Genomic DNA, 72,089 nt, shown 5'->3' with positions numbered 1-72,089 from the left:
GGAACGGAAAGTGTTATTGTTTTTCAGTTTAAGCTTTTGGTTTGAGTGAGAAATTGGTTGTTAATAGAAGGGTATTTAGAATGTCAAAAATATGTCTGAATTTGTGAAGTCCTCATTAAAATTAGCTGTTTTTTTTTAACAATGAACACAAATCTATTTGTGATCCAGTAAAATGTCTGGAATTGCTCGGATTAATATTGGATTCGATTAGCTTTAGTTTAGCAGTGCCTAAACGTAGATTAAATGATACAAGATAGTCACTTGACAATATTTAAAAAAATGTTCGCTATATAAGTGATCGTAGCACAGTTCACAGTTCACAGGTAGAATTATTTCTATGTCTCTATTGACAGGCAATGTCATTTGCCTAATGATTTGATTTTGATTTGATTTTTGGTGTTTTAACGCCACTTTTAAGCATTACTTTTTGGGCTCTTTTTTATTGGTGGAGGACGCCGGAGTGCCCGGAGAAAACCACCGACCTTCGATAGGAAAACTGACAATCCTAGTCAATTAAGATTGAAGTCGAATGCACCCGCACGAGCGAGGTTCGAACTCACAACCTCAGTGTTGACTGGCTAGTGATTACAGTAGTAACTACTTAGACTACTTGGCCACCGAGGCCCCATTTTTTAATGACAAGGCATTTATATTTTGCAATTGAAAACAGAAAATTATGGTATGGTCCATTACATATTGCTTACACTGAGTGTTTATTAGTAGAGTTAAGATTTTGATTAGACAGTTTTACCAATCTTAATCTGACGAATTTTGTGAATGAAAACCTTACCGAAGATAGTGGTGTACTCAGATACTATTAATAGGGCCGCAGGTGCTTTTTTGTAGAGTTGAATGAAAAAAGTGTTTCATTCAACATGGAGAGAGTATGAGAAAAACATGAGTTCGCCTTAACGAGAATTATTAGCTATTAAATAAGCCTTGTATTCATTTAAATCACTATTCTTAAAAACAACAGTACTGTCAAATGGACACTGATAATCACAAATATGTTAAAATAATCAATAAAGGTAGGACTAAGATGCCTTTATATGAACAACACGACATGTGCACCTCAAATCACGCAGCGATGTTAAGGCGATTTACATAAGATATTGTCAGGGACAGATAACCCCGTAAGGACCTCATTATGTATTCATATATTCATTAATGGCGGAGGCTGCGTCTATCGATGAAAATGTATGAAATCAAATTACATACATGCCTTTTAACTAAAAACGGGTATTCATATGATGTAATTTATTTATCGAAATGTATTGTATGTTTTTGCTTTGATTATTATGGCAAACAGTTGCAATAGCTGTTTTTTCTTGACGAGATTGTCGGCTTTTGGACCCCGCCTTCTATTGAGGATCAACCAATAACAAGACGATCGACGTCAAATAGATGTTTGCAGTTTGCAGAATGGAAAGAAATTTGCAGCGAAAATTATTATCACTTCTACATGAAAATCTAATCAGAAAAGTAAGTGTTAGCCACACGACATGTATTTATTATGAAACATACGTTGCTTGTTGTGTTTCTCATTCGCTCCAGAGAGCGAACAACGGTATAATATTAGATAAAAACGAGTTCAATGATGGCAAGCATGATATACACGTGGTCAAAACAAAACAAGACTGCAACAAATATCTGCAATTTTAGTAATTTGTCAAGTCTCGTCAATGAATGAACAATATATCGAATGAAACAAGTTCCCTGCATTATACCAAGAGCCCATTCTCTTCTTTTACCCCGAAATTTGTTTCTAATTTTCGTTTCGCATGTGTCCAGCCTGCCTGCCATTCCTGGTTGGGAACATTTACTGCATTCCAAATAATAATGATGCATGGAGCTATTAATTTGGAGCACAGGGGCTGCGCATGCATACTTGCTTAATAGGAACTTGAAACACGTAATCTGGAGCTCAACAAACACATAATCTGGAGCTTGACATAATATGGTGTACCCCCCCCCCCCCCCAACTTCTTCTCCCACCATTAAATCAGTGTGAAGTCCATATTATATTATGTTCTGCTTAGTGCTGGTGGTGTTTGTCTACTTTGAATTTTACAGGGAGGTAATGGGTTAATTTTATGCAACGTTTTCTTTTTTATTTCACTTGATTTCGTGTTTTGACGTTTTTTCTCTCAATGTATCGTGTTTGGTTTGATGTGGGTCTCTTGTGTTTCCCCTTATTTATTGTCCATGTTTCCTGTCGTACTGTTTATTTCTCGTGCTTCTTATAAAAGTTGTGCAATTCTATTGAATATTGATGGTTCATGAGCATGTACATGTTCATCTATAATACTAAAATTACGAAGTCCAATTTGTCAGCCGTCATTGGGTAAAAACGACAAATCAAAGAATTCAACTCTAGCTACTATTTTATGTTTATAAAAAAAATTATAATCGCTTGCCTTTGCTTTTCAAGCTTCGCCTCAAAAAATTGCAAATTAAATTTTTTTTTATTAAAATTTTCAAATCGCTCGCTCGCCCCAATTTTTGGAGTCCAAAGATCCGTAGAACAAGAAATTAAATTGGTGTGGCCTTATACACATGTTGCTGTTCAAGGTTACTGCCATAATAAGAAGAGAATGCCATTCTGCCCTAATTTTCTTTAAATCCAGTGCAAACAAAAATACCCATCTATAGAGGGATAATTTTATCCCTCTAAAGAAGGATTATCCCTCTATAGAGGTATAATCACCATACAGGGGGTTTGTTCCCAACCTGTTATATTGTGTAAACCTTTAGGAAAGTAGGAAATGGGTTAACATCAATGGGACAGATACCTAACAGCAAACCAACCAATGAGATAACATGCAGAGGACGGTTTTACAGCAGTTTTTGTATAAAAATTGTAGCCAGTAGGTACATATACTAAATTAAGAGGACAGTTAGTGAACATGGTGAAGTTTTTGGTGTTTCTCTCAACTGACACATGTTTTGTTTCTTTCGTAATTGTCTTTAGTGGCAATTCAATCATCTCTTCTATTTACCACTTTGACAACAAATGATGCTGACCTGTCTTCTATAGATAAGACAACAAATTATTTATTTTACGAATTTCCATCCAAGATAGCCAGGGCAATCTAATATACACTATGTCTGAAATTCTCGCTTCCGAATCATTTTTAAAATACGTGTTCTTCTCCATCTGCGTTTTAGGTTTTCTACTCGACTCATAACTCATTTTGTCTTGCTTGACCGGTGTCTTTTATAATATTTATTAATCTGACTGTCGATACAAAAACTAAAGAAATGATACTTCCGGTGAATAATGGATAAAACCTAATCGACTTTCCCGGGTCAATGGACAAAATCAATGCAATGTTACGCGACTCGGGTTCGCATACCTATTTTTTTTATCAATTTCGTTATCGATCTATTTCGGTATTATGATATTTATCGTCATGGACATTGATGTTTTTACTCGCTGACTATTGGTTTCTTTACATAAATTAATCATCTTTATATGTTTTGGAATTCATTCTATATTTTTGTTGGATTTGAACTTTGTCTTGTATATTTTTTTACTTGTCCACGGGCAACCGAGACAAAAATAATTACTTGTCCGGTTGTTCAAATGTACGAGTCGGGCGAGTCGGGCATAGCATTTCCACACCCCTGTTATCATGCAGTTGTTGTTCATCTAAAAGTCATATTGATGTTGGGCTTCAATAATGAGCAAAACCTCTGTATAACAGCCACATAATGTTTGAACAAAATAATTATGGGTATTTTCTTTGCCATTTTGTACATACATGTATATATGTTGTACATGTAGATGTGTATCTCATGTACAAATTTTGCAATGTTTTCATTTCTTCATGTTCTTGTCTAAATTAAAATTGGTTATATATATAATCATGATAATTGTAAATGTTTTGCATAAAAAAAATATAAATTTATTTAAATGATGGTATTACAATGCATTATTTGTATCCATGATTTTCTGTAACTGCAATTATAAATCTTACATTTATCATGCTTATTGTCGTCCTGGCATTGTTTATTAATTAAGGTCTTTCCTTTCTTAATGGAAAGACCTTACTGTATTTCGTTTGTTTATTATTATTATTAAGGTCTTTCCTTTCTTAAATGGAAAGACCTTACTGTATTTCGTTTGTTTATTATTATTAGGTCTTTCCACTTTTCTGTGGACAGACCTATTGTTTTTCTTCTGATTATTTTTTTTTCTTCCGCCTAATTTTGTTCTTGCGATAAACATTTGTTTCGCAATATGTCGCTTTGATATTTGGTATATGATATCGAACAGTTTATGCGCTTTTGAAATTTACCCTGCGTAACCGAATACTTTTCTTTGTAGGAGTTATCTCCCCAAACACTGTTTTCCTTGTGCTCACAACTCCTTTGCAACCGTAAAAGATAACGACAAATTTATTTTACAAAATTGCTCGTTATATCCTTTCCAGATGGCGCAACTTCAAATAATTTTAACCGAAGCGATCCAGTGACTTATTATAGGAGTTATTTCCCCTTGAATATTTTACTTTTCAATATGCAAATAAATCTCATGAACCATCAGTTGTAAAGACCTCGGGTCTTTTGATTTGAGATCCTTGGTCCAAAAAAATGAAAATTAGGTCAAGGTCAAAGGTCAAGGTCGTATTTTAGATTTTTATTTGTTTTTGATTTCCCTATAACTTTGGAATGGTTATAGATACAGAAAATTTAAGTAATGAAAAATGCTTGGTACTTCAAGAGGCAACTTTGTTCCGTTATGACTGTATTGGTTTTACCATCATGTAAGGGACATAACCCCCATTGATGGTTTATAAAAAAGCCATTATTAGGCAGAACTCTTAAACAAAAGGTCCTTGACCCAAAGGGTCTTTTGCAATGACATTGTAGAGCAATGACCTTGACGAAGGTCACAAGGTCAAAGGTCAAGGTCATGTACTAAGAGGCAAATTATGTGATTTTGGCACTATTTTAAGAGTTTTATGTGTTTGAATTTCAATCAATCAATCAATCAATCAATCAATAATTTAATCAATCAATTAATCACTCAATTAATCAGTGCATGCATGTTTCCGTCTCATGTGTTTAATATGGGGTCCAAGATCTTATTTGTTTCTTTTTCGTTTATTTCAAGAGACACTATTCAACGTGTTTAATTAATCAATCAATCAATCAATCAATCAATCAATATATATATGACAGTTTATTCATGACAGTATAATAAAAAATAAATGGAAGGAAAGACCTATCAAATATTCAAGAAGAATTGAACTTTAATTATTATTATTATTCTTTTTCCTCGTCCGTTTTCAAAGTCAAAAATCAAAAAAAGTACGCAACATATCCAAATGATCTTTGGTACCATGTATCAGGGGTATAAAATCTATCTTGTATTAGAAGAACCATGATTTGCTATTTACCTTATAGGAGTTATCTCCCCAATTACAAAAAACACTGTCATCACTACTCCTCATAAACTATAAGACTTAGCGGCAAATTTTTTCGTTTTAAATGTTCCTTGCCAGATGGCGCAACTTCAAATAATTTTAACCGAAGCAATCCAGTGACTTTTTATAGGAGTTATTTCCCCTTGAATATTTTACTTTTCAATATGCAAATAAATCTCATGAACTGTAAGTTGTAAAGACCTCGGGTCTTTTGATTTGAGATCCTTGGTCCAAAAAAATGAAAATTAGGTCAAGGTCAAAGGTCAAGGTCGTATTTTAGATTTTTATTTGTTTTTGATTTCCCTATAACTTTGGAATGGTTATAGATACAGAAAATTTAAGTAGTGAAAAATGCTTGGTACTTCAAGGGGCAACTTTGTTTCGTTATGACTGTATTGGTTTTACCATCATGTAAGGGACATAACCCCCATTGATGGTTTATAAAAATCCATTATTAGGCAAAACTCTTAAACAAAAGGTCCTTGACCCAAAGGGTCTTTTGCAATGATATCGTATAGCAATTACCTTGACGAAGGTCACAAGGTCAAAGGTCAAGGTCATGTACAAGAGTCAAATTATGTGATTTTGGCAATATTTAAAGAGTTTTATGTGTTTGAATTCCAACCAACCAACCAATTAATTAATCAATCAATCAATCAATCAATCCATTAATCAATCAATTAATCAATCAATTAATCAATCAATTAATCAGTGATTGCATGTTTCCGTCTTATGTGTTTAATATGGGGTCCAAGATCTTATTTGTTTCTTTTTCGCTTATTTCAAGAGACACTATTCAACGTGTTTAATTAATCAATCAATCAATCAATCAATATATATGACATTTTATTTATGACAGTATAATTAAAAAAAACTAGAAGGAAAGACCTATCAATTATTCAAGAAGAATTGAAATTTAATTATAATTACATTGGAAATAAATTTTCTCACACATTTTTGAGTCTATTTGAAGGATATACATTATAATTATATAAACTTGAAAACTTGTGATGGAATATTCACTTAGTAATTAGACTAAAGATTCTTATATGTAGCATGTTAAGCACACGATGTGATGTATGGCAATGAGACAGTATGACCCCAACACAGACAGAAATTGCTTTCTTCTTAGTTTGAAATTCCATACATATTTTTGTAATACAGCTAGAATTAGATTTAAAGATAACAGTATGTGGTATAATTGTCAATGAAGTTTGATTAACAATTAAGTAATTTTACTTTTTGTCATGTTTGTGATTGGGTCAGGTAAAGATTAATCACTGATTGTACCCTTGTCAATGATATTTGGTGAATGTAGGCATTGTAGGCAGTAGTTTTATAAGCATTCATACAATGTACATGTATGTCATTTTAATTTCCATGCTGACTATTTTGTCCTGTCTCCTATGGCATGATTCATTCACCTGAAACTTTTGTAAGAACTGTGATTAATTTAGTCATTTCTGTTTATGTGTATACATGTACATAAAAAAGAAGATGTGGTATGATTGCCAATGAGACAACTCTCAACAAGAGACCAAAATGACACAGAAATTAACAACTTTAGGTAATCGTACGGCCTTCAACAATGATACATTATATATGTATACAATGTACATGTACATGATATATTCCTGGAGAGGGAAGAACAATATACATGTATTGGTACATAGAATTTCTTTTATTCTGACAGAAAAGAAGTACCATTCAGTTGCCTCCAATATATCTCAGCAGGTGAAGGGGACATACGTTTTCTGATTTTATCATGTTTAATATGAACCTTAAAATATAATGGCACTTGAAAAAAAATTGATTGATTGTGCTGAATGACACGTAAGCACTTTTAGTTATTTCTTGGCTGTCTGTTTGTATTGGTTGACACTGGTGGGCAGGAATTTAATATGAAATCAGCGGCAGAAAAAAATGGGTCACTGTTTCCAACTTCATGGTACTAATATATACTACAATGTATACGGTTGAAAAATTAAGGATAATATATACATGTAAATGTATGTGTCAAGGTTGCTGATTGAATCATAGGTACATATACATTTATCTGAAACTAATCAGATGTGGATTTTCTCACAGATGCGATTAAAATTTAGTAATATATGCATACATGTAAACCATGAGAGCTCATGAAGGAACATTTTTTTTTAAGTATCAGATACTCAACGCCACAGCTTCTAATCCTTTAATACCCCAAAAAAGGTAGTTTGTGCAAATATTAAAACTTACTCATTCGAAAACAGAATTGTTAATTCTTTTGTGTGCTTTTGAATATTCCAAACAGAATTAAATTATTAATGGGAGGTCTGAATTTTTTTTACCAAGTAACTGTAAGACTGTTAGAATAAGTAAAATATTGCTTTTTAAGATGGAATGAAAAGGAAGATTCTGTCCAAGAAAATGCAAAAATTCACTAGGGACATTCAAGGATATCTCACTATACAAATCCTTGGGACATCATTAAAAAAAAGCAAGCCATAGGAAATACTGCCCTGGCGACTGGTAAAAATTCATATTCAGACTCAGTCATGCAAAAAAAATCTCCCTGTCCCTACAGAATAAATTCAAAAAGACCTCCCTATCATGTTTTACAAATTGATACCAGGCGCACTTGAGTAACAGGAGATATTCAACTAGTAAATCTGAATATTAATATGCAGGTAGGAGGTTATGTTTATAAATTAAATATTATCAATGACAAAGAGCAAAATATATTCATAAATTTTGTTATAAAGTTTGTGAAAAAAACACTTTTTTCATTAAAATGATAATGGTTCCCAATAAACTTGCACTTGCAAAAGGAGATCATCACCCGAGATGTGGATTCCGGACTTGGACAAAAAAAGGGGGGTGCGTGTCCCAACAATAATGGAAGTTATGGAGTGCGACATATAAAGAGTACACACTACCCATAAATTTGTTCACACACAAGGGGTCAGAGCCCACCTAAATCCGCCTCTGCCATTTGCACAAGAGATGGAATGCAAAAAGATGTAAATATTCTTTTTTATGAAAGTCCTGCCTATCACAATTAAAATTCTCTGAAATAGAAACAATCATGAATTGGAAGCTTCAATAAATTAAGCAAGCAATAATTTAATATGTGTTTATTTGCCCCAACAAGACGTACTTATTATGAAACGCTTGACGGCGAGTACGAAAAATACACTTAGTTTTTCCGTCAGCCGAGCCGACTTCCGCAGCGTCATTCAAACGTTTTTCTCTCGCATTTCAAGACGTTAATGCTCCTACATGTTAAAATAATTCAAAAGGGCAGGTGCAAGAGCTATACTAACCCACTTGATTCCGGTATTGGTAGAAAGGCAAAATTTCAAATTTTCCAAAAAGTGCTGTGCCTAGTTATATAGCGTTCGTTTAAAAGAAATTTCAAAACCCAAAGTGCCAAAAAGTCAATAAATCGAAAAAATTCTCCACGTTTTATTGTTTTTTTTTATTTACAAAACCTCTGCTTTTAAACTAGGCACAGCACTTTTCCACTAAAATAAGTTATCATGATTACAGGGAGCCCAAAAACCAGGGCGATCTGATTTCATCTTGCACCTGCCCTTTTGACTTATTTGGGAAATGTCCTTACTTACAGTTTGAAGTCACGTGACACTAATGTATTTATATTTTTCTATAAATAAAAGTTTGGAATGCAATTCAGAATAGAACCTTTTCCCTCTGTGTACGCTTTTAACATGTATTTTTGGCCTTTAGGCAAAGAAAACTAACTTTCAGTTCAATATGGTTTTTCCTGTGCATAAAAATGGGAATTTTTCGAAACGCCCTTAACGTCGCTGCGCACCACCAGTTTTTGGTTGGGTTCTAGTTGTACCCGTATTGGTGACATTATGTTCACGCATCGTTGTCAATATAATGAAATGTGATGCGACCGTCTTACAAGTGAGAGGTTGAGCGCTATAAAAACAGGTTTTATCCATCATTTTCTACATACGAAAATCCCTGTACCAAGTCAGGAATATGACAGTTGTTGTCCTTTCGTTTGATGTGTTTGTGCTTTTAATTTTGCAATTTGATTTTGTCATTTGATTAGGAACTTTCTGTTTTGAGTTCAGTATTTTTATGATTACACTTTTTACAATGTTTTGCATGACATTTTTAAATTTTGTTCGCAGTGAGGAGTCATTGTACATCCAATATGGGTTCCTAGATCAGAAAATTGTGGAGCTAATTTTTTGTCTAAATTGATAGATATAGATGAGTGGCAAACATCTCAGGACTTTTTTGAAATTATACCAAATAATGTATTTACTAAAGGTATTAATCATTTAGTACTATATAAAGCCGAAGGTACGCTGATAGTACCAACATGGCAGTCATTTTCCAGTGAACAATGCGTATTTCTCCAAGGGAACAACTATAATTCAATTTTTCGCTCAAAGAATTTTAATTTTGATATTTTAGCTGTTAGGCTAACACCAATGTAGAAACTGTTTTCTTTGACATAGACATGAAACATGTTGACAAGGCTATGAAATGATAGCGAAGATTTTTATAAATCTGACAAGGTTAAAGTACGGAGCAAATACAGTATTCAGTAAATTTGAAAATATCAGATACACAGATTTTTCCTACAAGTATGTCTTTATTTATTGAAATAAGAAAGACTGACCTACACAGAGAAGGTAGTTAAGTATTGATTTCGAAGACTAGTTCTATTACTTGTCCGGTATTTATGTTACACACATACTTATTGCAAGCTAATATAGAAATCCAGTCTAAAGAATCTATGTTTAGAGCAGTAACTTTTCGAAAGAAAACAAACACTTATGTATTAAGAGTAATTTCTCCTTCATATTATATAACGTCTAAACTTGTTGTTAGACGCATTTGAGTTTTTGGTCGTGAAAAATCTAATTCAGTTTTACACAGTTTGAGGGAAGGTGGTGCGACGGTTGCAACCGCTGCTGGTATAATCTACAGATTATTCAAGAAACACTAAAGATCTGAAACTGCAAAAGATTGGTATGTTCAGGAAAAAGTATCTAACAAAATAACAGTTTCTAAAAACCTTGGCATATAATCCTCTTTTTCATTCTTTGTTACTTTCGAAAGTATGCTACTCTAACAAGGAGAGTTCATTTCTGATACATGTGTTGAGTTTTATTGTATCAATAATTTATGTTAGTTTCAGTCTGGAGAACTTGAGCATAAATATATTTCTTTATAGTACGGAAGCACATGTATTTGTTTACGTAAAACACGTTTTTGTTAACATCAAAATGTGATTTAGACTACCTGTAATGTTAACAATGGTTTTCCATTGGATGACATTTGTCGCATTACAGTTATAATTATCCAAAATAAACAGGTTTTCTCTGTGTCGAATGACTTTTGCTCGTGTTTACATGCTTGCTGTTTCATATAAATTTAATGTCATTTATAATGTTGTTATTCGAAGTTCTGCCTTACGCTTATCAGCCTATTCCGTACTACTGTCTGTATTAAGCCCCCATCACCCACCATCAACGTGAAAATCTATTGTTGAAAGTAAAGTTTATTTACAATGCTTTATATTAACTTGTATTTATTTTTTTTGTAGATTGATGTATATTTGTATGTTTTTAATAGATGGCGATGATTGCGTCTCAACTGTATTACTGTTTAATACCTTTTGTATTGAAGGATAAAGTAAAATAACAAAAATACCGAACTCCGATGAAAGTTCAAAACGAAAAGTCCCTAATCAAACGCCAAAATCAAAAGCTCCAAAAACATCAAACGAATGAATAACAACTGTCATATTCCTGACTTGGTAAAGGAATGTAGAAAATTGTGGATTGAACCTGATTTTAATGCTAGCTAAACTTATCACTTGCATTACTTTCCATTATGTTGATAACAATGTGTGAACAAAACAGACATAATAAGTAAAGAAGTCAAAATTAGGGTACAACAGTCCACATTGTGTTCTAATCTTAATCACTATTGAGCAGTAGTGTACTTAAAAATCATACCACATATTATTTTTTTATATTGAAAAGAAAACAAACTGTTTTCAGTTATATTATACATTGGATATAAATACAGTATGGAACATTCACAAGGAGAGCTCAATACTATTACTTGCTTTGAGTTTATTGTATAAATACTTTTCGTTAATTTAAGTCTGGAAAACTAGAACACAAAGGTATATAAAAGTGTGTAGAATTCAACTGATAATCCAATTACAAACGTTATGCCAAACTTAGGATGACAAAAATTAAGTAGGTTAAACAAATGTAATTCGTTAGTAGTAAAAAAAACAAACAATAAAGAATCCGAGAAAAAGTTAAATCTAGCACTACAAAAAGTAAAATAACAAAAATACAGAACTCCCGGAAAAATTCAAAACGTAAAGTCCTTAATCAAATGGCAAAACCAAAAGCTCAAACACATCAGACGAATGATAACAACTGTCACATCCTGACTTTTAACAGGCATTTAATTATGCAGACAATTTTTTCTCGGTAATTAATCATTTTTATTTAAATAAAAAATTTCCAAGTTACTTTCAAAAACATGAAACCAATTATAAAAAAAAATAAAATTGAGCTATAAAAATGGATTCACACAAAACAATAGTTCAATAATTATCAATCAACAAATATAAAATAGAAATTCAAAAATTGGTAATACATACAATCAACCTGCCAAACCGAAGGTCAGACAAATAAAAAAGGTGTCAAAATATGAACCTAGAGTGCACTCTTATAATAAAAATAAACAGAATATGCTAACAAATAAGTCTCTCTAGCGTCCAAAAAAAGATAATTTTAGTGATAAGCTTAAGTCAGCCTTCTGGAAAATTATAAAAGCTCCCCTCCCCCTCCCTAACTAAAAAGAGGTCAGACTTATTAATTTTCATTTCATTCATTTTTATTCTTACCACCTGAGAAATATACATACGGATATTACTTTCCTTACCAGTCCAGACTTCGCAATTAAAATAAAACATCTAGATGACGGAGATACTTCCAACCGGAACTACGTCACCTACATTCTTTACTTTACCTGTACCCCAGTTTTATATTTTGCGCCGAAGAGTTCAGACGTTAAAAAATGTTTTCAAAGTTATTTAATTTATATAAGTTTAAGATAATGAGAATTGAAGGCTCGGATGCCTATGTCGAGGAAGACACTGCTTCTGTGTTAGAGGATAATGCAATGGCCTCCGACAAAATCACTTCCGCTCCCGGGAAGAAAGGTAAGAAACGTACTTCTTCTCGTAGCAAGAAAGACAATTTGTCAGACTTAGAAAGTCGTATGATGGCAAGAATTGAAGAACAGGACAAACAATTTGCTTCAATGAATACTAAAATGGGTAAATTCTTTGATTTACTTCAAGATAAGTTAACTGACACCGGAAATGAAGTTCCAAGGTCAGAACATGATAATCAAAATACGGTCACAGTCGAGGCATCTAGTGCTGCTTGCAGACCTCTTATCCCGTTGAATAGTGTTATTAATGAGCACCAAAATAGCGGTGATGATATTGAAACACTATCTGTTCGAATTTCGGATTCGGAACGTCAAAATAGTGGCTTTTTATTCAGTGCAGAGGGCTCTGAGAATTCTAGAAATTCTGATCATGAAGATGTCAATACTTGTGACAGTAGATCAGCTTTAGTTAAATCTGGTGAACATGACAGGTTCCAGAAATATTTAGGAAACAGAAATGAGAAATCTTGTGAAACAGAGAAGCAAGATAATTCTGTGAGTCATACACTAGGTGACAAATTTGGTCTAGATGCTTACACTTCGTTAACGACTGAGGAAACAGGTTTAGTGTTAGAACAAAACCAGATTGATGTTTTACGTGGTTCTTGGAGATCAGAGACTCCTTACAAAATCACTAGTTATAAGGAAAATTATAGACAAAGTTTCCCAATAGATGCAAGTTGTCAAGAATACTTCAATGTACCGACAATGGACAATACAGTAAAAAGTTTACTGATGAAAAGATATGGTCCAAAAGCTGCTTTTGGCAGAGTCCCAAGTTTATTTACTAAGAACTTAAAGTCACTTGAAAGGTTAGCTTATCAGGGTCAAGTTGCGGACTGCATGGGATTGATCACGACTTGTTATTTGCAACAAGCAAGTGGAAATTTATTGGATAATTTAACATCTGATTCGCCAAATTTAGATAGTGCAATTCAGAATGTAAGAGACATATTTGCTTTGTCAACCAAAAGTTTAGATCAGACGACGAGAACTGGAGCTTTTCACCACATGATACGTCGTCGTGCTACCATGTATGATACAGGTCTAAATGAACTAAAAGACTTTGCTAATACAATTGTGACTTTACCATTAACATCAGATGGTATATTTGGTTCACAGTTTGATACCAAGATGAAAGAGAAAACTGACAGAAATAAACAATAAGCTGAAGTTTTACCTGATAATAGAAGAGTTACACTTGGTTCACAGTTGGGTAAAAGAAAACCAACAGCTACAGTTACTTCAGAGGCAACATTTGTGAAAAAGCCTTTTGACAGTAACTTTAAGATACCAAAGAAGAACTTTGGGGAGTTCAAGTCATCTGGTAAAAAGACACAAGCTACCAATCCATGGGTAAGTTCTTTCTCTAATGTGAAGAAAAAGTATAGTTCCTGACGCCAAAAATCTAATGTTGTTACCTTAGATACCAGTGGGAGGGAGGTTAAAACATTTTATTCAGGAATGGGAATCAATAACAGACGATCAATGGGTACTGAAAACTTTACAAGAGGGTTTGAAATTAGAATTTCAAGAAACTCCTCACTTGACAGGTATAAAACATACTTCTGTCAATGCGAGGAATCTACCTATCATTTTAGCAGAGGTAGAAGATTTAATAAAAAAAAATGCAATAGAGATTGTACCTCAAGCAGAGATACATCAAGGTTTTTACAGTACACTTTTTCTGGTTCCCAAGAAAACAGGCGATTTAAGACCTGTGATAAACTTGAAACCTCTCAACCAGTATCTGAGGAAGCAACATTTCAAAATGGACACTTTAACAAAAGTTTTGAATCTAGTAAAACCCCAAGACTGGGCGTTGTCTCTCGATCTGAGAGATGCATATCTCCATATTCCAGTTCACAAAACACACAGAAAATTTCTACGTTTTTGCATACAAGGCAAATGTTACCAATTTGTAGCTCTGTGTTTCGGTCCTTCTGAAGCACCTCGAGTGTTCACAAAAATAGTTACTGTAGTAGCAGCTCATCTGAGAATCCAAAACATACGCCTAGCAACTTATTTTGACGATTGGTTGCTAGTGCATGCTCAAGAGAAAATGCTAATTTCGGACAGAGAGAAAACACTCAATCCCCTAATAAAACTGGGATTTATAGTAAATCTTCAAAAATCTTCTCTTATCCCATCACAAGAGATCACTTACATAGGGGCATTGTTCAATTTCAAGAAGGAGATAGTTTCTCCAACTATAGAAAGAATTTTAAAGTTAGAAATGTTAGTGATAAGCTTAATGAAGGGACACAATACGGCAAGAGATTATTTAATGTTGTTGGGTTTGATAGCGTCTTGCATAGAATTGATCCCCAATGCACGCCTTTATATGAGGCTTATCCAATTACATCTACTTCATTTCTGGAAACCATCCACCAGAGATCTCACTTATCAAATTCCATTTACTCAACACCTAAAAGATCATTTGAATTGGTGGTTGGACAGAGCAAACACTACCAAGGGCAAATCATTACACCAGTGGTCAGCAACCCTCACAATAACAACAGATGCTTCAAAGACAGGGTTTGGGGGTCACATGAACAATCAGATTTTTCAAGGTTTTTGGTCTGTTCAAGAACAGAAACAACACATAAATCTCTTGGAATTGGAAGCTGTAATTCGAACAGTACAACATTTCCTACCACAATTACAAAATCAAAATGTGCTACTCAAATGCGACAACACAACAGTCGTTCAATATGTAAACAAACAGGGGGGCACCAAGTCCATACACCTTTGTTACAAGACATGGTGTCTAATGAAAATGGCTATTCAGAACAATCTGATATTCAGAGCAGCTCACATAGCGGGGAAATTAAACGTTCTTGTAGATCATCTGTCTCGAAACAAAATACAACCCACAGAGTGGACACAGAACAATCAGATAGTTCAATCAGTGTTTGCAATGTGGGGAGAACCAACAATAGATTTGTTTGCCTCGGTACACAATCACAAGAGACCCGTGTTTTGTGCTTGGATATCTCATCCCAGTGCTCTAGCAGTAGATGCTCTGTCGATATCATGGGAAAAAATGTGGGCATATGCATTTCCACCAATATGTCTAATTCCAAAAGTACTAAAACACATGAGTCAATTCAATTGTCGACTAATTCTGATAGCTCCAATGTGACCAAGAAGACATTGGTACACAGAGCTTCTTCAAAAATCAGTAGCAAGTCCAATAACACTCCCAATAAGGCAAAATCTACTGTATCAACCAAAAACAAACATTTACCATCCAAATCCCGAAGTGTTCACGCTAACAGCCTGGCTGCTCTCCACAAAAATTTCAGAAATAAGGGATTTTCAAGAGAAACTAGAAAGCTTCTCAGAGTATCATGGAGATCGGGCACACAGCAAGACTACATGTATGCTTGTAAATTCAAAAGATTTCATAGTTGGTGTAGTGAACGGGAAAAAGATCCCTATGCAGCTACTTTAGCAGAATGTGCAGATTTTCTATCTCATTTGTACACTTCAGGTTTACAATACCGTACTATAGCAGGTTATAGGTCAATGTTATCTTCATTGCTATCTCCAATAGATAATGTTCCAATTGGGCAACATCCCTATATTATTAGACTACTAAGAGGGGTTTTCAATTCTAGACCTCCTAAAGTAAATTTAGTCCCAGAATGGGATATACAAAAAGTGTTGGACATGTTGCAAAAGTCTCCTTTTGAACCTTTATTGAAAGCTGATATTAAATGCTTAACTTATAAAGTGCTTTTCTTACAGCAATCACAACGTACAGGAGGTGCTCAGACTTACAATCATTGAGGATAGGAGAGGGGTTTGTGAATGTTCAGAAGAAAGGACTTGTTTTCTTGAGACCAGGTTTATCAAAACAAGATAGACCAAATCATTATGGAACTAAAATTTTTGTGCCTTAATTTGAACACAATAAAAAAACTGGATCCTAAAAGAGCCATTGCGATTTATTTGAAACGTACAGAAGAAACAAGGAAAGATGAAGGAAAACTTTTCTTGTCAACGGTTAAACCATTCAAACCGGTTACATCGCAAACAATTTCTAGGTGGTTAGTGAATACCATCAAAATGGCATATGAAAATACAGATTTTAAAGTAAAAGCTCACAGTACGAGAGCAATTGGACCTTCATGGGCCTTATTCAATGGGGCTAGTATGAAGAGTATTTTAGAGTCAGCTGACTGGTCTACAGATACAACTTTCATCAAGTTTTCCTTGAGAAATGTAGATGTTAAGGTTTTATCCTGATGTGTATATAACAGATTGTTTTTAAAATCATCAAAAAAATGATATATTTTTACTGTAATGTGCAGTTCGAAAAAAAAAAAAAAGATAAAAAGACTAAAGAAAATAAGAAAAAATAAAGACATTGTAAATATTGTATAGTGTACAGAAGAATGTTTTTAAAATGAACAAGTGGTATGAAGTAGAGATTATACCCAGGATGAAGAGACGCAGAGCCATAGAAAATTACCCTACCACCAGAGAGGTAAGGCTTTGTAAGCTATCCGTATGTATATTTCTCAGGTGGTAAGTAGAAAATTAATGAAATGAAATTCTAAATTTGTTTTCAAATTCAGATTTTATGAATGAAGTTTTCTATTTACCACCTGATAATTACCCACCCAACCTCCCCACGTAATTTTCTATAGTAGTAATAATGTTACTGAAAGCCAGAACAGAAGACAATGTAAACTAAAGTTGCGTCATTCAAAGCGATACTTTAAACTAGATGGTATATGAGGTCATAGTGTTTTATAAGGGTTAGTACTGAAAGAATGTGTACGTTACTTCACTTAACGTCATTGTTTCCTAGTATAAAGTTGTCATTTTGACTTTGTTTCATATTTTTTTTATCAATATTGTATTTATATTGTTTTTGTTTATATGACTTTATGATCGAATTAAACCATTTCAATTGATATTTTAATGTGTGTCTTTTTATGTTGTAATGTTACACTACTGTTTTAAGTAAGGGCACCTAATAAAAACGTTTAAACCCGCAGCATTTGCATGCACCTGTCCTAAGTCAGAAGCCTGTTGTTCAGTGGTTGTCGTTCGTTGGTGTTGTTCAGAAGTGTTTTTCGTTTTTCGGGTTTGATATAGATTAGACCGTTGTTTTTTTTTTCTGTTATAATTGATTTACCCTAGACATTTTGGGCCCTTTATAGCTTGTTATTCGCTGTAAGCCAAGGCGCCGTGTTGAAGGCCGTACTTTGATCTATACTAATTTACTTTTTACACATTGTGACTTGGATGGGAAGTTGTCTCGTTTGCAATCATACCCAATCTTGTTATTTATATTTAACAATAAACTAGTAACGCATTCTATTTGAAAAAGAGAATTTCTATTTTATTCTCTTTTTTTGGTGGTTTCAAATTCGGTTGACGATGTGAATTGAAATAAACACTTTTTGTCAACAAATCTATAAGTTAATGGAAATGCGCTTACATGATTTTATCAAATTTGAGGAAATCTCCCCACTCAATGAAGAAAACTAGTATTCTTGAATTGAAAAACGTACCAGTGGGGAAAATCCCCACATACACTACACATATAAAACCAATAACATTAGAATGGGGAAATATCCCCACATTCACATCTACAACCAAAAACATCAGAATGCCGAAATTTCCACGATAAGATTATTAATTGGAAAATACAAGCTTTAATATTGCTGACCATCAAATGGGGAAATTTCCCCATAATTTTATTATGTTCAAATCATAGAAAATATTGTTGACTATCAATTGGGGAAATTTCCCCATAATCTGATCATGTTCATATTAGATATTGTTGACTACAAATTGGGGTAATTTCCCCATAATCTCATCATGTTCATATTAGATATTGTTGACTTCAATTTGGGGAAATTTCCCCATAATCTCATACGATTCAAATTTACGGTAAATCAAATAATTGTATGTACTAAAACTGTCATCCCAAGTCGTGAAATTTAGACAGTGTTTAGACAGTTGACTACTTATGAAACAAATGTGTACCAATGAGACAACTCTCCATCCAGGTGCCAATTTGTAAAAAACCCAACTTTATAGGTATAAAAAGGTCATCAACACGGAGCATTGGCTCCTACCGAACAGCAAGCTATAAAAGGCCCAAAATGACTAGCGTAAACCATTAAAACGGGAAAACATAAGGTCTAATCTATATCAAAAACGAGAAACGAGAAACACTTATGAACCACATCAACAAACGACATCTACTGAACATCAGATTCCTGACAAAATGTTTGAATATTTTGTGGTTATCCGTATGAAGAAGGCAGAATGTTTTGAATACAGATTGCTTTTAAACACGAGGAGCTTACTTTAAATCGTCATCATTAGGAACAGACCTCCTTAAAAGAGAGGCAAATGATACCAGAAGAAAATTCAAACTCATAAGTCGAAAATAATCGGACAACGCCATGGTTTAAAAAGAAGACCAACAGACAAACAATAGTAAAAACACAACATAGAAAACTAAAGACAAAGCAACAAGAACCCACAAAAACACAAGGGATTGTTATATTCTTACGAAACCACAAAAACCACAAAACGCACACAAACAAGGAATTTAAATCTATGGTTGTTTAAAATGTAATAAGCAGACACTACCGACCGCACTACTAAAAATCAATTCCAATCAATTTGTTATACCAAATATCGATATTTTCAAATTTCAAATAGTTTTCCTGAAGCTGTTGATGTTCAGAAAATATCTATCCTGTATGTAAACGGTGGTTATGTTTTAGTGAATTTATAAAAGTAATTCTGTTAATGATGAAACTCAATAACTTGCACAAGTACATCATCATAAATTTTAATATGCTAGGATTGTGTTTACTAATTACTATAAAAAGTGCTCTATGACACATTGTTACATATTTTAATATTGCAACTATATTGAACAGCTTTATGTGCATAATGTTGTAACACACTTGGCGATTCTACGCACATCTATCTGTTGTTGATGATTTTTGCATACTTTTTCATCTATTTATTTTCGTCGTTGATGTTGTCTCATTGATGGTGTGATAATTACTTCTTATTCTACATACGGTTTGTCATATTAAATTACAAGCACATTCAGACCAAACAAGCTAATTATGTGAATGTATGTTTTTTGTCATTAAGATACCATGATAATGTCCCAATATAAATTAAATAACATATATAACCTTGTTCATTCTTGTATACATGTATAAATATATAGGATCATTTGACTGATGTTAAATGTCTTTTGTTCAAGGACAAGGAAATACAGCTTCCTTTTGTTGTTGATATTCTTTATTATATCCTGTTTTGAGAACATTAGCAGATGACTTGTGAGTTTCTTGTAAGTTCATATATATATGAAAGTTTTTTGTTAAACAAAACACCTTCAGCTGAATTCATCTCGATGTCTTTTGTCGTAGATTCTGTAGACTTAACACTCTTACTAAGTTGTCGTCTGCAAATACGACTTTGTAACCTGTAAAATAGAGACTATCCAATCAAAGGGACAGAAAACCAAACACAAATTATGCATATACAATTAGATCAAACATATATACATCTTTCCTTTCATATGATGTTTCCCTAGACTTTATCGAAATGTTGACTCCTTAGTGAGTCTTTTACTTCGAATGATATGTGCATTGTTTCTGTTGATTGGACATGTGATGCTCTGTGTTCTCTCCAGATACGCCAATTTTCTCAGCCAATAAATGCAAACGGTCATTCTTATATAAATTAGACCGCTCTTCGTTTTCCTGTTTGAATTGTTTTACACTAGTAATTTTTGGGCCCGTTATAAAAGGGGTCAGACCACCAATTAAAAGTCCCTATCTGTTCAACCAAATTTTGCAATTTTCATAGATTTCTAAAATTTTAACCTTAAGTTTAACCTCTTACAAACCAGGTATGTCCTGAATCGTACAGGTATCACCTTTCTTCATTCCAATTTTCGACATACCTTTAAAGCCATATAAGAAAGAAGAGACCTTCCGAATGGATGTACCACTAAAAATAACCCCTGGTTTTCTTGAAATCTTGAATTAGTATACTATGGAGCGCATTAATCCTCAAATTTTAATTTCAACTCATAGACAAGTAAATTTGGGCTCAAAATGGTCTTAATATATTTCTCTTTCACCAAAAGTTTCATTTCTGCAAATTTGTTGTGTAGTTTAAGTAAACAATGCTCCGTGTTGAAGGCCGTACTTTAACCTATAATGGTTTACTTTTTTAAATTGTTATTTGGATGGAGAGTTGTCTCATTGGCACTCACACCACATCTGCCTTTATCTAATGACATCAAATGCACTATTTTTTGTCCCGAGTAGGCCTACTTTTACGTTCTAAATTTGAGGGAGTAATTGGTGGTCTGACACCTTATAGCTTGCTGCTCGGTATGAGCCAAAGCTCCGTGTTGAAGGCCATACCTTAACTTATAATTGTTTACTTTTATAAAAAAAAAATTCATGGATGGAGACTTGTCTCATTGGCACACATACAACATCTTCCTATATCTATGATATAGCCTAGAGTGCACAATGTGGCCTTAAACAACAACAAAAAAACTACCTGACAATCAATCAACTCATTACTCATCGTTCTTTTGTAATCTCTCTTTAATGTATATCATGGTTTACCTGATTTAGTTTTTCTAGGACTGTTGCATTATACCATTTCTTCTCCAGTTTCCAGAAGCCCATTACTTTTTCGTTCATTGCGAGATCCTGAGAAAAAAATTTAAACAATGTAATCTTCTTTAGAATTTCACCTCTGTTTGAATGCTGCTTTAATTTTATTAAAATGATATGTTTTAAACTAAATAGGAATACAAAGATGTGGTATGATTTCTAGTGACAATATCACATAGACGTAAATTGATTTTTGATGTAAACAGCTATATTTTACTGTACAATATTCAACAATAAGCAATCATATGCCGTAGTGTAAGCTTTTTGTTATAATAAAACACCCATGCAACCACGCATCCCATATTGCTGATAGGACCCGACACAAATATCAATTTCGTGTTTCGGTAGTTAAGCTTGGGATGGTCATTTTAAGATGCATTATTTGAATATAATCAAATATGAAAATTATTCATGTTTATATTGATATATTTATATTTTAATTCTTCTTCAATATATCTAGTTGTTATGACAGATCTACCATCATCAGGGGTCCAACTGTCAATTTTATGTTACATTCTTTAACTTTGATCTACTAAGCATATCTCCAATACTTTTATGTTTGCTATACGCAACTATTGGTGCTGTATTGAATATTTGTACACAGTCTTCGTCGAACTGTAATAAATGCCAGTGTTTCATTATACGTTTCTTTATTTTACGTATATATGGATTATATATTTAGTTATTAAAACTAACGGAATACTTTGCTTCTCTTTAGATTTGTTTTGTTGTAATAAATCAGTACGGTCAATTGATAAAGCATCAGTAATACTATCATCTATTTCAGCGTTATCATAACCCCTATCTAATAATTTCACTTTGAAATTAGTTAGATTGTTTATTAATTTGTTATGGTCACTTGTATTTCTAATTTGCCGTATTGCTTCACCTTTAATAAATCCTCTGAATACATGCTGTGAGTGACAGCTATTTCTGTGCAGAAACAGATAAGAATTTGTTTCTTTAAAATGTATTTCTAGGTCAAGGATGCCATATGTTGTAAATCGTTGACCTTTAATTACATCAACATCCAAGAACGACATTTTATCGTTTTTGATTTCATAGATGAACTTTAATAAGGGGTTATAATCATTTGCTAGACGAAAAAAATCTATAATTTCATCTGATGTTCCATCATATATTATGAATCCATCGTCTCTATATCTTCCATGATAGAATATTTTGTCTTTATATTGAAATGCAGAAATAATTTGATTCATTATTTCAAACATAAGTATGTCCCAGAATTCCGGTGAAGGAACTGCACCAATTGCCGTACCTATTACTTGTTTGTAAATTTTCCCATCAAATTCAAATACATTGTTTTCTAAAATAATTCTCAACAAATGTATCAATACATTGACTGGCGGAGCATTGACTTTGAAGTTTGATTTGTCAAAACTGTCATATGCTCGTTCAACCGCACCCAATAACGCTTCTTGAGGTAGATTAGTAAACATCTGTGTTATATCATATGAAACCAAAAGGCTGTTTGCCATAGGTTTTAATTTCTCAATGATATTAATGAACGATGTAGTATCTTTTATATATGTAGACTGATTTTGAACTATTGGTATAAGAAAATAGTCAACGTAATGACCTATAAGTTCAGTTACAGAACCACACTGTGATATAATTGGTCTGCCAGGTGGAATTATATTTAATTCATTTAATCCATCATGTTGTATTTGTTTAAACGTCTCTGTTTCAAGACGGTGAATTTTTGGGAGAATATAAATTCTCCCTAATCGTGCATCTCTTAATTTTTGACCATTTGTTAAAAATTTAAATGATATTTTGTCGATTATGCCTTGGTCGTATAATGATTTAATATACTCAATGACCTGGATTTTCAGTTCTGCCATGTTAAATGAATCTAATTGGCAGTAATGTTGAGTATTTAGTTGTCTTGTGACTTCTGTTATGTAGTCTAGCCTGTCTAAAATAACACAATTTGAATTTTTATCTGCCTTTTTTATTACTATTGTTTCATCATTTTTCAAATTGCGTAGCGCTATTCTTTCGCCCTTAGTAAGATTGTTTTTTACATTTCTTTCTATTGGTAGAAAAGACAATTCAAGCTTGGTTAAATCTATATAATTTTCCAACGTATGGCACGTAGAGGCAGGTTTATATCCTGTATTGCTACGAAATGGATGAAGGTCAGTTTTTTCTTGACTGAACATATACCGACATCGTAATTTTCTAGCAAATTCATTGTAGTCTTTTAGTATAGACATTTTTGCATTTTTGCTTGATGGCGTTGGTATAAATTTCAAGCCTTTCGCCAACAGGATATATTCCTGATTTGATAATCTGCGTTTTGATAGATTAATAACATGCTTTTTTGCATGTGCAGTTCTTTGCTGCATATTGTATTTATTCCGTTCTTTTTTATTGTAGAATCGGAATTTTTGCTTTTTAGCATTTCTATTAAAACGACGTGCCATTTTTGAGTTCACATTTGGTGATTCTCTTAGCTACGTGCCTTTGTTGAGCTCACATTGAGTGGCTGAAGAATTTTTAGGTTTACACATGTTATAAACCTTGAAAGAAGATCCGCCCACATTCACGTGGGTTGATAGGCGGGAATAAGATAGCAGTGAGAAATTGTCCGTGTTGATGATGTATAAATGAGTCACATTGTTTTGTGGAACTTTTCAAAGTAAATCATGTCATGAAGTATTTTCAACTCAAGGCTAAAAGCTTTGTCCACCGGAACAATAAATTAACACCATATACGTATCCCATCAAACAGGAAATGCGGATCATTCTCAATGCAGAAAACATCTTACTTTACTGAACATTCTTGCTGCTTACAATTATCTCTATCTATAATGAACTTGGCCTAGTAGTTTCAGTGGAAAATGTTAGTAAAAATTTACAAATGACTACTAAGGACAATAACTCCTTAAGGGGTCGATTGACCATTTCGTTCATGTTGACTTATTTGTAAATCTTACTATGCTGAACATTATTGCTGTTTACAGTTTATCTTTATCTATAATAATATTCAAGATAATAACCAAAAACAGCAAAATTTCCTTAAAATTACCAATTCAGGGGCAGCAACCCAACAAAGGATTGTCCGATTCATCTGAAAATTTCAGGGCAGATAGATCTTGTCCTGATAAACAGATTAATTTTGCTCTAAATGCTTTGGTTATTGAGTTATAATCCAAAAACTGCATTTTACCCCTATGTTCTATTTTTAGTCATGGTGGCCATCTCGGTTGGTTGGCCGGGTCACCGGACACGTTTTTAAACTAGATACCCCAATGATGATTGTCGCCAAGTTTGGTATAATTTGGCCCAGAAGTTTCAGAGAAGATTTTTGTAAAAGTTAACGACGACGGACGACGGACGCAAAGTGATGGGAAAAGCTCACTTGGCCCTGTGGGCCAGGTGATCTAAAATAGAAAACCTGTTAAATTCGTCAATTAAGAAAAATAAAATTTCTCGTTAACACATGACCAGTACTGAACCATTTCCGGTCATTATCGCACCCTGGTGGATAATGACGTTTAAAGTCTTTAACATTTCTAAAACAATAACTGAAACCAAGCAAAATGTACTTTCTTGAAAGTGAATTTTAATGAACTGTTGAAATTATAAGATTTATTGATTACTTGTTGGTGTTTAATGCAACTTTCATCACTTTTGGCTATAATATTATAGTGAATGTCAGCTTTTGATTGCCCAAACGCTAAAAATAATTGTCAATCAAAACTACAAAATGTATTGAAAAATGTAATTTTAAATTAGAAAAATGTGAAATTATAAAAAAAAAATCGTTCTCATTTTTACTGCATTGGCATAAGCCAAGACTAAGTTAACTTAAGCTACAGTACCTTTTTAAAAAAATCCTAATCCTCCAGGTATGATATACTTTATTTTTCCCCATTTGAAACGTCCAAGCACAAGATAAAAATCACCGCTGTTTAATACAATGTCCCAACTTGCCATAATGAATATCCTACCAATGAGTGTTTAATTAATAATATGTTCACACTAATTTATACTTCTCACCCTAGCCTGCATGTCAATCACAGTAAAAATTTGACCCTTCTCTTGAAAACAGCCGTTATTTGACACGCCCACATCGGTCTAGATGTGTACTTTGAAATAATCGTCGATTTTATAATTCCACCATGGTTTTCCTAATTTAAAATGTGTTCTTTTTATTTCTTTCAATGCTTATGATATCCGATGCCGTATTTAGCGACAGCGAAGATGAGATAGAAAAGGGACAGGTATGTACATGTATAATTTTATTTCAACTTATTTTCAAATTAAAATCGTTATCATGGCGAATGTACGCATAATATGATACACACTTTATGAAAAAAAGCAATAAAGGTTACGTTCAAGTGCGTAAAACAAGTATTACCATTCCTTAAAACCACAAAGGAATTTCCAATATTGCAAACGTGTATTTTCAGCACATTTTTCATTTCACGCATGTATCTATTTTCTCCCCGAGTGTGATAGATATATGATATATGTACATTGTCGGAAAATATACAACTTATGTGTATGAGCATTCGAAACATGACGAAAAACAAACTTCGCCGAGCTTTTCTCAGACTCGTAGCAAGTACTTATATTTGTTTTCTCCGAAAATAAACGTATATTGTTTTTATCCTGAAATTTACACCATTCACTTGAAATTTTAGTTGTATAAAATCTAAAAAAAATTGTCCCTTATTTTTCAAAGAATTTGACATGTAGCTTAACGCGGACCCCAAAAATTAACTGTTACGTAAAAAAAGGAATATCCGCATTACCGCTCGTTCAATATGGAAGTCGGACAACAGAACATTAATTTGAACAAGTAGAAATAAAGCAACAACAAAAATATTAGTGTACCTGTTGTTTGTACAATAGTTGGCTGATTGCAGGATAAAGGAAATATAATATAAGCGAATATACAAACACCGTTTAACTTTATTTAAAAACGTTGATCGATTAACTGATAATTGCATGCTTAACGTTTAGTTCCATGTTTTTGAAATACAAAAAAAGTAGCAGTTTATACTGTTTAGCTGTCCATTATTAAGTATCCTTCAAGGCAACGTATTTATTCGTATACTAGATAACATTTTACAAATAGAACTAGACAGATGCATCTTATACTAGATAAGGGATCCTCCATTTGATTTTTATGGGGGGGGGGGAAGGGGGGGTGGGGGGCTAGGATGAAATTTGAAAAAATAGGCAGGACAGGAGTTTTGAGTTAAAAAAAAAAGGCAGGATGAGACACTTGCAAAAAAGTCAGGATGACAATTTATGTAAAATAAGTCAGGTTAAACTAAGAAAAAAAAAAGCAGGACCGGATAAAGTGAAAAATAAAAAGGCAGGACAGAGATTAAAACTAAAAAAAAATGCAGGACAAGATTTTTCATCCTAGCCCCCCCCCCCCCCCCATAAAAATCAAATGGTAGCTCCCTAACATTTTACAAATATAACTAGACAGATGCATCCTGATACCTCTGCACGCAGAATACATATGTATAGTATGTGATTCTAGTACTGTCAACGGTACAGAACATTTTCTTTTTTCCCATTGCAATGAATAAAGACGATAGAATGTCTATGTTGTCTAAAATTGCTAAATTGCAAAAGTTACTGACAGGGCTTTCAATAATGGCTAAAGTCATCACAAAATTATTTTGCTATCTAAGAGCATAAAACGTGTGTACATTTAGAATATATCATCTTTTAAATGCGTATATCTTAAAAAGTCAAATGTAGCACATGAAGTTGACTATAGTCCTTAAGCGTGATAAAGATATTTATTATGCTAATGTTTTTAAATTGGAAAGGTTGCAATGTTGATACGAAACTCTACTAGTACTGCCAAGCTTATGTTTGTAATGTTCATGTAACCCCGATTTAAACTTCTCAGGGGCGGATCTAGCCATTTTAAATAGGGGGGTTCATGACCCACGACAAAAAGTGGGGGGGTCCAACTACATGTCCCAATTCAAATGCATTGATCGTCCAAAAAGAGGGGGTTCAAACCTTGGATCTACCAATGCTTCTCTTCTCTTCTATTCTATTTATTCGGTAGGACACATTTCCACACATTTAAAACTTGACGGTGACACCGTCAAGTTTTAAATGTGTCTAATGTAATTTAATTTTGTTTTAATCTTTAATGAGGTCTTAAATTATTGATGTTATTGCATTTGTCTATCGGTTGTCCTTAATTTACAGCAACAGTTAAAATGAAAATAAGAATGGTTATGAATAAAGGAGGAATAAAGGTAAAACAATTAGACTGCCAAAATCATCCGTGAGCTAATATAAAAAAAAAGGCATTGGAAATTTGGCGGGAAATCATTCTCTCTATATTTTTCATACATTTAACATTTGCACCTTTTTTCTTACAAAAACTTTTAAAAAAATAACAAGGATTTTATTAGATTTTTAAATAGAACTTTGTGTAATAACATTATGAAAATATATAAAAGTAGGGGTTAGCGGGCAAAATATTTTGGGAAAGTACATAAAAAAAAACCCAGAGGATTCCGAATATCTTGCAAAAATCCTAAAAACAACATGAATAAACATCCTAAGACGCTTAAAAAACGTTTTACTCACTTACAAACGATTTTTATGAATAAATGTATAAATACGAATAAGCATAGAGTATTATGGTATTCATTTGTTCCGCTCTTTAACGAATGGCCAGTTTAGGTGCATGTATAATGAACCTATCTGGTTTTCCAGATTTTTGTATACTAGTATACATAGTTGTTTATTTATGATTACGATAAAATAGCTTGTGTTTGTATCATAATATGTTTACTGTCTCAGACGCGAGATGTGGTAATGTTGTTATAATTTTTACTACAAGCTTTAACTTGAGTTTTCATCGCAGATAAAGATCAGTAATTTTACTTTTACAATGATTCGTTTGGTCATCAGAAACTATATTATCTCTGACATATATCAATACAATAACTAGTAATCGACTTGTCAATTGGTTTTACATTTTACATCATCTGAAAGGTGTATGCACTACACCACTCCTTTATTCAGCTACACAAGAAAGATCCCATGTGGTTTGATTCTTCAACTGCCCGGAAACGTTTAATATTAAATTATATCCGTGTTATAAAATGAATGAAAGCTAGTGTATATATGAGTGGTTTACTATTTTCGACTTTAAAACTCTTTCCATTAAACAACCATCTAGTATGATGCATAATACATGTAATACTGTGCTAGCTATCAAACACATACAAAACAAAAGCGTAAGAAAACTAACTATTATTTACGGTATTAAACTTTTTTCAGAGAAATTTTATCTATATAGTATCATGGTAAAACAGCATAATTACTTTTTGGGATGTTTTATAGTAATTAGTCTAGATCTGATGTGTGGCATGGCACAGTATTTAAAAAAAATGAACAGAACGACTGATGAAGATATTACATGTAAAGAATAAATATATGACGACATGTTTTTTTTTTCATAACTATTACTTTTATGTATGCACGTTTTTTAAAATTAGTGTTATAAAATAGTTATTCTAAGTTAAATGTTGTTGGGTTTGGGTTTTTTTTGCGTAAATTTAACATAACAAATCACTGCATTGTGTGCAAAGTGGCGCAAAAGCATTACAATCTTACGGTCGTAAGGATTTACAGGCTACCCGTAGGTCTTTAACAATGAGAAAAAAATATCACATACTATACTCATGGTCGATTCAACAAAACTTAATCTTCTTTTCTGTATTTTGAAAATATATATATTGAATAAAATTAAGGGATATCGAGATGAAAAATATGATCGAATGGAGCTATAGATTGTTTAAAAATAATTTAGATTTAAAAACTCGTTGGAAACGCTTTACTTCATTCAAAAAACAAATGCATACATTTTACGAACTGGACTCGACGATCTTTCAAATCGTTCCCTCAAGATACTATGTTGTTCCCACAAGATAAATATCTCGTTCCCTAAAGATGATATGTCGTTCCCTCAAGATGTTATGTTGTTCCCCCAAGATAGTCATCTTGTTCCCTCAAGATGATATGTCGTTCCCTCAAGAGATCATGTCGTTCCCTCAAGATATTATGTCTTTCCCTCAAGAAACGATGTTTTCCCCTCAAGATGATATGTCGTTTCCTCAAGATGCTATGTTGTTCCCTCAAGATAGTTATCTCGTTCCCTCAACTTAGCAATATCAATACAATGTTAAAACTATGTTGAGGGAACAACATAGTATTTTGAGGAAACGACATAATAACTTGAGGGAACGACATAACATCTTGAGGGAACAACATAGTATCTTGAGGGAACGACATAGCATCTTGAGGGAACAACATAACATCTTGAAGGAACGACATAGTATCTTGAGGGAACGACATAACATCTTGAGGGAACAACATAGTATCTTGAGGGAACGACATAGCATCTTGAGGGAACAACATAACATCTTGAAGGAACGACATAGTATCTTGAGGGAACGACATAATATCTTGAGGGAACGACATATTATCTTGAGGGAACGAGATAACTATCTTGTGGGAACGACATAGTATCTTAAGTGAACGACATAGCATCTTGAGGGAACGAGATAGCTATCTTGTGGGAAGGACATATCATCTTGAAGGAACGACATAGTATCATGAGGGAACAACATATTTTTTTCTTCTTTCATGTTCGCATTCTGCCACCGTAGTTTCATGACCAAACTACAATCTGAATGTTTTTTTTAATTGATATACATATTTAGACTAACTTAAAGACCTTATTGTTAAACAATTGATAATTCAATAAAAGGCTATTGTTACAGTTTTCAGTCATGATTTACCTCAAAATTTAGTGAGTCAGAGGACTCTAAATTTTTGTTGAATAATAAATGTTTGAATACAATATATATATTTCTATCTTTATAAGCCTCTTTTCGTGCTTTTAGTTTGTTAAAGGAGAAATAGTGAACAAAATTAATAAGAACAAATAACACATTATACGTTTTTAGTAAGTTTAGGTAATTTTTTTTAACATTATACTTTTGTAAACTCCATGGTATATAATCATGCTACTTTGATAAAATATAATCTCCAAAGTCATGAAATAGTAAATACAGAAATGGTTTGATCCTTTTGGTAATTCGGTATTTTACAGATAAATGCATGGATTCAATTTTACAGTCAACATTACGCTTTCAAAATGACAGCAGAAATCACTATTCCGTTGAAGCCTTTGCGATTTTTTTTTTTATTTTCAAGCGTCATAAGTTTATTTGTCTCTATAGATTTGACCACGATGTTTATCTAGAAACAATATTTAACTTATTAAAACTGCAAGTATTCTGCATGTATGATTTATTTATCATGCCATAGTTTATTAATTTAGAAATATTTACATAGCCATGCAGTAGTGAACAAACAATTTGTGTAGTAATCAATCCTCCTGAGAAAATAAAATGACCAACGATTGCATGATAGTTATTTATAAGTAATGTACGAGATAACTAATGACCGCAAAATCTGAAGTTTATCCCAACAAATTCCCATCTGCTAATTCCTCAATGTCTTGTTTCATGATTTACATGAACGATCAGATTCAGTATAATTATTTCCGGAGTTACTAACATGACTAACATGTTTAACCCCGCCACATTATTTATGTGTGTGCCTGTCCCAAGTCAGGAGCCTGTAATTCAGTGGTTGTCGTTTGTTTATGTGTTACATATTTGTTTTCATTAATTTTTTGACATAAATAAGGCCGTTAGTTTTCTCGTTTGAATTGTTTTACATCGTCTTATCGGGGCCTTTTATAGCTGACTATGCGGTATGGGCTTTGTTCATTGTTGAAGGCCGTACAGTGACCTATAGTTGTTAATGTTTGTGTCATTTTGGTATTTTGTGGATAGTTGTGTCATTGGTAATCATACCAAATCTTCTTTTTTATATTCTCACTAAACATGCTCAGTATACAATATATGTTATTTCAATTGAACACAACACTACTGCACAAAAACAAATACAAAATAAAACCGCGAAGAGCCTTAGGCCGCCATCATCGTCATTGTATTTAACTAAAATATTTAAGTTATAATATGACATCTACTTCAACATAATATGCTACGAAATGAGGCCTGTATGGTTTATTGCTTAGGGCTACGTAACGTTTTCCCTTGACCCAAAATTATCCAGTTATGCAGGGTTCTGTTCGAAGAATGAAACCAAAGTACTGAAATACTGAAAATCGGATGACCGCAAGTTCTTGTGAATGGTCCGAGAAGCACTTGTCTCAGAAAAAAAACCCCATATCTATACCTGAAAATGAGGTTTAATGTGCAGATATAATTTTTTTCTTGGACAAGTTCGTGCGTAGATAAATTAATGACAGGGAATTCATCCTCACCGTAATGACTATTATATTGAAGAACGTGATACAAATCCGTATAATTACTCAGGTATATTATTGTTATATAGTATATTAATACTTGTATATTACAGTTACGTGTATTTTCATTGTATATCATTCTATTCTTCTATATTAATAATAGTGCAGTGCTAGTGCATGGTTGAGTTATCGTTGATTAAGATTGCAAACGTTCTTGAGATATTCTACCGCATGCGTGTGCATATTTATTTTGAATGATTTTTCACTAAATGTTTATACGTATAACAAAACATTTCAATATTATTAATTTATCTTTTTTTTTAAAGTATGTGATGAGTATTCATTGAAGAAATGCATTTTTAACAAGCGATAAGGAATATAAGTTTGCACTTGATGATGTCTTCATCATGTTTATAGATCGGTTCAAAAAACCAAAACGAATATTACGTAATGGAAATCTAGGCGATAGCAATACACCGGAATGCCCTCATCCGCTGTAAAAATTGATAATTTACAACACCTGGCATTCTTGACCTTGAAATACATTTTAAAGAAACTAATTATTATATCTATATACACAGAAATACAAAAGTAGCTGTCAATCACAGCATGTATCCCGAGGATTTATTATAGGTGAAGCAATACGGCAAATAAGAAATATAAGTGGCCATAACAAATCAATAAACGATGTAACTAATGTCAAAGTGAAATTATTAGATAGGGGTTATTAAAACGTCTAAATATGTGAAATAAAATTGAGAATGGAAATGGGGAATGTGTGAAAGAGACAACAACCCGACCAAATAAAAAAACAACAGCAGAAGGTCACCAATAGGTCTTCAATGTAGCGAGAAATTACCGCACCCGGAGTCGTCCTTCAGCTGGCCCCTAAACAAATATATGCTAGTTCAGTGATAATGAACGCCATACTAATTTCCAAATTGTACACAAGAAACTAAAATTAAAATAATACAAGACTAACAAAGGCCAGAGGCTCCTGACTTGGGACAGGCGCAAAAATGCGGCGGGGTTAAACATGTTTGTATTTATATTGATGCTTTTTATCAATTGACGTAGTGAATTATTACAACAAAACAAATCGAAACAAAAAAAAATATTCGGTTTTAATGATCTTTAAAAACTAAATATAACCCATATACATGTATACGTAAGATTAAGAAAAGTAAGTACTAAGTAAGTAAATTTTGTTTAGGGTCGGCTTATATATACACAATAACAGACAAAACATGAGCTCCGACTACTGATGCTAAATTTGGTTGATTATGATATAGGGAATTACTGAAGCAGGACCGGAGCGGGCCCCCTCTTAGGCAGTCAGTGGGCCCCGGCTTGTGAAAAATTCTGGATCTGCCACTGATCAATGGTATAGTGTTTCATGTATACAAACCTTTGGATATGGTAATTAGGTGCAAATGTCAAAATAATCGGATTTATAGCATCTATGACTAGCATCAGTGGAAATACTACATTAGAATAATAGAGATTAATTAGTTTGACAAATAGCTTATGCATTTACAAGTCGACTGTGGTTTAACCGCATTAAAAATAAATACTGGCATCTGATTTGTTTCAGATACTTCTGATATTATCAAGCAAGTGATAATATGAACCCATAATTGATATTTGAATTTATCAACTATTTTAACCTATTCCAGCGGCCCATTCCTGTCACTCATTGCATAGTAAGTGCCCCCTCTCCACCCCCGAGTAAACTTAAAGCATATCTTACGATATTATTTTATCAATGATTTTATATTAGACATTGACCATTCATTTTTTGTGGAGGTGGAGGCGGCAAGAACTTTTTAAATAATTATTGTGGGTTCCCATTGAAAATAACAGGATTTAAAAAAAAAATTGTTCATATTGAGATAAAAATCGAATGTCGAAAAAAATGATAGTCCGAGAATCAAAAATTCCTTAACACGCATGATAGTAACTACTTTCACAACGAGAGGATTTCCCTCAATAATCGTGGTTAATCCTTTAATAACAGATAGAAATATTAATATACCTATTCCAATCAAAATGTACAAATGCATTAATTATTTTGTTTATATAAAAGCTTTAAATCAACATTCAAAGGCTCGAGAGAGAAAAAAAGGCTACTATTGTACACGTTTATGACTGAGAAAATAAAATAGTTTGTCTTGTCTTGTCGTTTTATGGGAAAATCAATTGTTTGCCCCCCCCCTCCCTCGAAAATGAAATGGTTGCTGCCTAAGACATGTACATGTACTAAACAAAATGGCGTTGGTCAGTTTATTTTGCTGTTGATCATAGTTTACAAAGTCATTGCATATCGGTTTTCTTTAATAAAATAAAATAAATATATTTGGGCTAGTGAACAGGATAAAGAAGAAAAAACGGATTACTTTTGAAAAGTCACAAAATACATTCTCATGTTGTACCGTTGTACCACTGTCCCAGGTTAGGGGAGGATTATGATCCCGCGAACATGATTACCCCCCCCCCCCCCTATTATGTATGTATGTGCCTGTTCCATGTCAGGAGCCTGTAATTCAGTGGTTGCCGTTTTTTTATGGGTTACATATTTGTTTTTATGAATTATGACATGTGAGAAGCAAAATGTATGTTTAACACGCATATTCATTAGAATATTTTTTGTATGGAGCGCGAGAGGGTCAAAAAGCGGAATTGAGTATTGTGTTATTCAAAATCAATTTCTCGACCATGCTTTCAGGGCATCAGTTAAGTATTGGCAGGCACACCAGCAGCTGCCCTTAGTCAATGCACTACTGGTGTGGCCACAAAAAACTTGTCCCGTGTTGACGTAAAGCGAATGTAGCGCTCCTCCCTTGACGATGGTTGTTTTTGGTCTACGACATATTGACCTATCCAGTGCTGTTGCAATTTGTTGATAACTGTTTTTTAGTCTATAAACTGTTGACTTATGCACATTAAATCGATCCACTACGTCAGTAACACTCATGCAAGCATCAACCATTCCAAGAGCCATCTGACGGTCATTTTCGGAGAGGCCTGGTTGACGCCCAATGCAATTTTTTCAAACGTTTATGTGTTTTTCTTACCAATGGTGTGTTTCTGAACGTTAGTGCAAAAACAAATTAAATTTCGTCTTAAAAGTACAGGTACAGAAGGTAAAACATCAATTACACGCGCAAAGCTAAAATGGCGCAAAATCAATCACCTGGAAAAAAGTACGACTGCTTAAAAATACAGGTAATACTAAGGATTATATCAATGATGTTTTTTAAAAAAAAATCCAGAAACAACCAAAAAAAAACACAGCCTTCAACAATGAGTAAAATCAATGTCCATAATCAGCTATAAATATTACAAAACAACAATGCAAATATAGAACAATTCAAACTAGAAAATTTCAAATAGCCCTCAGTAGAAATGATCCGAAATAGTGCGATACACAGATTATCAGTTTTGTGCATACATATATTGACTGAAAAGATTCACATTATGACTGACTAAATTATGCTATTACTGGATAGTAATATCTATTAAACCGATTATCTTTACTTTTCCACTTTAAGGATGAACTACATATTAAGTTCATGGTTAATCATGAAGAGACATAAAAAAAGAAATATCATTTTGTTTTTGTTATCTGTTAGAAGTCAAGCCTACTAAAATGGTACAGCCTCGGTGGTTTAGTATTCTTATAGAATATTTTGCATTATAATTGAATATAAAATCTATGAAAAATTTATATGTGTTTACATGCATACGTATGTGTTTAAGTCGACTTCTGCGGGTGTCTGGGACATTCTTAATACAATGTATCTTGATATACAAAAAGCAACATGGATTTCAACCAATATTTTGTCTTTTCATAATTAATATCGAAGTTTAATTCGGTTATGTTACAAATATAGCATATACCATACCACATCAAGAAGGGGGAAAACATTACAACTACGATGACAAAACAACTAAAAGCAACACGGTAGGGAGGAATAACACATATTGGTGTGTATGTTCATTGGACATACTGTACTTGCTAAGGCAGTATTATATACTTGCAATTATTTTAGTCAGCTACAGCTATTTAGTGGACAACAAACTCCTGTTTTGACACATCAAGTAATGAATGAGCAAGATAAATAAAATAACATGTTTAAGGTTTGAATTATAATTTTTGCAGGGTGGAACGTTGCCTCCAGTATTGTATATTCAAGCGGACAACTGCTGGCGGGAAAACAAAAATAAATATGTATTATCGTTTTACGAGTTACTGGTGCACATGAAAGTATTTCAAGAGGTAGACATTTGATATCTTATAGCCCACAGTAATCATACTACTGTTAGATAATAGAATTCCTATCTAAAAAAAATCAGGGAATACAATCATGACAATGGACACACGTATTTTTATGCCCCACCTACGATAGTAGAGGGGCATTATGTTTTCTGGTCTGTGCGTCCGTTCGTCCGTTCGTCTGTTCGCCCGTCCGTTCGTCCGTCCGTCCGTTCGTCCGTCTGTCCCGCTTCAGGTTAAAGTTTTTGGTCAAGGTAGTTTTTGATGAAGTTGAAGTCCAATCAACTTCAAACTTAATACACATGTTCCCTATGATATAATCTTTCTAATTTTAATGCTAAATTAGAGTTTTTATCCCAATGTCACGGTCCACTGAACATAGAAAATGAAAGTGCGAGTGGGGCATTCGTGTACTGAGGACACATTCTTGTTCCTACTGAATTGATCGGTGATTCCTCCTACCATTTTTATAAGGGTCGTATCATTATGTATTAACATGAATAACTGTATCCAAATGAACATGATGAATAAGATATAATAAAGCGAGAAAATATACCGACGGAGAATCATAATGAAAAGTCGATTAAAATAAATTATCTCAATATTCAACAGTAAAACAACTAAGACAAACCATTACATAAAAATATAAAGTAACTCCAATACCACCGGAAAACTCGGTTAACAGCTCTTGCAGGTTCACCTTTCTTTTCTGTATGTTGGACACACACATGAGGATATTGACGCCGGTTTTCAGCAAAATAGTAGATTCCCTCCGTCGAAATGACGCAGAAAAAATCCCTGAGCTATTGGATTTCTTACCAAATCCAAGCAACTTAATTTGGCAATACGATATTAGGAACTGGCTTCAACCATTTATTGCTGATGTACGGAAACATATCAAGCCATTACATTATAGATTTACAATGGATGAAGTATCTAATAAGATTAAACTGTGTTACAAATCCAATCATGCGGGGCCTTGGAAGATTTCAACAAGTGCAATGTTCATGTTTAACGATAAAGGTGAAGTAGAATTGCCAAAGGGTGTACCAAAAGTATCCACGCCAGTTTTTGACAAAATATTTATCGAAAAAAATGAAAGTGTAATTAATGACTGGAAATGTCTCTTCACGGATCAAATGTCAAACGCGTTGTCTTTGCTTGCTAATATCACTGAGAAAACTAAATATTTATCTTCTTTTCAAATTAAATATTTTTCATTTGAGCAAAACATCTGGACGTTTTATTAGCAAACTCAACTCGAAATCGGTAATTGACTACTTTATAATATTTATTTGTTTTTCTTTAATCATCAACTAACAACATTTAAGGTCGAAATCAATCGTTGTTTTTTTTTATGTATTTTCAGGAAATAAGAAGAACATGACAACTAGACGCACCATATATAGCTCATATGTATATGGCTATATATGTCAAAAGAAACATATATTTTATTCTATAATACAGGAACTAATAGAACTCATTTTCTTTTTTGATTTGATTTGTTATATACATGAGGTATCATATTTGTTGTGGCTATTTTACCTAGCAGTTGAACAACATATGGTTTCAACAGCAACAGTACAATTATGTTTTATTCAAAATAATGTGCGTGCTTTAATATGTAATTTTCAAGAGTTTAAATTTTCTACTTGTGCTGTACTGACATTAAACAGTTTGTAATTATGTTTTCTCTTGAAAAAACATTGATTTCTATCTCGTTTACTTTCCTTTAATTTGATGGATACACGAATACGTGGTAGCGTGATCACCCCGAGTGCGAGAGGTCGTAGTTTGGAACCCGGCTGGATGAAAACGGAGACTTTAGAATTTGTATTTGTTGCTTCTCCGCTTAGCACGCAGCATGAAGGAGTTTGATCAAAGGATTGATTGGCTCGAAGTGATAATGCTATGTCCGTTTCGGTGGACTGTTATCTTATGAACAACGTGACGATTGTCACATGTGAAGCAGTATTTTCTTCCCTTTCGGAGTTGCCGAGATCACCCCAACCTTTTGGTGGGATGCGTGTTGCTTGTAGGTTTTAATTTCTTTGACGTTTCTTCCTCACTATTGTTTGTCTTTTCTTTTGTAGCCATGGCGTTAGTTTACTTTCAATTTATGAGTTTGAATGTCCCTCTGGTATCTTTTACTCCTCCTTTATGAATTAGCTTGTTGAAAATCCGACTCTGCGTGTGGTTCAAGTGAAAAGTAAAGTTATTTTTCATGTTACATTAACTTGTTCTTGTCCTGAATATGCATATTTATTTCCCGCTGGACAGTGCGAATCACCAAGATTCATCTTTTATTTCGTATTTGAATGTTTCAAAGTCATTTAAAGTCTTGCACATGTACATTAGTTAGTGTTAATTATGACCTTCAAATCTAAGGCCCGCTATCTAACTTTGCAAAAAGAATTTAAAGCAGTATTTTCATTAGCTTGACTTGTTTGCAATATAAAAAAAAATCAGTCGAAAAGTGCATTGAGAATCACACTGCTTTTCCAAGCTTCACCTGATAAATGTTCGTCATTTTTATATTCAAGATTGACATTTTTAGACGGAAAGTAAATGTTTGCAAAATGCTGTAGAAATGGATAAATACACATAATGGGGACATTTCCCCATTCCATGTATATTTTTTATTTCTTCGACATAGAAAATGACTAATTACACAGCTTGTTTTAAAGATTATTTTTATGTGGGGAAATTTCCCCAATATTGTTAAGTGTTCACGTATGTGTTGTCTTCCTGTATGGATGTTTTCCCACTACTTGTAATTTAATGGGGAAATTTCCCCATTTCGTATTCTTTTATCACCATATTGAAAGTCATATTTAAATTGGGGATATTTCCCCACTTTATTCATGATGTTAATTACAGTTACTTACACATACTTCTCAAACTTTTAATTATATTTGAAGAAAAGTGGGGATATTTCCCTAGTCTGAAGGTCTTTTTTCTGGGGATATTTCCCCAGTCTAAAGGTCATTTTATTCCGGGGATATTTCCTCATTTTCATTTATTTTTAAATTCATTATGATAATAGATGAGGAAAAATTGCAATGAGTTTCATCATTCTTTGTTGCTGCATGAATATAAAGTTAACATCAGGTGTAATTCTGGATAAATTTTAACTAATTTGTAGCAACTGAATCGCCTCGCTTCTTCAAATAAAGATGTTTTTTACAATAAACGTTGACAATCTTTTTGTTTACCGAATTTGAAACCACACTAAAAAGAGAATAAAATAGATTTTCTCTTTTTCAAATAGAACGCGTTTAGTGTATACAACATGCCAATGTCTAATTCGTCCCAAGTCGTTTCATTTGTTCATTTGTGATCCCAATAATTTTTATTTTAAAAAATTATCTCTGTCTTGGCTGCTCACACATTTTGTCTACGGAACTATTAACAACTCTCATGTACGCTAGAGATTTAGTTAGCTGTAAAACTAAGTTGAATCATCATTTTTCCCGAAAATGTCTGTACCAAATCAGGAATACTTTTGTTTTTTTTTCATTTCCTTCCTAATCGGCAAGCACTATCACTTCTTTACTATATTTTTTATTTTCCAATTTGAAAAATATTTTTACTTGCATTCCATAAAAGCACAATCAAATACTATGTAACATACTGTTGTATTTGATTGTGTAAGAAAAATGGGGCCCTCTATAGCTTGTTGTTCGGTGTGAGCCAAGGCTCCGTGTTGAAGGCCGTACATTGACCTATAATGGTTTACTTTTTTTTAATTGTTATTTACTTGTATTTGGATGGAGAGTTGTCTCATTGGTACTCACACCACATCTTCCTATGTCTATGTATTACCATTTCAGTTAGACAAATAATTACATGCATTGAATCAGTAAAAAATGTCATAAAGGTATAAAATTTTATGGAGTATTAATTTTGTTTTTTGTATTTTGATCATTGTGTAAAAATAACCCGCTACATTATTAATTGTTGAAATGGTGTGTTCTTAATAAAAACACACTTCTAAAGTTTGTCATTTTGTTTGAATACATATTGTTTTTATTTTTATTCAAAGTGGCTTATATACATGACACATAAACATGAACATATAAAAACGTGTAAACCCGCTGCATATCTTTGCACCTGTCCTAAGTCAGTGGTTGTCGTTTGTTGATGTGGTTTAAAAGTGTTTCTCGTTTTTCATTTTTGATATTGATTAGACCATTGGTTTTCTCGTTTGAATGGTTTAACACTAGTCACTTTTTGGGGGGAGTTATTTATAGCTTGCTATTCTGTGTGAGTCAAGGCTCCGTGTTGAAGACCGCACTTTGACCTATAATGGTTTACTGTTACTAATTGTGACTTGGCTGGAGAGTTGTCTCATTTGCACTCATGCCACATATTCTTATATCTATGAAATATTCGAAACTGCACATTCCAGAAAATTATAATTAATCAACAAATCTTAGCATTATTCGGATTTCATTCTACAATATATCGGTATACTACTTCTATACTAATTACACTTTTTAATATCTTTCTGAACAAAAGTCTATATGATATTGGAAAATGTTTGTCTCACTTTCGAAATGGGTTTTAAACTTTATTGTTTGATGCATAATATTATAATATATAAGTATGTTAATTGAATTAGATGAACGGCTTTCACGGACATCAACCCTCCAAAGCAATGAGAATGCATCACTTTTGTGCCTCGTCTGTTCTATTCAACAGAAGTATTAACACTTCATACATCTTGTTGCTGACTAAAGGGTCGAATACGTGGATGACTTTGATCATATCAGTTGCATTGTATCCAGCTACGAAAAGAACTAACGGAAGAACAAGACACAGGTAGATTTTATGAGACAGCAAATGCTTCCCAAAGTCCATAAAGTGATCAATCTGGGTTTTTCTTCCTAATTGTATCACCATCAGAGAACCTCCGGATCCAATTTTGTACATACATTCTGTGTTTTGTCCGTTCGTGAGTGGCACATAGATGAGAAACCGCACATCGCTTTTCCCTTTTAATTTCGCATGTATATTAGAAATATGTTCATCAAGATCATCTTTTATTTTTTCATCCAATTTACCAATATGATCTGTCTTAATAATGTTGAATATTCGAGGGGCTTCAGGAATGGTTACAAAGTCGGGGTATTTGTCGACCTAAAAGTAAAGAAAATAAATCTTATCAGTGTTGAGTTATTGATTCCTTAAAAACAGGTAGTCATTGGTTCGTGTTTGTCATATTTGATTTCCGTTAATATATTGTTTTGTTAGAAAATAGGTCGTTAGTTTTTTCTGTTGAATTGGTTCCTATTTTTCATGTTGGAGCCTTTCATTTCTGACTATACGGTATTGTTTTTTTTCTCATTGTTGATGTCCATACGGTTGCCTATAATTGCTTACATCTACTTCTCACCAGGTTTATGGTTTTCTACGCCATATGTGCGTTTCGTCCAAAACGTATATCTCATTACTCTAAAAAAAACTCTACTTAAATGATTACACTCAGTTATGTCATATAGGTCTCATATATTGTATAAAAACTCGCCTCAACATCTATTTAAGGAAATTCTTAGTATAAAACCAATATAAGAATATTGGTATATTTTTTCATAATGAATTTCGACTTCATATTAATAATTCATACCACAAAACAGGATATCGATTGGTTAGTATGGTCTCACCACTTCAACTAATACGTTTTCACTCTTTGAACATTAATACAAAATAGTCGCCATGATATAGCATAATTAACTGCAAGAGGTCTTAAAGATGATTAAGCACACAAATAAAATTCAACATTATAAAGATTCATTTCTATCCTTGACCCATAGCCAATAAACATGGAAAACACAAAAAGAAAGGGAATTCGCTTTAGTTGCTATTTTTCTTCTCAAAAGAGAGGTAAAATATCAAAGGAATATTCAAATTCATAAGTCGAAAACAATTTGACAACGCCATGACAAAATTACGAACAAAAAGATAGAAGGACAAACAACATTTAACACAAAAAAAAACAAATAGCCACGCTAGCTTCAGCACAAATTTGCGGTGATCTCAAGAAATGCAAGTCTAATGAGAACTTCAACACGAAGCAAAACTCTCGCCAAAGTTCTTCGGCAGATGACAATCACGCAAAAACATTAAATTGCGGAACACAGCCTTGAATATTATCAACAAACTATGATTATACTACAAACAAATGTAACATATACAATAATAAAAAAGCCCGAAAATCACACTGTAGTGTACAAAAAGTATATACACATTCATACCAGGGATGGCGTAAGAGTAAAATGTTATCGTTATCGATTGTAATTGATTTCATTTTTCCAAGTTATCGACAGTAATCTATAATTTTCGATTACTTGTAATTTAATTGGTAACAGCCAAATGTATCATGTAAGTATCGATTACTTTGCTACATTTCGAATAGTTATAAAATTTGATGAAATATAATCTAATTTAAATGCAAAAAGACAACTACATGTACCCTTCAGTTAAGATGAATTATAGTGTACTTTTGAACTTCAATGAACGTACTTTATGAATAATTTGTAAATTATTAGGTCTTGGATTTCGTTACCACAAACTAATTAAAACCTGCACTAAATTCTTCAATAGATACAAACATGTGGTGTGTAAGTTTGGCAGTACCTGTAGAAAACAACTTATAAATTGAATAGCACACCTAATTTTTACGGAGATGCAGTTAACCGAGCTCGGAAGTTTAAACAAGATCCTGGTAAACCAATCGATCCTTTAACATGTTTAAATAAACTTTTCTGAAAGGTTACCAATTCAACACTGTAATTAGATCTTCAAACATTGTTTTTATTGGTATAAATAAATTAATTTACTGATACTAAAATCAACATTTATACCAATAAAAACAATGGGTAAAGATCTTATTACAGTAGACTTCCTAATACCTTATTTTTTTATTGATCTTTTTGGTGTTCAAACTACAGTGCATACATACATTTTTACAAGACATAAGTGAATGACATGACATGTATAGCATTGTTATACTATTGACATTATGGAAATAAGACATAGTAAAAATCTACAAGTTAGTTGTGTGAATACTCAGTATATGATAAGTCTTAAGAATACTTTGGAATACATTATACTATAACCATATTAAAAAATAAATTTAATTAAATAACTTTCATAAATTCCCCCCATCTGTTGACAAATGACTCGTGTTTGTCTTTAGAAATATATAAATATTCTAATATCTCCAGACGTCTTTTCAAAAATTGAAGAAAAGCTTGCACATATATGAACAGTCTGTCTACTTGTGTGGTCTTTACATACTTAATGTAATATTTTGCCTGTAGAATGCAACAATTTAAAACTTAGTTATCAGAATTCAATACACCAAAAATGACACTGTCTTTATCAATAAATAGTTTTACTCCAAAAACTGAATACCACCCATTTGAAAAATCTCTCCAAAATTGTTCTATCTCTGTACATTCAAAAAATGTATGCTCTATAATTTCTATTTCTTTTCAACTGGCACATTCATTAGTTAAGGAAAGTTTACATTTTCCAAGAAGATAATTAATACCTGTTTTTTGTTGCTACTCTAAAAAGATATGTTTTGTTTATCAGACAGTTTATGTGTTCTAAACAAATTATTCAAATAATCTCAGAAACACTTTTTGCATATCTTACAAGAGAAAACACAATAAAATATATATTGCAAAAGTTGGGCATAGGTGGTAATTGTCGAATTCCAAAATGAATCTGTGGCATGTCTCTTAAAGAAATCTATGACATATTTTTAACTGTTTCAAAAGGTGTGACAAAAACGTTGCTCTATGTCAATTAATTTCTTTCCTCAGGTAATATTATATAGCCAACATGAGTTTGCTGATTAACAAATCTCATCAATCGATTGAAAGGAATCTTATCCAGGCAACAGACAAAAACTGATGGAATAGTAACAATACAAGCTATACCAGTTGCAACAAAGCACCAATAACTTCCTGCTCTGGCTGCATTACCGCCATGCGATTCTTACTCGGATCATATTCAAATGAATAATTGAAATATTCATATGAAAAGACACAAATGAACAATATAATATTCAATTAACTAATATATAGAAAAATGTGAGGTATACATCATACCACATCTTCTTATATGGATAGTATGAATTTATTATGGCATAATAGAAATAATATGTTTACAAAGAAGAAGGTAAGTTAATGGCAAAATCTTGTCCCAAAGCAATATTCGAAATCTACCACAAACATCCTTTATGTCTTCATTATACATAAGTCTGATAGGTTTCATTATCAATAGATTAAAATTTAGTGTCACATTCTTCTATTTAGGCTTCACATTTTTTTTTAATTTTTATGTAAACTACGTTATTAAAAAAAAAGCAACAGTAGTGTGCCGCTGTTCATAAGTCATTAAGCGATTGAGATATTTACAAAAGATAAAAAAAAATGTTTGCCTTTCATTTCAAAAGCTTTGTATTATAGGCCTAGTATTTCTGAGGTTTTTTTTTTCTTTTTTGTAATCAAAGATATATGATATAGAATAACTTTGAGAACTGCGTCTTAACCATTTACATGATTTATTACTTATACTTCAAGCCTTCAGATCAAATTCACACCATCTGTACTAAATTTGGCATCGAAAACTTTGTTGAGTTTGTCAATAAGTCAATTCAACTTACTTCTTTGATATTAAGCATCTTTTCCTTTACACCGGATCCTATTTGAAACTTAAAGACCTTATAATGTCCTTCTTTGTCTTGAACCGGTATAACCAGCTTAACATCAGTTTCATTTTTCAGGTTCGGATCAAACATCTTCTTCGTGAGTGTATCTAGTGTTTCTTTGTCAAAATCTTGCTTATAATCTGTCATGATGGAATGAAAAGCGTCAAAAGCTGTAGATGTTATGATGAAGTCATCGTTCTACAAAGAGAAAGAAAATATAAAACAAATCAGACGCTTCAATGTATCAGTATAGTTAAACAAATAATCGGATAATTTATAGAAACAACCTTCGGCTAAAATGAAAGGGCCAAAAAGCCATAATAAGAATATTCATTCACTTTCAATAACTTTGAATGTTGTTTATGCAGTTCTCAGAAAGTCTCGAAGGGGTTGTACAGAACTTTTGCATAATTTGAATTTTTAAGAAGTTCAAGACATACCAAGGTTGAAAATAAGCCATACAACCATCTCTTTATATATTTTCCAAAAATAGTAATACATATGAACTTTCTATTCCAGGATATGATTTTTTTTTTTCGAAACTTCATAGTGAAAACGGCACAGCTTTAGCTGTAGAACGAGTACCAATGGGGAATTGCCTTGTCTTTATTTACTGAAGTGCAAACTATATTTGATTAAAAGAGAGAACATAGATAATTTCACCAAATGTGGTGTTTTTTCAAAGATCTAAAGAAACTAATCTAAATTTAAAGTTTTACAATCATTTCATTGAACAAATCCTGAGCCTTAGATACGTTGACTCGTTAGATTTTAAATAAATTAATTTAACACTGTGATTACACTTCAAAATGTTGCGCCTTCTATATGATTATTTTAGTTGTTTTGGAATATACATATTTACTTGGCACAATGTAGACATTTTTTTCAGAAAAGAGATTATTGTAACGGTATTAATAAAATCAGAATGAAAATAGGGATATGTAAACGAGACAATAACCTGACCAAAGAGCAGACAACAGCCGAATGTCACCTTTGGGTCTCCAACGCAGCGAGAAAATCCCGTACCCGGAGGTGGTCCTTAGCTTGCCCCTAAACATATAAATGAACTAAAATTTAAAAAAAAAATACAAAACTTAAAAAGGCCAGAGGCTCCTGACTTGGGACAGGCGGTGGGGTTAATGTTTGGTTATCAATTCCTTATAATTTATTATGACGTTATGCACCATTCCTCTAATTATTAAGTTGTTAAATGAAGAAAACTCCTCGGTTGTATTAAAAACAAAATGTACAAACCGGTCATTTAAATCTTTTTTTATAAATATGATTATAAATAAAAAAAAAGGATTGAATGAGATAAAGAAAATTGTTTTGCAGTATAACCTTGCTAAAGCTTAGGGTCTATTTGATTGTATTATATATATTCGCACTTCTTGTAATGAACGGTATGTCAAAAATGAGGTCGATTAATTCGATGCTTTTGTGTAGGCACTATTTACGCTTGAGAAGCTTTACACTCCTGGAGGACAGAAGGGTGCTTGTAGCAGTCAATCACTTATCACACATACCTTCATTTCCCTTTTGCTATCCTTTATCCAGGTTGAAATAAATTGCTCTAGTATACATTTTCTTACTTTTGTGAGGACGAAGGTATGTCTTGGTCTTATTTTACTTTCTCTATCACAGTAAACATACGACAGTAGCATTTATCCTATTTAAGTTCTCGTGTACAGTTTATTTCAAATATGAAGATAAGGCAAACTTAACTATGTTACGTTATTAAGTGACGTCTTTCGAATATTAACCAAAATGAATATTAACCAAAATGGTCTTGGTAAGATAAAAGCGTTATATGTTCTTATGCCCGATAAAGGAGAAAGATGTTTACATAATTTATGTAGCGTAGCGATTTTAATGATTTTTTTGCCTTTAAATGATTCCATATAATTTTCGCAAAGGTTGTTTACCAATTTTTAAATTTCATGTCTCGATTTAAAAGACAGAAATTCGCCAACAATCGAATAATTATTGGAAATTCTTAACTCCAAAGGTGTATGTCGACAACATAAATATCTTCTACAATATATACATCAACATCCATGCAAATCTTTCTTCCGATAATAAATCATAATAGGAAAAAAGCCATATTCGGTAAACTTACTTATCAACCAATTGCAACTATTGTACATGTTTTGGTATATCAAGAACTGGAAAATCAAAAAGAGTGTTGCAATCCCACACTTAAATAAATCTGCATTTGATTTTGTAAATTAAGTAGAGTTTGTTTGTACCCTTATGTTCTTAGGTTCAAGTTTGCACCTCTTCAGTCGTTCATTTGTTGTTAAATTTTGATTTATTTTCTTAATAAACTTTGATCAACAGAAATGACAATAATATATACTTTTATTGAATTGCGACTCAGTGTTTCAAGTTATATAAACGCCACATAAGGGGTACCAACGCGGTTGAATATTTGGCTCGTTTGTTGATAATAAACTTTGTACTTTGACCTGTTGACAAAAAATTAATAAAATCAGGAATATGACCAACTAATTTACAAGGATAATTTCATTGGATGAAAAGCAGTTGGATAAACACTTATTTCGACCATTGAGAAGCTTGATTTCTCTTTACTAATCGTTTGTAATATATGCTTAATTATACTAACGGTAACGGGTTTAACTCAAAAGCAAACCGAAGCTTCAAAGAGTAAATTTATTTTTAAGAATACATAAACATTTTAATATTTACAATACCAATTCATCTACATATATATATATATGAGAGCAAACAATTAATGATCATATTGTCACTGTACAAAATCAGTATGTCTACAATTCCTCAGGTTTGATGACGATTTCGCCGCTAACCTTTGTACATAAAATGTTAGTTTTCCCTCTCAATTTGTTTGCAACGATTTTATATTGGCCATTTCCAGCTTTTAAAAGGAGTTCGTTACCGAGCTGGTCGAAGATATTAATTTTTACATTATTCCAAATGTCATGCATATCTTCGTGGTTTTCAAAATATTCTTTTGTCTTTTTAATCATGTCGCTTGCATCAACTGTAGTACCAGATTTACCGATCTTTCGGATATATCCAGCTACATCGTCAAACATGGATGCTGTTATTTCTTCACATTCCCAAGTCCAAATGTTTCTTGGTTGTTTATGTTCAGATTTTGCCTGTAAGAAAAAGAAATATTTATTATTTTTCTTTTTTCATTTTTGATTAAGTTTAACATAGTTATCTTCAAGTACAGAAAAGTTTGTTGCAGTGCTAAGGAACACATATGATAATTGATCGATATTGATGTTTTATATAATTTATCATTCTGACCGATCTTTTTAAGAATCTTTGTTGCTTTCTTGTTAAAATTTAAAAATTCGTTATACGGAAAACACTGTTATGCAATAGGTATTTCGAGTTTTATATATTGTGCACATTATCCAAAATTATTTTCCAACAGTTTTTACCGAGAAAGATTATCAACTATAAATGTAAGTATACAAAATTACCGGTACTTTAAGACAAACACGTAATGTTCGATTTGTGAATATAGATCTATTTCAAACTTAAAAAAGAATCATCGATTATAACATGTGTTGCCGCATTCAACTTATTGTGTAGATTTGCATCTATAGGATAAAAACAATTCAACACATAATTAATTTGAAAGCATAGTTCCTAAAGGTGTCAGTAAATATGGAACGAAAAATCAAAACTGTCCTTAACTGATCACGGACCAAAGATCAAAACCTTCGCATGTAAAAAGTTATATTTATGCCATAAATAGTCTAATCTGTTACTATATTCTCAGTTAATATAACATACCTTCAAATCATATCCTCAAGAAATCGGCATATTCAAGATTTTAAAACACCGTACAGCATAATATGCATGCGCGAAAGAAGCTAGTTGGATGTTATTATGAAAATAAAGACGGATTCATTATAATTATGATTATTTTTTCTGAGTAACTCATACCTTTGTGTTTCGAAACATAAGCTACTGGTTTTGTAAATTGATTTTATGTTTTAGATTAACTTGAACTAGTCAACATTTGTTACTTTAAATTTTGAGTTTGTTTCTTACAATGATAATTGCTTGCCGATGATAAGTAGTCCGAGATCAGTAAGGCACAGTCTGCGGTACTTACACAATATATTAAAAGTTATATTTAAACCCAATATGACAGCTGGCTTTCTAAATGACACTAATTACAACTGTAATCAATATGATAAAATGTGATAATGAAAATTATAGAGCATGCATGGCAATAATTATTAAAGTAATGTGTTTCATTTAGCCCCATGCAGAGCTTGAATATATTTCCATTCATAAACGACTAAGTTAACTTTGATAAACTTCCTAAACCAAGTACATATCAAAACAAGTGTATCTTTAAACATGTATGCGTTAAGGTACAAATATTAGTTCTTAAGATTTAGCACGCAAACGAAAAAGTAACAATTACAAGAGTACCATACTCCAAGGGAAATTAAAAACGGAAAGTTCTTTATAAAATGGCAAAATCAAAAGCTCCAAAACATCTAACGAATGGAAAACAATTGTATCTGTGAAATGTAAAACATCAAGCATTTTGGATTTTCAGAGTACCTTAACTCTAGTTTAGATGTAACAAATGTGATATATCCTGATCGTGAGAAAGGCATTGCTTTATTCAAACAAGCTAAAGGCTTTATCTATAGCATGGATGAAAAAGTGTTTCTTCTATAGTTTAAACATCTAAAAAAACAAATTCCAGTAAAATCGAACTATAAAAGAGAAGTGGGGGGTACCAAGTGGTCATTAAAACTTCTAAGTTGCAGATAACCTGACACAGTCCAGAACGTTACGAAAAACGACACAAATACAAACAACTGTCCAACATAAAGAAAGATTTTGCTGGTTATGTCGTTGCATCTGCAAAACAACATGTTGATATGTTTTAGACTTTTCTAGTCTATTTATAGACGAACACATAACAGAAATATGCGTTGTTGAACAATTGTAGTTTTCAGCAAATGAAATTCAAACATTCGATCTTTTAATTCAGAATGGGACAATAAGTTCAGATCATAAACATATTTTGAAAGTTATTAATGCATTCCTTTTACTAACTCACACCACTTCAGAAATTGCCTTCGAAATGTTATCTTATTTCAAAGGCCTTAACATATAAGGATAACAGATCATACAAATAAATGCATGCTTACCATTTTCGTATCTTTTCTATCGTGTTTTGGTTCCATGTTCAAAACTAAATTCTTTTATAAACCAAAACGAAAGTTCCTTTGGTTTCTGTAAATATGCAGATACACTTGTATTAATTTATTGAAAAAAGATGAAATGTAAATTTAAAAATGGAAGAGATATTTACTAATTCAGTGAATACAGTTTTTTTTCAGAAACAATATAGCATCTTCACACATTTCAGTAATGTTCTTCGGAATGGTTTGTTCTCATATCATTCATATATCAATTTGAGAAAATAAATTTATAGTTTTCTCATTTTCAGATTTACATTACCATTTTATATACAATTTGTTATGTGCGCAGTAAATTGATACTTTATTTGAAAGTCACTTACCTGTTTCGCTAGCAAGCTTAAGCCGCATTTGTATGAAGTGATACTTTTCTTTTGCTCAAATACTTTACGAAAACCCACGTGACTCACCTAATGTAATTTCAATAACCATTTAAAATATCCCTTTGTTAACAAATAACCATACGTTTAAGCATGCCTCTTTACAAAACATTTCGTCGTAAACAAATAGCAATGTCTATAAGCATAACGGTATAAGGATATAATGTAGAGTGGCTGTTGACAAAAACAAGTCTTGACTTTTAACAGGAAACATATTTTTTATGATTCAACACGACTTACCCACTTTATAAATATTTTTCGTTTGCTGTCTTTTATCGGGATAAATAAAGGCAACAGTAGTATACCGCTGTTCAAAACTCATAAATCCATGGACAAAAAACAAAATCGGGATAACAAACTAAAACCGAGGGAAACGCATTAAATATAAGAGGAGAACAACGACATAACACTAAAATGTAACACATATAGACAAAATCCCACGAGAATAACAAATATAACATATATATATAACATCAAAACCAAATACATGAATTTGGGATAGACAAGTACTTTAATGTTAAATCTGCAAATTTGCGGAAGCAAGTTTTTGTTCTTCCCTCGCATGGATTCGAATGCATGCTATTGGGATATCGAGACAACACCGGCTGGACGTTGTCTTTCGTTCTCAACAACTCAACCATCGAGACTGTAAAAAAAATATTAAACACAAAAAGGGAATTAACTATTGCAATACCTTTTTACTTTGGCCTTTTAACTTCTTTATTGTAGCATCACTGACGAGTTTTGGAAGACATAACGCGCGTCTGGCGTACACATTATTAACCTTATATCTTTGATTAGTCTATTTTATTTATACATCCTACAGTCCTGTATTAAATCATAATGTGTCTTTTGTAAATCTGGTTGAATAGTGTGGTATTTGTTTTCTTTTTTTTTTTTGCTTGAAATATATATTTTTTTAATTTTCTATATGTATGTAAAAGTTAATTAATCACCCAGTTATTTTATATGATTTTTAGATCATACCACTTATATCATGTACTATTTTACAACTCTAGATTCTACGGACAAGAGAAGATAAAACTAGGCCACCTAAAGCTGAATTATTGTTCAATTTAGTCCGAGTGGTTTTGACCGATGAACGCAGTGCACTAAAAGCATTAGTAACAATCCATGCGAGGGAAAATTTGAAATTGCTTTCGCAAAATTGCAGAATTAGCACTCTTGTGCTGATATATAGAGTAATTAGGAATATAATATATGTTTTCAGCCGTGTGTTACTTTAACTGGTTATCCAATGAATGAATCTGGAGTAGAGTAGTCACTTGTTTAGATGTACTAAATATATAACTATAATATAACTATTTCTGTGACTATTTCAGACGATCCTTTACGATACATACTTAGCAAAACTGCCCGTAATTACATATTCATGCCTAATATATCATCCTGCACTGTGATTTGTAACAACTCTAGATTCTATTCACGAGGAAAGGTAACACTTGGCCACTGAAAGCTGAATTATTAGTTCAGTCTCGATGGTTGAGTTGTTGAGAACGAAAGACAACGTCCAGCCGGTGTTGTCTCGATATCCCAATAGCATGCATTCGAATCCATGCGAGGGAAGAACAAAAACTTGCTTCCGCAAATTTGCAGATTTAACATTGTTGTGCTGATTTCTCCAGTTATTAAGAGTATACATGTATTGATATGAAATTTCCGACTCTAAAGTATCTTTCGTAAACAAAACTACATCTATAAAGAATGTATTCATATCAACAGACCTCCCATATAAAGCTGTAGAGAAACATCAGTACCTTTCTCCCCAAAACTGTCACCTCAAACACTGCCTCATCTAATGAAAGTTCTTAAACTGCTGTATGGTGTAAGTCGTGTCTGCCATGCCAACAAAATACTGAATACTCAAACATTTAACTGCCACTACACTGGGTCTGTGTACACTATATTTTGCAATGTAACTTGAAAACCCAGAATGTTGTATACCTTTGTCAGTGTCGGTGTCGCATGCAGTATATTGGTGAGACAGAACTTCGATTCAATAAACGCACGAATGGCCCAACCTCCCCGTGAGTCGTCATTTAAAATCACCTCGGCACGCCCAAGCTGATTTCAAAAACTTTACCATGATCACGATCATAGACCACAACAAGAGTTGGTAAAGGGCTGACAGACTGCTTGGGATGACAAAGTAAAGCACAGTTTCCCCAGAAACATCAATAAAAAAATATGGAATGCGTCACTAATTTTCCCTACCATCACACATTTAACACCATCACATTTTCTGTAACTCAGACTTCCGTACAGGACTCTTACAGTTTTAAGGAATGTATTCCTTCCAAACATCAATGTTGAAAAAAATTACCAGCGTTTTGATTCGTGATAATTTGTATAACGGTCAATATTATTATTTCAGTTTGACTACCACACGAGATAAGATTCCTATGACATTTTACTGATGAAATATATAAGTTCTAAATTTAATTTTCTGTGATATTTTTAGACTTTTGATATATTATATTTTGTAATATATTGTATTATAACTATATGATTTATCGTTGGCTATTGTTCAGACATTTATTTATATATGTTATTCCCCTGTATCATAAAAACAGTGAAATCCAGTTGGCATATGTATTGTATGGTTGTCACTTGCTTAGACTTTTTTCAATGATTTACTTATTTCTACTGACTGCATAAACGAATTGAATTATTATCCCATATGGTATATACAAATTTTTTAGTTAGATTGCAGACAAATTAAAGGTACATTGTGTATTATATGGTAAAATAACATCTACACACGCTTAAAACACATGTCTTATGCCAATCTCTAAATTCGCTTTCCGTAACATGGTAACACTGTGACTATATAAGTTATATTTATAATATAGCGGATGTGGTCGAGTGGTGTAGAGCGTTGGACATGAGGCTAATCGATTGGTGCTGTAGTACATCAAAGATAATAGTTCAAATCATTTTGAGGGAAACAAATTTGTCAGCATAAAAATCCAATTCTAACACAGTTGGATGTAATTTTCAGACTTATTTATATAACTTCAATATTCTATTATAATATAGCAGGTTAAAGAAGCTTTCGCTAACCGTAACTAAATAAATAATCAAAGTTTCCTAGATTTTCTTAAAGAAAATGAAACGAGAAACCAACATCATGAACAACCTAATTTAATCTAAAATAGTTATGAAGGAAAACTAAAAAAAAAAAGGTTGTCGACTTAAGGAAGGAACGAACATAATCAGGCGAAATTTTATATTTTTTCGAGTACTCACACTTTTCGTAAATGTATCACGTTCGGTAGCAATTTGACATAAAATTTGTAAATTTCATTTGGAAATAACTCTACCCTTGATCATGTTGACATTATTGAAATTTGCATTCTAAAAATAATGTGTAATACCACATTCTTAAAACATTTTACCAAACGATTTAAGTTGAAAGAGAGATAATCTTAATAATTTATTTAATTTCATTCGTGATGTCAAGTAAATGCCCTTCATTTTATTTTTATATAGACTACCTAATTACAAGGTGTCAATCTCATAACTGTATACACTTGGTTATTCAAAGTTTTGAAAACTATAAGGATAAAACATCTATTTTATTGTTGACGGGTACAGTAGCTGCATGTACAGATAAAAACTTATTGAATCGATATTTATTGATTAAACTCAGGTGAGATTTAAATAATGTTTAACTAGTTCTGTTTCAACAAATTACATCACAAAACAACTAAAGAGCGTTTTTAAATTTGAATTTCAGTTCGGTGGTGCAATACTTTTTTCCATGTGTATAGTATATGATATGTTTAGAAAATTTTGAAAAGTATTAAAAATTCTTCTTGTAAAACACACACTATAATTGTCAAATGAAAATAATCAATGAGCATGTTTTCGTTTTTATTTATATGTCATTGTTACTACTTAAAAGTGCTCAATCAATTTTCAAATTATAAGGGTGTATTTGCAAAAGATATCTTATGACTTTGTACGAAGTGTATACGTATTCTTGTATTTCATGAGCAAATCCATTCTACGCTAAAATGGTTGTGAAATATGTTATTAAAAACGACTTTAAACATTTGTTAAAAGTAGGTAGGTTACGAAATATGACCGAAACAAGGAAGACTTTATACACACATTTAGCACATCATCTTCACCTTGTTTTTGTTATACAGGGAAATTAGCACAAAAGAAAAGAATGTTGGAAACTTTCGACTGAGACAACTGACGTAGAAGTTACAAAGTGAATGTAATAGTATAGTTTTAACGGCGACCAACATCCATCCTGCATAGTTAGATAGAAAAAGCCCCAACATAATAAACAAAAACATATTTAAGACAAAGAACCAACGGTTAATATACAAGAAAAGAAAAGAAAAGAAAAAAGAAAACGAAAAATAAATATGATACACAGCAAACAAACGACAAACATTTAATTTCAGGTCACTGACTTAGGGTAATCATATACTGCATACAGAATAAGGGATCACATATTTTTTTTATCATATTTAATGTCTAACCTGTGACAATAGCTTAGTAACAACTAAGAACTAATTATTAAACATACTTTAAAAGGCTAGACTCAGAAGTTTTTCCAAAGGAGACCACCAACAAACAATTAAAACAAAATAACAAAAAAACACAAAAAACTTCAAGACACACAATAACGATCTTTACGTTGTCATACAAAAACGGTTCTCATGTTAATTAAACCGTATTTGTTAGATGATAAAACTGTTTTATTCTTTGTCATTTTCGTACTCATAGCAATAACCTATCCAAACTCATTCAAACACAGTTGTATAATTAAAATTCGTAATAGTCAGGTTAAGAATTTATCATTCAAGCGATGAGACTGATATTAAAATCATGCACAGTTATTGCAGTTTTCATCAAAACAATATAAATCATTTAATTATGTCAATTTGTTCACATAGTGTGGTTGTCATTTGGCAATTTTCCAAATCAAACGCTTCCAAGAAGAGAACTGCACTCAAATGTACTTTCTATTTATATACCTTCTTTGAAACAAATTCAGGTTACCGATAAATATTCAAGTTCGGCAGTAATCGTTCTTAAAAAAAGTTATATTAATGTTACAAAAAGTAAGACACACGCTTTATTTTTTTATGCAAAGGCTATAATGATATCGAACTGCCGATAAAGTATTTCGTTTTCTATCAAATATTGCAGTGCTTGTTTTTATTGTAAACCATTTACATTAAGCGGGAAATTTGACGTTTGTTTGGCCAACTGAATTTACGTTGTTGATCATTTAGAGTTCGGCAAATTTGTTATTATCAATTGTACATTCCAGAAGTAAAAGTCGTGTGCTCAACATTGTTTCATATCACGTATTGACATGTATACATTGTATTGATATTTAAATTTAAAAACGATCTGATTGGACAACCTTTTAAGGAACAGTTGCAATATGGGTCAAAGTTTTAATTGTTAAAACATATCCTTGAAAAAATCATAGATTGACAGTTTTCATTTTAGTTATATATAAAATTTTAAAATTGATACGTCGAATTAAACACAAATGACATACATGCTTTGATCAATGAATACCCTTTTTTAATTAGACTTCAAAGTATATGGTATTTGTAGCAAAATTGAAACAAAAATAGTATTGATAGTTATAAAAATGCTTGTTCTCAAACTAACACTTACACTTTAATTGTCAAATTGAAATCTCAAATGAACATTCAATCTTTTTATTTATTTTATTTTGTTGTTACTAGCTTGCTGTATTCAATATTCAAATTATAGGAGTGCACTTGCAAAAGATATTTATACCTTAAAGTATATTTTTGTAGCAAAAAGTAAAAAAAAACAACAGTGCGATATTTTGAGAAATGCTTGTTCTCAAACTAACACTTCAATAGTCGTTTTGAAATTCCAAATAAACATTTCGTGTTTTTGTTTATAACATTTCAATATAACTGTTTTTCAATATTTAAATTAAAGGGATGCACTTGCAAAAAATATTGCATGACGTTATAATGAAGGGTATGTTTATCATTCTGTTTAATTGTCGAATACATTTTACACTAAATTGAGCGTGTGATTTTAAATCACAAAAAAAAATTAAACTGTAATAAAATGACCTACGTATTCAAAAGTAACCACAAGAAGGAAGACTTAATTCACATATCAACTATTCTTTATTCATTTATAAACATAGTACTTTATGATATTTTCATACCCCTAGTTTGAGAAAGCTGTAAAAACCACGCCAAAAGAAAATAAATCTGTCACTAGAATAACCACTATTTTTTTCTTCTTGAAATTATCACCCAGTGCCCTTGATTTTTGAATATCATCTTTATCTAGTCGCCGTTATATAGGGAGATCTATGAAAAAAATAAGATTGGGTAAAACTTTCGATCGAGAAAAACGCACGTAAAAGTTACCAACTAAAGTTCATAATACGGCCTTTAACTGCATCTATTACCCATCTGCAAAGTAAGCTGGAAAAGATCCCGGAATGAATGTAAAAAAATATAAGCGAGAAAACTAACAGTTTATAAACATCAAAAAGCTACAAAAAATGAAAATTAATACGGTACACAGCAACAAATGACAACCACAAATTTACAGGTCCCTGATTAAGGGGAAACATATACAGAATATGGAGGGCTAACTACGTTTTCGAGCATCTTCCATATACTCTAACATGTTATTAGTGCATAATAGTTCAAAGTAAAAAATATCAAAATATATTAAAAAAAGGCTAGCCTGAAGATTTAAACAAAACATTTTTTGGGGGGATTGTGATGTTAATTCGGCCAATTAAATTTGTGTTGTATCTCGTTAAAAGATCGGCAAATTTATTTTGTATTATTGCTCAACATTGTCTCAATCCACGTATTGACATGTATACATTGTATTGATATTTAAATCACAGACGATCTGATTGGACAATCTTTTGTGGAACAACGGGGGTCAAAGTTTTAATTGTAAAAACATATCAATCACAAAATGAGGCTAAACCTAATGCGTTATGACATATAACCAAAACAGGGAAGACTTTATACAACTTTAACTATTGTTTATTTATTCATCAACATAATACTCTATAATATTCTTATATCACTTGTTTGTGAAATCATTAGCAACCACGTCAAAAGTTAATATTTCGTCAGTTGAACTCTATTCAACTTGTCTGGCAGATGCCGTGCCGTGCCATAAGCATATCATCTTCATCTAGGTTTTGTTATACAGGGAAATTTATGCAAAAGTAAGAATGTATGAATTTTTTGACTCAGACAAACTGACGTATAAGTAACCAAGTAAATGTCACATTTCGGCCTTTAACTGCAAAAAAACACATCGTGCATAGTAATTAAAAAAAGTTCCCAACATAATAAACGTACAATTATTTTAGCGAAAAAAGAGATGTGCAAGGGTTCTTAACGTGCAAAAAGCGTGGTACTCTTTTTACACGAGGTAACGGTTTTAACGTCCCCATTCTGACCGGACGTGACTTCAAACTTGATACATTCCGCACAGCCAAACGGACGCCTCACTTTGACAATTGTTTTCCTGCCGGTCGGAAGAAGACCATGCGACCATACTTCTATTCTCTAGTCACCATTGGGTCACATTGTTAGGTAGTATATTTTTGGTGGAAAATTTGACGCTAGTTCGGACAATAACATTTACGTTGTATATCATTTAAAGTTCGGCAAATTTATAAACCTTGAATGTACATTTCAAAAGTAAAAGTCATGCGTTCAACATTGTATAAAAAGTGAAATCACAAAAATACTGAACTCCGAGTTAAATTCAAAACGGAAAGTCACTTATCAAATGAAAAAAAATAAATGATAAAAACCTATCAAACGTATGGACAACAACTGTCATATTCCTGACTTGGTAGAGGCAATACCACGTGGTATTACCACGTATTGACGTGGTTACAATGTTTTTGTATATAAATTTTATACGATACGATTGGACAATCTTTTGGTGAACAGTTAATTGTTAAAACATATCAATGACACACACTGAGATGGACAGTTTTTTACAATAAATTACATATACAATTTAGAAATCAATACTAGTACGTCAAATTAAATCATGATTGTTCAGACTGTGTCCAATTAATCATATGTGATAAGACCTTAAAGCATATGGTACCTTTTTTTTTTTATCAAAATCTAAATATAATTTGAATAGTCTTAGAAATTCTGCTTGTTAAGCAAAAACTATAATTGTCAAATGAAAATAATCAATTAGCATATTTTCGTTTTTATTTATATGTCATTGTAACTACCTAAAAGTGCTCAATCAATTTTCAAATTATAAGGGTGCATTTGCAAAAGATATCGTATAACGTTGTTAGTGTGAAGAAGTGTACACGAATTCTTGTATTTCATAGGCGAATCTGTTAATCAAAAGAAATATTTACCATTTGTTAAAATTAGATGAAACTTAATACGTTATGAAATATAATCAAAATATAATCAAAACAAGGAAGACTTCATACAAACATCAACTTGTTTTTAATAAATAGATATAATACTTAATAATATTATGTTATAACTTTTGTGTGTAGAAGCTGTAGAAACCACGTAAAAAGACGATAAATTCGTCACCAGAATGACCACTTTTTAATTCTTTCAAATAGCTATTGAGTTGCCGTGCAAAGAAGGTGGTGGACCGGGATGATGGTGTTATAATCGCACTGTTGAAAAATGAGTGGATATTGGACATGTTGCCTCGTCACAGGCTAAATAAGAAGCCTGGCACTTAACCAACATGAAACATTATATTTCTATTTTTTTGGTTTCAACTGGAAGAGACTGCATTTTCTAAATGTATTTTTTCCAACCAAAATGTCTCCCTCCGTAGCAAGGGTGTAAATGTTGAAACGCTAGCAGTCCTGATGACACTGTTTCTACAACAAAAGTCAATATGGTGGTTTCTCCCAACAAGACACATTTGACAAAAATTTCAACATTTTTGACAGTATATCTTTACATGTTTTACAAAGCTCGCCATGTGTACCCGATTATTTCAGACGTTGAACTGACGTTGGAAAAATTAAAACTTGATGTTTTCATTAAACTTATAATTAATATAATTGTTTATGTCTATTCTAAGATTACATATCGCAACACTTCTTTTAACATTTGGGATGGAATCATGTCAAGAAATATAAACTGCAAGTGCAATATCTGTCGTAAAAAAAACCCGACCAACAGCGTGGCTGATACTCTGTCTGTTATGAATAAGTGGATAAGGCCCAACACTGTTACTGGAAAAAGGTATATGTCAGAATGTCGCGGCTTTTTTATCGGGCTCCTTTATCAGCCATGCCTATACAAGTTAACACATGATAAGATGGTCTTTTCTCATCCAGAATTCAACTACTAATAACTGCGATATACTATTTAGAATTTTCTAGAATAAGTATCAAATGAAATATGACGGATTGAATTTCGAATTTAGGACAAAGTTTTATGCATAAGAAAATCACAAATGTTTGTAAATGGTACTTTTATATTGAATTTAAAAAAAAGTTTTATTGATGTTTGATATTTTTTTGTTTGCTATTTTGGTATAAAACCACTTATCCATAGCCCCATTGCTTTCTATGTAAAATTCTGCAATTTGAAGCACTTGTTGCTACTTTGTTTTAAGTTCAAACAAAGTAGCAGTTATTGCATGTCAAAACTATACCTTATTCTGACTTGCGTTTAAAGAATAAAAATACTTTTAATTAAAATTGAGAAAGGAAATGGTGAATATGTCAAAGCGACAACCACCCGACCATAGAGCAAACAACAGCCGAAGGCAACCAATGGGTCTTCAATGTAGCGAGAATTCCCGCACCCGTAGGTGTCCTTCAGCTGGCCCCTAAAATATGCATAATAGTACAGTGATAATGGACGTCATACTAAACTCCGAATTATACACAAGAAACTAAAATTTAAAATCATACAAGACTAACAAAGGCCAGAGGCTCCTGACTTGGGACAGGCGCAAAATTACGGCGGGGTTAAACATGTTTATGAGATCTCAACCCTCCCCCTATACCTCTAGCCAATGTAGAAAAGTAAAACAATAACAATACGCACATTAAAATTCAGTTCAAGAGAAGTCCGAGTCTGATGTCAAAAGATGTAACAAAAGAAAATAAATAAAATGACAATAATACATAAATAACAACAGACTACTAGCAGTTAACTGACATGCCAGCTCCAGACCTCAATTAAACTGATTGAAAGATTATGTCTTCATCATATGAATATCAGGTACAATCCCTCCCGTTAGGGGTTTAGTATCATACTATCATAAAATATATGAGAAGAACATAACCCGTGTCATGCCAACTACTGTTTTTTAGAAATAAATGTGTTTAGTTCCGATGCAAAGACCCTATCAGTGAATCAATGTTAAAGCCAAAATATGCAATCTTTAATGACCTGACAACAGTATCGTAACTATATCCCCTTTTAATAAGTCTATTTAAAGGTTTTGTTAGTTTCTGAGGAGAATACTGACATTTTTGTGCTTTATAAAGAATATTTCCATAAAATTTTGGATGTGAAATACCTGAACGTATAAGATGTCTGCATGTTGAGTTATATTTACGAATTATTTCCTTATACCGGTGATAAAATTTAGTAAATGTTTTGACCAGTTTGTGATATCGAAAACCCTGGTGTAATAATTTTTCAGTAATACATAAATTTCTCTCGCTAAAATCTAATACATTGTTACATACACGAGCGAATCGTACAAGTTGAGATATATAAACACCATAAGATGGTGACAAGGGAACGTCACCATCTAAAAATGGATAATTAACAATAGGAAATGAAAAATCATCTCTTTTATCATAAATTTTTGTATTAAGCTTCCCGTTTATGATATAGATATCAAGATCGAGGAAAGGGCAGTGGTCATTGTTATCATTAGCTTTATTTAAAGTAAGTTCTTCAGGATAAATTTCTTTAGTATACATACTGAAGTCGTCATTATTTAGAGCCAATATATCATCCAAATATCTAAAAGTATTGTTAAATTTTTGTATCAAATGTTGTGTTGATGGGTCTTTGCTAATTTTAGTCATAAATTGTAACTCATAACAATACAAAAACAGGTCCGCAATAAGTGGTGCACAGTTAGTCCCCATTGGAATTCCAATAACTTGACGATATACGGAATCTCCAAAGCGAACAAAAATGTTATCAAGTAAAAATTCAAGTGCATAAATAGTATCAAAGCATGTCCAATTGACATAGTTCTTTTGTTTATTGCTACTAAAAAATGATCTAAAAGAGTTTGAACATATGTACTCGCATTCCGACTTTTTAAATGCCCAGTTGATTAGGGATGTGAATTTTTTCTTAATAAGAATATGAGGCAAAGTGGTATATAGGGTAGAAAAATCAAAACTTTGAACAGATTCAAAATCACCAATATATGCATGCAATTTATCAAGTACTTCCAACGAGTTTTTGACACTCCAAAAGTAATTAATTCCACTATTTTCAAAGGCCTTATTTGAACAATTTATTATCAGGTTTTTTATTGTACCAAGTGTACTAGTAAGTAAAACAGACAATTTAGTAGTTGAACAATGGCTGGAAGATGAAATAAATCTATATTTGTAAGGTTTTTTGTGCAGCTTCGGAAGCCAGTACATAGTTGGGACTTTCATTGTGTTTGGTTCTGCTTGTAAAGAAGTAGCTAAAAGTTTATGTTTGTTACAGATGTCGTTTTCTGAAAATGAAGTCAGTTGGAATGTTGGTGAATTCGTGATTTCCTTTTGCAGAACCTCTATATAAAATTTACGTCAAACAATAATGATATTATTAGCAGCTTTATCAGCCGGGACAAAAACACATTCCTTGGCTAGTTCTGTTAGTTTATTTTTGATACGCGAAATAGGGTTTTTATAGTTTTTGTTGAGGGTAAAATGTTGTATTCGAATATCAACTATCTTCATTACTGAATTAAAAAAAGAGTCCAAAGATTTTTTGTCAGCTTTTTCCCGTTTTACCCATTTCAAACAGTAGGCGCGGAGTGAGTCGTTGATGATATTACGACACTCATTCCAGTTAACAGTTGACGGGGGACGATATTTAGGTCCTTTACTGAGGAATGATTTTAACTCTCGGTCGCGAACGATGTTAAGGTCTCCTGTTATAACATGGGAAATTGGTCCATAGGTGTATTCTGAATTACTGCAATTACACGACATAGGTGTATTTTCAGTGATATTTACATCTTTACACAATTGGCTATAATTAAACACATATTTTCGGGTAGATTTCTTGTAAATATAACAAATGAGAGGGAGTTCAGTATTATCAAAATATCCAGGAATTTGGTCTTTAACAGAATGGTCGTTAAAAATACCGGCAATATTTACAAAATCAAAACCTTTATTGACATACTTTATTTTAATAAAATGTTTTTTATGATCTTCAGGGCGATCAATTTTTGGAAACAGTTTAGAATAACAATATGCCATTATAATTTGGACAATTTCATACTTAGGACTGTAATATGAAATTGTGTTGCAATCCTCTAAAATTTTATTTAATTTATTTATAGGTAAAGAACAAAGCTTGGTTAACAGATAATGTCTGCCGTTGTTTTTTGAAATGGAAATTAGGTCCGAAATATTTGTATGGTTGGTCCGAAATTTTCTTTGATTGCGATTTTTTCTGCGTCCATGAGAACGATTTTTACGAACAGTTTTAGAAACTATATCCAAAATGTTAACAGAATCGGTTCTTGATATATTGCCAATTCCCATGATATTATCATTAAGACCGAAAGGGTAGACTGTCTGTTATTTTTTAATCCAATTTAATTCATTTATTTTTCGTGATCGTACAAACTTGGAATGAGATTCACCAGGCTGCTTATTTACTACTTCTAAAGGTTGAACTGTTAAATATTTAATAGGATGACTGTGCTTCTTAAGGTGTTGATAAATGATACTTTTGAATTTATTGGGTCTTTTAAAACGATACAGGTGTTCTTGCGTGCGTTTAGATAAATATCGCCCAGTTTCACCTACGTACTGAATACCGCATCCCGGTTTGTTTCATGTGAGTAAATAAATAATACTGTTTGTTTTTCAAGTAATATCAGTTTCAAAATTTAGAGAAAATGTGCGACCATTAAATGTGGACCTTACTGTATTGTTGGTGGAAAGACGGGGACACGTAAGTCATTTTTTGGCATGACACTTATCGATAGAAGGGTAACCACGATTTTTATTGTTAAAAACGTTAGCTATGGTCGTATTTTTAGATAAGCGATTCTGAAGATTGAGACGTGTAGATACCCTTTGAACGAGTTTAGTATTTAATATTTTTCCATTTCTAAGCTTCATATTTGTTTTTTGGTATGTAGATTTATTACAAAGGAGCAAAGACTGGCGTCCAGAATATGAACCATCACACAGTAGATTAAATTGTGTAAAAATGATAAAACTGTTCGGCTCAAGACGTCAAATGCTTATTGTCATAAGTTACCCGACAAATTTAACAAAAGATAGGGTATATCAAGGTAGCGACTGACGTCTGACTAAATAGATGAATGGGGCTGAATATTAAAATACTACTTTTTGATAGATATTCCTAAAGTAATGAACATAGAGAAGTTGTATATTAGAGCGTACTGGTTCCCGGAAGTTTGATAGTACAAAAACAGGAAGTACTGATCTGAACAACAGGCCAAATGTGTCTTCCTGTTACAATTTCATATACTTCTTTATTATTCAAGTACAACTTTCAACCAACAAGGGTTCTACTGTGATTTCAAGCTTTCATAAAAAACAAAACCTTCAAAAATATTCCCACTATTGACAAAGATACAGCTATGCGTAGGATTTATTTTGTTTAAAATATGTACTACTTTCTTGTGTGTTCTTTCCGACCGGGCATGAATTAGTGGTTCTATACCCTATTTAAATTAAGAACGTATGTGGTTTAGGCATCGATGAATATAGTTACATATAAAAAAGAAGATGTGGTATGATTGCCAATGAGACAACTGTCCAGAAGAGACCAAAATAACACAGACATTAACAATTATAGGTCACCGTACGGCCTTCAAACACATAAACAAACGACAACCACTGAATAACAGTTTTTTTCATGGTTATTCAGAGCTTTAACAAATTTCGGAGCATGCTTGAAAACAGTTGTTGACATGACACGGGTTATGTTCTTCTCATATATTTTATGATAGCATGATACTAAACCCCTAACGGGAGGGATTGTGCCTGATATTCATATGATGAAGACATAATCTTTCAATCAGTTTAATTGACACTACTGGACGAAAAAACAACTGTCCATACCAGTAACAGTCGTTGTACGACTGTCTTAGTCTGTAAAAGACAAGTAATGACTGTCAAATCTGTCATATTTCGTTGCAACAGTTCATTTATGTCTGTCCCAACTTTTCTACGGGTTGTGAAAGTCAAAAAATGCTCCCATCAGTCATTTCAGAACTGTTGCAGTGGTTTACGGTGTTGTCACAGTCAAAATATATTTATTACAGTCTTTCTAATAGTTGTGGCAGTTGCATAATGTCCGTCCCAACCTTTTAATAGTTGGGACAGTTAAAATTTGTTTGTGTCAACTTTTCAGACGTTGATGCAGCCAAAAAATGTTTGTCACAACGTTTTTAGAGTTGGGACAGTCGTTAAATGTCTGTTACAACTTTCTAAAGGTTGGCACAGTCATTAAATGTTTAGTACAACTTATAAAAGGTTGACACAGTCGTTAAATGTTTAAAACAAACACTTCATAGGTTGATACAGTCGGTAAATGTTTTAATACAAATATTTTAGCGTAACGGTAGTCCATCAGTGTAAAAAAAAATCACGTCTCACCCGGCTCTCAAGATTTGATTTTGTTGTGAAATAGTCCATTACTTATACTATTATCGTCTATCGTCCGATTGTAAACTTGTTTTGCTGTTTATTCACTTATTTTGCGATCGTTGTTTGTCTTTTGTCGTTTTCCATTTATTGCCGTAGCATTGTCCGTTCATTTTTGACAGTCATGTGTGCGTTTGACTTTAAATAATCCTTTTGATATCCTTACTTTTTATTTTATAATATCTGTTTTATAACATTTTCGTTCATAACTGGTTTTAAAAACCAGAAGCTTTCGTTTAAAATAGAGTTTTAATATTATTGCAGAAGAATGAGAAGATGATAATGGATTCATTCAAATTCATATTTGATAAATTCTGCGCAATAGAAAAATGTACAAGGGTATACCTGAAATAAATTTAAAGATTATGACTAAGTTACCAATATTGTACAGCATAATAAACCCGTTTTAATTCGAATTACACCAAGAGGGACATTTCCGATGATTAAAAAAATAATTAGTAAAATCTGTCAAGTTTCTTTAAAAACGGAAAACAATTCTTCACCGTAAACGATTTATCCACTTTAATTTCTTGTCGGCAAAAATACAAAAAAACCGGGACCTCAGGTCGGCAAACTATATTTTTACACAGGTAACTACAGATGTTAGACCACATGTTCAATAATCTGAGCTGGAAAATACAATCGGTGAGTAGAAATTATCAATATTTTAAAGCATGTCTATCGAATAATCATGGATTCATAATTTTGAAGGGAAAATGTGCACATTTGTCGGCTTACAGACCTTACAATGTGTTCTCATTGGCGGATCCAAAAGGGGGGGGGGGGGGTTCCAAGAGTTCGAACCTCCTTTGTTTTGGCCGCTCAATGCATTTAAATGGGGACATATAGTTGGACCCCCCCTCCCCCTGTTTCGTTCTGGGTTGGACCCCCCCCTTTTTAGAATGGCTGGATCTGCCACTGATCCTACGGAATCTATATTGAGATACTCCGATAGGCTATATATAGCTATGAATCGACGTTCTATATTACCACACTCGTGCATAGTTGCATGTTCCAGGGAAAATATAAGCTTTGAGCCACCTTTAAGCTTCAATGTATTAAAGTTGTGCTTCATAATAAATCATTGAAAATCATGAAGGACACCGTACCCCCCCCCCCCCCTATTATCATGTGTATGTCATTTATTCCCTTAATTATTTTGCATACATCACCCTGAGTGGAATACATAAAAGGTTACTCTATATCTTCCCCTTTTTTGTGGGAATAATTTGGTCAATTATATAGGGAATCACTCAAGCATGACTGGATCCGTGCCCCTAAGGGCAGTCAGGGGCCCTGTCCCTTATGAAAAGTTCTGGATCTGCCACTGACCATGCTGACCTATACATCATGTAGTGTACATATTGTATGTTAATGTATTGCTAACTCGGGTCATAAATTTGCATGAAATACTTGTCACTGGACATTTTATAACCAACAACCAACCGATCTTTACATGTACGTATCCATATAAATGTGTTTCTTATCATGCTTATGCTGGATTACTAGTATTTCCCTAGTTTTGCTTTATCAGCTGATAGTTTTTGTTCTATTTAGAATGCATTGTGACGTCACGATTTAGATAAAAAAAAAAACATGCATAGTACAAACACATATGATTTGATCATAAAATGTTAAGAAAATTATTAACTTTAAGATTAAATAGTGACTTATTTAGCAAGTGTCCATTTTCATTTAGATTTTAAATAATTCTCAAATCATGGACAACAAAACATTAATATATTTGATAATAGCATGCATATGCCAGGCATTGAAAGTGAATAAGTATTTAAAAAATGGTTTAAAATAGCATTAATCATCAAAATAAAACAATATTATTAAATTAATGTTCCTGAAACAAGGCACAGTCATAAACAGTTGCCATTTAAACACAGTTGATTAAACAAATTGTGCTAATTCAATTAGTTATTGTTTTATCATGTACTATATTGTTTAAAAAACACATATTAAAAGAGCAAAGCTAGCATCATAATTTTATTCTTTTTAGATTTAACATAGAATTTATATTAAATCACTATAATTTGTTAATACTTTGAACCCAAACTATATATTTTCATGTGAAATTTTTATATAAATTGTGCCCTGTTAGCATTGTTTTTCAAAATTCATTTGTGCCATATGCATACATGTTATCTAACTTACAAGTAGTAACATTCAATGGTCATTATATTTATTCCGCAATGATTAAGGACCTTCTAATCATAATTCATATATATTTTTCGACACGCATTCAATTGTGTTTTGGTTACTTTATTGTTGCCTATTAAACTGTTGGGTTGATGCATCATTGATATATCTCACATCTTCTTTGATCATGTGCATTCACATACGACTGCAGATTTTTTGCATTTTTTACATAATCATAATTATTTTATGTAAACATTCAATATGTCAGGAAAACATAACAAAAAAATCTATCTGTATGCATATTTTTTTATGTTAACATGGTATAAACTTTTTTATGAAGCTCAAAATATTTTTTATATTTTTTATAGATATAGTATTATCCAGTAAGTTCTCATAAAATTTACTGTGTTTACTGCATTGTATGTGTTGTATCTACTAATTTAGTCTAAAACAAATTTTTTAAATTCAAATTCAAAATTAACAATTAAAATATTTGTATTTACTGAATATGACCATGCAAATGTGACATTAAAATAGGTAATAATCAGGATGTTAACACTGGATATGCGATAGGTAATAATCAGAAATTCTTATATACATGATCTAGCTAATATACAAATTAAGACACAATAGTTTATTGCCCTGGGGGATGATATTTAATCTGTCATTGGTATAATGATACAATTTTATAATAATGTTCACAAATTATCATGATTAAAATTGTCCTCTTCAAAATTTTGATAACTTTTTCAAAACAAATTATAATTTAAGAAAAATATGCAACAGCAGGATATATATTATTTTGGATATTAAAATGCAAATTTTAAAAGTAATCTGAATATTGATTTATTAAAATAAAATTGGGTAAATAACTAAATTAAATAAAAAAGTGAGCTGCAAAGCATTATTTAATTCAAGCTGTTATAACAAATGAATAAGTAAAAAGTATTCAGGGTAACACAAAAGATGTAAAAATTATTAAACTCAAGGATTTAAAACATTATCTGGGATGGTTAAGTCTTGGAACAATATTTTACATCACAAATGTTTATTCATTATACATGTTATATGCACTGGACAAAGGTAAAGTCAATATCATCTACATGTATATAGTAACGGGGCATTTATTTATTTTATTTTTTCGTTCCTTAAACTTTTCTTTGTCATGTTTGTAGTATCAATATATTTCATATTAAATCATAAACATAATTAAAATAAACAAAAGAAATAACCTGTTGTGTTTTAGAGAGGAATAACTATGTCCATGTTGTCTGACTTTAAAGAAATGATGAACAAAAGTATGGTGTGAGCCTCAATGAGACAGTAACCCTTCAATGAAAGTACACAATCACACTTAACAAATCATTAATGACATTAATGCAGGAAAAAAGACAACACTATATAGAATTTAGACCCCCTTAAAAGATTTATTTTTCTTGTTAATAGGGACTTGAAAATAGAATTGTATTAGTGCTAGAATTTTTTGGTCAATCAAATGAGAAGTGCTAGTTTTATCTAGGTAAATACAGTTATTGTAATTAACTTTCTTATTATTGCACAATGCATATACATATAGTATTATATATTTATTATTAGTTAAACATTTATTGCACTTGAGTCTAAATGTATATTTTATTTTGTAGAATCATACTGAATATGTATTGGTTTGACCATGATTCCCACTTTAATAGAATATGACACCTGCTAGTACATGTGCACTTTGATGCATAGAAAATATAGATGTCACTGAGTCGCTGTATAGCTGCAAATTGTGAAACAATGGATTAATTCATTATTTAATGCTAGTTATCTATTGTTTTTGGAAATTATGAATATGTCGTGCAGCATTATTCCATGATGATAATGTGATGTTCTGATTAAATTGGACAAGAAGAAAATTGTGCCTTGTACAAATAGGAAAATTACAAATTGTATTAAAGGAGGACCACATTACTGGAGGACTAATTACCTTGGATTATCATGATCAATTGTGAATTTGGAATAACAAAATTTCGTAGTTGCAGTGAATATTAATAGTGCAATCATACATGTACATTATTTCTGAATTCCATGAATACCCAGGATAACTATTCATTTGAAATAGCAATTTGGAATAATGAAAATGCATAGTTTCAGTGAATACTACTAATAATAGTGCATCATATCTGAATTCATGAATACTTTTAATTAGTGGATAATCAGTCATTTTAATATAATAACAATATGGATAATGTGAATTTCTAGTTTCAGTGAAATTAACAAAACAGTACATGTATATATCACATCTGAAGTTTATATTGGCATTGCAATTGTTAACTACCGCCAGCATGTCCAGGGTGTGTAAAAAGATCTTAACCAACTATGAGGGTCTCGTGCAGTCCGTGTCAATTGTTTAGAGTCAAATGACTGCTTGCTGTACTTAAATTATTAAAGTCTGAATTAGAATTAAATAAAAATCTTAATTAGCATGATTAGTCATGTTAGTGGCCAAGTGTTCATGGTTTTTGAAACAAATAAAACATGCACGTACATTAAAGTATAATTTTATTATCCCTCCTGCAACAAAAGTTGAAGTACATGCATGCAAGCCAAGAAATATGTATTACTATAGTATTAATGAATGGGTGTTTTTATAATGGCCCTGTTATATGCCCAAGGTCTGTTATAATGGTCGAGGAAGTCTGTAATGGCCCGAGGCAACGCCGAGGGCCATTACAGACATCCGAGGCCATTATTACTGACCCGAGGACATATAACAGAGCCATTATAAAAACACCCATTTCTTAATACATTTATTAACCAACTGAATAAAAGTGTATGTGTTAATATATCAAATATCCAAGATATTAAGTTGACAGAAGTTATGTGTTGAAAAACAGGAGGAACAGTGATCCCTGTATATGGTCCTTTAATGTTGGTTGCTGGTTACTAAATTAAATAAAATACAAAAAAGTATTATACTCTTTACAACTTAATTTTATTAACTTTATTAAAAACCCTAACTGTGATTTATACAGACAAACCGGGCATTAATACAGGGCCATTACAGAAAAACAGGGCCATTACAGAAAAAAACAGGACCATTACAGAAAAACAGGGCCATTACAGAAAAACAGGGCCATTACAGAAAAAAACAGGCCCATTACAGAAAAACAGGCCCATTACAGAAAATATGTTATTTTTAATAACCAGTCATTTTTGGCAATAATGTACTTAGTTGGTTAATAAAATCTGGCAGTGGCTACAGCGTACCGTTTTGTATAAATTTAAGCTTCACCAGATACATTTTAGAAGCTGAAATACCTGGATACTTCCTTATGTTATGAAGTTTCTGTTATTGATTTGTCCATTGCACTTCACCTAGTTTTCATGGTACACTACATGTACATGTAACTGTTTACAAAAAAATATTACTGTTTGAACAGTCACAGTGAAATACACTTGAAGTCTTAAATGTATAACCTATGTATATTAATTGAGTTACTGGATTAATTATTATGGTATTTTGAAAGGTGTACATGTCTCAGTGTCTGTCAGGCAGGGTTGGCCTGATCCTGACTTCATTTCATGGATCAGTGATTAAGGTTACTTCAGTTACAATGTACATGTAATTTGTCAAGTTTGTTTCTCACACATGTTTAAAAATACTACAAGCAGTAGGAAAAGTAGGTCAACTATATTTGGTTTATGAAATGAGTGTAAGGTGAATATGTCTAATTGCAAGACTTACATCAGACTTTGACCCCAATGAAAATGTCATGGTTCATTGAACAATGCTTAGTTTTTGTGGTTTGATCTATTTCCAAATGTTTCTCAGATGCTACAGTATAAACTACATGTACATGCAAGACATGTATAGGATCACTATTTTTGGCATATTATTGGATATTCATAAGTTAGTTTTCATGGTTTGGATGTTAAGAATGTTAAATCTATTTCACAGTATAAATCACTAAATTTTGGGTATCATGGGTTTATAAGTCAGTTTGTAGGGTGTACATCATCTGTCTGGCATGGTTAATTTGACTGCAACTTCATTTTCAAAGGTTAATGAAAATTGAAAGTTTGTGTGATACTTGTACATGTAGTAAAACCTTCATACATGTAGGCAAAGCAGAGATGACATTTCAGCATTTGCACAGTCACTCTTGTTTACATCTGACACCAGTGATCATGTCTACATCTTGATTATACACATGTACAGTAGCTGCTTTTTGATAACAAAAGTCTGACAACTATTAACAATTGTTATAATTCATTTGGTAATACTAGGTATTTTAGTCTTGTATAACATATAAAAAAGAAGATGTGGTATGATTGCCAATGAGACAACTATCCACAAAAGACCAAAATGACACAAACATTAACAATTTAAGGTAACCGTACGGCCTTCAACAATGAGGAAAGCCCATACCACATAGTCGGCTATAAAAGGCCCTGATAAGACAATGTAAAACAATTCAAACGAGAAAACTAACGGCCTTATTTATTTAAAAAAAGGAACGAAAAACAAATATGTAACTCATAAACAAACGACAACCACTGAACTACAGGCTACTGACTTGGGACAGGCACATACATAAATAATGTGGCGGGGTTAAACATGTTAGCGAGTTCCCAACCCTCCCACTAACCTGGGACATTGGTATAACATGTATACTGTATGATAACCAGAATAA

The 72,089-nt window shown here is 32.3% G+C and overlaps 2 protein-coding genes and 1 long non-coding RNA gene across 3 annotated transcripts; 1 reads left to right on the top strand and 2 right to left on the bottom strand.

The window, feature by feature from the left end:
• Positions 1-40,447: 40,447 nt before the first annotated feature.
• LOC143043673 (uncharacterized) lies at positions 40,448-44,920 on the bottom strand. Its single transcript, XM_076215869.1, has 2 exons — positions 44,684-44,920; positions 40,448-41,145 (listed from the first exon to the last, which is right to left on the bottom strand). The coding sequence occupies exons 1-2, from the start codon at positions 44,873-44,875 to the stop codon at positions 40,675-40,677; spliced, it is 663 nt and encodes a 220-aa protein (XP_076071984.1). The 5' UTR covers positions 44,876-44,920; the 3' UTR covers positions 40,448-40,674.
• A 2,457-nt stretch (positions 44,921-47,377) lies between these two features.
• Positions 47,378-50,317, bottom strand: LOC143043672 (uncharacterized). Its single transcript, XM_076215868.1, has 3 exons — positions 50,280-50,317; positions 49,906-49,990; positions 47,378-47,871 (listed from the first exon to the last, which is right to left on the bottom strand). Exons 2-3 carry the CDS (start codon positions 49,939-49,941, stop codon positions 47,518-47,520), a joined length of 390 nt encoding a protein of 129 aa, XP_076071983.1. The 5' UTR covers positions 49,942-49,990; positions 50,280-50,317; the 3' UTR covers positions 47,378-47,517.
• Positions 50,318-65,396: 15,079 nt separating this feature from the next.
• On the top strand, positions 65,397-69,876 carry LOC143042834 (uncharacterized). The gene is made up of 2 exons (XR_012968139.1): positions 65,397-65,907; positions 69,054-69,876. It is a non-coding gene; the product is annotated as an uncharacterized LOC143042834 (long non-coding RNA).
• Positions 69,877-72,089: the final 2,213 nt, after the last annotated feature.

The sequence above is a fragment of the Mytilus galloprovincialis genome, chromosome 8, assembly GCF_965363235.1.
Source record: "Mytilus galloprovincialis chromosome 8, xbMytGall1.hap1.1, whole genome shotgun sequence".
Lineage (NCBI taxonomy): Eukaryota > Metazoa > Mollusca > Bivalvia > Mytilida > Mytilidae > Mytilus > Mytilus galloprovincialis.
The sequence above is the reverse complement of the archived record's forward strand: the minus strand, read 5'-3'. Positions and strand labels throughout refer to the sequence as shown.

Bases quoted from the DNA above. Each gene is read 5' to 3' on its own strand.
- LOC143043673 (XM_076215869.1), bottom strand. From the start codon at position 44,875: ATGACAGATTATAAGCAAGATTTTGACAAAGAAACACTAGATACACTC. The intron at 41,146-44,683 runs GTAAGTTGAATT...CTTTACTTTTAG, and splicing joins AGATGCTTAATATCAAAGAA to GTCGACAAATACCCCGACTT.
- LOC143043672 (XM_076215868.1), bottom strand. From the start codon at position 49,941: ATGGAACCAAAACACGATAGAAAAGATACGAAAATG. The intron at 47,872-49,905 runs GTAAGCATGCAT...TTTTTCTTACAG, and splicing joins ATAGAAAAGATACGAAAATG to GCAAAATCTGAACATAAACA.